This window comes from Castanea sativa, chromosome 7 (assembly GCF_040712315.1).
Source record: "Castanea sativa cultivar Marrone di Chiusa Pesio chromosome 7, ASM4071231v1".
NCBI lineage: Eukaryota > Viridiplantae > Streptophyta > Magnoliopsida > Fagales > Fagaceae > Castanea > Castanea sativa.
This window is the reverse complement of record NC_134019.1, coordinates 11,126,750-11,187,086: the sequence shown is the minus strand read 5'-3', so window position 1 is coordinate 11,187,086 and position 60,337 is coordinate 11,126,750. Positions and strand designations below refer to the sequence as shown.

General features: G+C 34.3%; 1 protein-coding gene, 2 long non-coding RNA genes and 2 pseudogenes across 7 annotated transcripts; 2 read left to right on the top strand and 3 right to left on the bottom strand.

The window, feature by feature from the left end:
• Positions 1–7,301: 7,301 nt before the first annotated feature.
• Positions 7,302–10,024, top strand: LOC142644685 (uncharacterized). 2 transcript variants are annotated; one of them, XR_012845971.1, is made up of 3 exons: positions 7,302–7,721; positions 8,023–8,254; positions 9,784–9,977. It is a non-coding gene; the product is annotated as an uncharacterized LOC142644685 (long non-coding RNA). The 2 variants fall into 2 exon arrangements; XR_012845972.1 differs by having other exon boundaries at positions 7,319–7,721; positions 8,023–8,108; positions 9,784–10,024.
• Positions 10,025–19,981: 9,957 nt separating this feature from the next.
• On the bottom strand, positions 19,982–20,866 carry LOC142643486 (antimicrobial ginkbilobin-2-like protein). The gene has a single exon (XM_075818141.1). It carries the CDS (start codon positions 20,839–20,841, stop codon positions 20,113–20,115), a length of 729 nt encoding a protein of 242 aa, XP_075674256.1. The 5' UTR covers positions 20,842–20,866; the 3' UTR covers positions 19,982–20,112.
• A 2,592-nt stretch (positions 20,867–23,458) lies between these two features.
• LOC142605373 (uncharacterized) lies at positions 23,459–25,151 on the top strand. 4 transcript variants are annotated; one of them, XR_012839020.1, is made up of 5 exons: positions 23,579–23,773; positions 23,929–24,077; positions 24,266–24,379; positions 24,638–24,751; positions 24,847–25,151. It is a non-coding gene; the product is annotated as an uncharacterized LOC142605373 (long non-coding RNA). The 4 variants fall into 4 exon arrangements; XR_012839022.1 differs by lacking the exons at positions 23,579–23,773; positions 23,929–24,077 and adding an exon at positions 23,459–23,570; XR_012839023.1 differs by lacking the exon at positions 23,929–24,077.
• A 5,968-nt stretch (positions 25,152–31,119) lies between these two features.
• On the bottom strand, positions 31,120–31,845 carry LOC142642247 (antimicrobial ginkbilobin-2-like protein; annotated as a pseudogene).
• Positions 31,846–33,915: 2,070 nt separating this feature from the next.
• Positions 33,916–34,753, bottom strand: LOC142605332 (antimicrobial ginkbilobin-2-like protein; annotated as a pseudogene).
• Between the last annotated feature and the right edge of the window lie 25,584 nt (positions 34,754–60,337).

The window sequence follows — 60,337 nt, the reverse complement described above, 5'->3', positions numbered from 1 at the left end:
CTGATACTTTTTGGACAGTAACTAGAAGTTTCAGCCCTACTGTTCAGGGGTCACTTCCCCATTAATGCGGCCAGGGAGGTAGGTGCAGAGCCTTTAATACGGAGGTGGCAGCCTTTGCTCTTGATATTTTCTTCAACACTGGTGCATCTAGAAGGTTCAGGACGTCCCCCTTTAACCATCAGTCTTTCCAGAGTTATGCCTTGACCTTCATAATGAAGTTTTGAGTTCTCTTGGATCTGTCCGAGGAGAAGTTTCCCCTCGGCTGTATCCTCGGATCCTTGGCATATGGGCCAATTGGTAGAGTTTAATTCTGGAGCAGGTCGGCCCTCCATGCTGTAGTCCATAGGCCCATATGCCCACTTGGGTCCTTTTACTCACCACAACAGATATGTGGCCAAAAATATATAATAAGTAAATTATATATATGCTTTATTTATTGGTGATGACACATTAGTGGTCGCTATTAGAAGGCTATTTGCGAGGACACAACATGTCATTGCAAATATATCTACCTAAATATTATGGAGGATACAATTTTTACTCTCAAAAAGTGGTGGGAATTATTGGAGGGAAGCAGATTATATATTAGCAACGAATTAGGTGGTCGCTATAAGGGATCTTTTAATGAAGACAAATATTGTCGTCACTAATATGTGTCTAAAACAATATTGATACAATATGATTTTTTTTTTATATCAAATCCTCCAAATGCCTCTTAAAATATTTAAAAGGACATAAATTCCTTTAAAATATTTGAAATGATTAAAATACCATTAACCTCATCAAAATGACCAAAATAACCCCAAACTTATATAATGACCAAAATAAACTTAAAACCTCCAAAGTAACTTAAAACTTTCAAATCCATTATAAAAAAAGAAAAAAGAAAAAATGAGGCAACGGAGAGCTTGTTGCTTCAAAATACTCTCAAATCATAATGTTACCCATTTGAAACTTGAAATCAATAAAATAATAAAAATTGAGAAAGTTTTGATTCCACTCAAAATACTGACTAACTCTTAGAGTTATCAAAATGTAAATCGTATCATGAATCGATTTTTGATTTTTCTGTATCATGTGTCATAAGAAAGGTATTGGTCAATTTTTGCCAAACTAATAAGTTCATTATAAATATATGAAAGGTATATTCATTATAAATTCATAAAATATTCAACCAATAACCAATTCAATCATCAATTATGTAACAATATTTACCAAAAGTAAGTAAATAAATCAAATTAAAATATATTTATAACTTACTTATTCAAATTAATTAAAATCAGAAGTTGTAATACATGATATATGAGCAAAAATAATAAAATTTTTCATCATTTTGCCTAATCAACTTTATCTAAGTTAATGTTAACATGATGTTCATCATCTTTCAAAATTATTTCTTTATTAACATTTTATAATAACTACTCCAATACCCAATAATCCAATGAAAACCTTCCCACTGAACCTAATTTCACAAAGTCTAGTGGTCTCGAGACCATCTATTAAGTTTGACTGGGTTTGACTAACTTTAACTTTGCCTTTCTCTAAATTCAGCCGTTTGATTGTGATCATAATTTGCTAGAATTATTCTTTCATTACACTCTTCAAATCCAACGGTTAGATTTCAAATCTAAGGATGGCGCGTGACGGACTATGTTATGTACCTTTATGGCTATGTTCTCTCAATCTGACCATCCAATTGTTCTCAAATTTCACCAACACCAATATATCACCATACTCTTTAATCCCAATGATCAAGATTTGAATATGAATTTTACAAAGTCTAGTGGTCTCAGGACTATCTATTAAGTTTGACCGGGTTTGACCAACTTTAACTAAACTTTGACCACGCCTTTCTCTAAATTTAGCCATTTGATTGTGACCATGATTTACTAGAATTAACCTTTCATTACGCTCTTTGAATCCAACCGTTAGATTTCAAATCTAAAAATGGCGCGTGATGGACGTGTTGTGTACCTTTATGATTATGTTCTCTCAATCTGATTATTCAATTGTTCTACAACTGAATAGTGACAAGACAAGACAAGACAACATTAAAAAGAAATGGTAAATGAATCCACAAATTATGTAAAAAATTATTACTAGTTTTAATTTGAATCCACAAAAAAAAATTAATTTTTTACTCACTAATATTTGCTAATAATAATTTACTACTTAAAATTTAGGCATAAATGCACTTTTGGTCCCTACATTTTTGGGTAATTTCTATCTTAGTCCCTACATTTCTATTTTACCACTTTTAGCCCCTTATTATTTTTTTTAAACGTTCTATTTTAGTCCTTACCGTTAGTCCATTAACAGAAATTGCTGATGTGGCTAATTGAGGGCACTGCTAGCACTTTTAACGCTGACATGGCCATTAATAGACTAACGGTAAGGACCAAAATAGTCACATTAGCAATTTCCGTTAGTAGACTAATGGTAAGGACCAAAATTGGACGCATTTTTTAGTTTAGGGACTAAAAATGGTAAAATAGAACTATAAGGACCAAAACAAAAATGACTACAAAATATAGGGACTAAAAGTGCATTTACGCCTAAAATTTATTGTGAAACTATTATGATTTCTTATTCTTTATATTAATTTTACTTTCTTTCATCCGTACATTTTTTTTCTTGTTTTTTTCTCCTCCACATATGTATACCGGTATACTGTTTCAAAATTACCGCAATTTTTAAATAAAAAAAATTATACAATTATAATATTAATGAATCTAATAGTATATATATTATTTGAATTTTATAAATTTAATTTTTTGTAAAAATCCATATAAAATGTTATGCATCTTTATAAATGATAATAGTAACTAGATAGTTTATATTCAGCAAAAAAGTAACTAGTTAGTTTATATCTAACCCAATGAGCTTATAAGTTATATATATAATTAAAAAAAAAAGTGAAAGAAAAGACCTTGAGACAAGACAAGACCACATTAAAAAAGAAATGGTACAAAATGATTAAAAAATTAGAAATTTGTGGATGAAAATCTTTTATAAGTTACAAAAATATAAAAATAAAGTAAAGAATTTATCATTGTATCCACTAGTTAGAGGGAGTGTGGGCTTGGTGGTGTCTTCTAGAGTCTAGTTCTATTCTATTCTCTTTTATTGATTTCAAATTTCAACTTTTCAGACCACATCACGTGAGTAACTTTAGAAATGACAAAGAAAGTTTTAAAAAATCCAAAAGCAAATGTCAGAGGTATTATTTCTATTTTCCTCATTGTGTACAATAGTTTATAACTTTATATTAATATTAATTTTTAAAAAAATTATTATTAGAAAAATGTTATATAGATAACATTTTCATAATACTTATACAATAAATTGTAAATAATAAGTTGATATAAGCTGTTATTGGTAAATCAAAAAATAATTTTAATTCTAGATTTAAATTAAAACTAATAACAACTAAACACTTATGATTTGTTGTGAAAATATTGTGAACATAACACTTCTTTTATTATTATAGTTTTAAGATTCATATACTAATTAAAATGTTAAGAACTTTTGTGCTTTGACTTTCACGTTTTTTTTCCCTCTTTTTTTCTTCTCCACACCTTTCCCTTATCTCTATCTTCACTTTTATTTTTTCTTTTGTTGTCTGAACTCTCTTTTCACTTTACTTTGTTTCTTTTCTTCTCTTCGTCTACTCCACTGAAGCTCCCTTCACTTTCCTTTTTCTTTTTTCTTTTCTTCTCTTTGTCTACTACAGAGCAATCAAGAAGCTCTCTCTTGTTTTCTCTCTCCCACACAAACAAATTCTCTCTCATACACACATAAGATCACCGGCAGAGAAGTTGAGATCAACGTTCTACATTTTTTTTTTTTTGGTTTTGGTTTGATTAGTTTTATTTTATTGTTCAGATTTCATTAGACTTATGAGAAAGATTTTTTTTTTTTTGGTTTCAAATCTTTCGATTGGGTTTTGTGTTTTAGTTCTGATTGTGGTATGTTTCTATTTAATCCTTTCCAATTTTGCAATCTAATTGTAAATCCTTTATTAGATCCATACCCATAATTTTTACAAAATTAGTTAACTATTTGTTATGCTTATTCGACATGTTCGATCTCTGACCATACGATTTTCAAATTATAACCTTTCAATTTTACTTTTTTTTTAATAAAAAGAAAGAAATATTGATGATTGATAAAAAAAGTGTAGGCATCAGCATGTGTAGCTGGGGATAGTGCTGCGTAAGGAGGACAACTTTTTTTTTGGTTTGTTGGTTATAGCAAAATTTTTTTATTTTAGTAGTGTTCTATTCAAATGTAGCATACTTTTGTGATAATTATTTGGATTATAGGCAGTGATAGAGAAAAGGAATGTGAATCCTAGTGAAGTTGGTGATATTGTGGTGGGTACCGTGTTGGCCCCAGGATCTCAAAGAGCAGCTGAATGCAGGATGGCTACATTCTATGCTAGTTTCCCTGGTGGGTTTTTCTTTTTCAGCCCTTGATTCATTAACCTTGAAGCTATTGGTGTTTTCTTGCTCATTTATGTCACAATTGTGTTGTGCAGAAATTGTGCCTATCAAGACTGTGAATAGGCAATGTTCACCTCGGTTTCAGGCGGTTGCTGATGTTGCTGCAGCTATAAGAGCTGGATTTTATGACATTGATAAAGAGCATATCTGATATCCCCAAAGGGAAATTATTAGGTCAACCAGTTAGAGTCCGCCGCATGAAGGATGTGTTCTGTCTCTTTTATTATTATTTATTTTTTTCTTTTGACTGCAGTTTAGAAATATTTGAGAGAAATGATTGTTTGTATACGGAGGAAAAATGGGTTAGTAATGGGCCAAAAATTACATTTGGAGGGAAAATGGGTATCAAAATTCTTTTTTTGTATGTGCTTCTCTTTTCTTTTCTTTTTTTTTTTTAATTTTTTTTTTATTGCAGTTTAGAGATGTTTGAGAGAAAGGATTGTTTGTATTTGGAGGGAAAATAGGTTAGGGAAAATGGGAATAAAAAAAAACACCTTACATAATGGATTTTGAAGTCCCATGATGAGCATGATCCCCATGTCTTTCTTAGTCATTGCCGCCAATTATATATATCACTCATCATCTCTCTCATTTTTTCTCACATACCCACTAAACCTGAAGATCCATTGCCACTGTTCAAGTATTTTCTTTTTTCTTTACTTTTGGTTTTGTTCTTAGGGTTTGTCATTAAATTAATAAATGTCTTTAATAAATAATGGATTAGTATGTCTTTGATAACTGAGAAATTTTAATTTTGAGAGAAAAAATGGTAATCTGAAGTCTTCCTTGCAGTCGGCTTTGGACCTTTGAACCCCTTCTTTGCAGTCGACATTTTAACCTTCAGGTTTGGCATTTTAACTTCAAAATCTCTGTTTCTTTATCCCTGACAATAGCTTTTTAATTGACATCACTTGATCAACAATATAATATAATATCCAAATTCTAAAAATTACTTTTTATTCTTACCAAAAATGATAACACCAAAAATGTTAATTGTTTGAACTTTTATTTAGTTGGATCAATTATTAAAGAAAAATTTTGTCTAGTTCATTTTCATGGGGATGGAAGAAGTTCACTAGTAAAAGTTCTTTGGTCACTAACAGTCTTCTCTCAACAGATATGGAAAGCATTTTGTTTTATGGTTTTTGTTTATATTACAATGACTTTTTTATCTAGACGTTGTCATAGTAGTATCCTACTAGCTTTGTGAATTTTAATCCTTACTTCACCTAAGATTTTCTTTTGGGTAATTTAATTCCAAATATAATAATTATTTTAAATTCTTTTACTTTATTTTCTTTACAATGATTATTTTTCTCTGTCAATTATATTACTGGAGATCATAAGCATGAATTGACATTGATCATAAGCATGAAGTTGAATTCAAAAATTGGTTCTGAAATTGTATATGTGGGAGTAATGCGACAAATGTGTCAAAAGAATTATATAGTTTTGCATGCAGATCTGATGCTCTAGTTGCTGTTTATCAAGGTTGCATTGTGAATGGTGTTAGGTTCCACACAAAAGACCGTGAACATACTTGTCGTACTCAAAATAGCGGAGTCTTTGTTTCGAGTGAAGATGGTGGAACAAAAACTGACTATTATGGTGAGTTGAGGAATGTTTTGGAGCTAACCTACTTGGGCAATAATCCTGTGTATTTATTTGAGTTTGATTGGTGGGACACTAGAGATGGAACAGGAATGCAAAGGGATGAGCATTTTACAAGTGTGAATACATCTCGTACATGGTATCATTTTGACCCATTTATCCTAGCATGCCAAGCTTCACAAGTTTTTTACTTATATGATACCAAATTGGGCAATAGTTGGCATGTGGTGCAATATATGACGCATAGAAACATGTATGATATTCCCATAGGCACAGAGAATGTGCATGAAGAAAATAAAGAAGATAATGGTGATGTAGTATACCAAGAAAGTGAATGCATTGGGGTCAATGCAACAGTTCAACAAGAAAATGATGAAGACTTAACTTTGTTACATAGAGATGATGTGCCAGCAATAGATTTGGGGAACTTAATACCTGTTGATGATGTATATGTGCAACTTGATGAAAGTATGTTCATCAATGATGACTTGTCTAATGAGGAATGAGATACAGATTCCAACAATGAAGAAGAAACATATAGTGATGACGATGTTTCAAGCTCAGATCAAGAAAAAGATTTATCTAGCAATGATGAATCTATTGGAGATCTTGAGGATGAAGATTAAGTTGATTTTTGATGCAGGCTAAGTTTTGTTAAATACATAAAGCTTTCATATCTTCTCAGCTATGGTATTTTTGAAAAATAAAAATTTTAAAGTTTTACTTGGATGTTAATTATTTTGTACACATTTTTCTCATCTACTTTAGTTCACCTTTACATTGGTTTATTCTTTTTATTTTAGGTTAAAATGTTGCATGCCTTGGGCTACTGATGATGTTGAGGTGAGATACTTTTCATTGCAAACTTGGTTGAATATCTTCTTGAGGAAATTGTCATTATTATATTATTATTTGAGAGAGTAGATTTGATTTTAAATTATGTATATGATATAGAACTTGGGTATTGTTTTTCCTTATTAGTAGTTATTGATTGAGTAGTTGTTATGCTTATATGAGTATTTGTGATTGAAAATTTGTGATGTGTGGAATTGTGGTTTATTAAAGCCGGACTATTATGGCAGCGACTTGATTGTCCTTATCATGAGTTCCTCTTTTTTGGCCCAATTTAAAACTCCTATTTTATAACATGCAAATAACACCTTGTCTTCTACATCATGGCAATCCATCTGGCAAAATCTAATTCACAAATGGCTAGCATGTGATCCTTTTAGAAGATCTAGCTACTTGACCCACTCATGCTGTGAAACTTCCAAATTCATCTGCAAAATATACTACACAGTTGTCTGGTATTAAAGCACATTGTTTATGTGTCATTGTACATTTTGACAGGTGCCTGCACTTTTGGAACTCATTATTGTGTTTGTTTGTTTGGATATGAGATTAAGAATGAGAAACTTAAGTTGGAACATGTTTAGCTTTCAAAGGAGAATAGTGGGTTATGTGTGTAGAATCAAAAATTGGCTGAAGAGGCTTTTTAAGCAAAAGAACTAGCTTCTGCTACTGTTGTGGAGTTGAACAATTTGGCTGGTGAAGTGTCAAAACCCTCCAACATTTCGGTTTCGGGACTCTTGGTCTTCAAAGGCTGTGAGTAGTCTCCCTTTCTTTTCCCTCCTTTTGTGTTTACTTCTATAATTCAATGTTATTGTAAATTATTCCGTATAAATCTAAAATTTTAAAGGTGTCATCAGATGCCATTTCCTTGTAAAACCATGAAGAAGCCTAGCATATTCTTGTTAATTAGGATGCTTACCATTTAGTTCTATGTTGCCCCTAATTTTCTTACACTTACAAATTAAACATCGCATCCAAATTTCTATTTCTCATTTTTATTTTGCCTCCAAGCCATTTGCTGAAGAGTTAATCTCTGTTGGGTCTTGTTTTGAAGGTTATGTTAAAAGTACCAGTGGTGGTTCATCTTGAAGGCACAAACGTGATCAGAAAAGAGCACGATCTCACTCTTTTTTTCAACTTGTAAGTCCAAGGCGTCTACCAAACACTATGAAAGAAACAAAGTTTTTCTTTTTCTTTTTTATCGAAGAAGAAACTAAACTCAAAGTCTGACACTTCGACTTTGGGGAGTGTCAAAGTTCACATCTTCCTAGTTGTGTTAAATTGAGGTACTTTTGGTGATCTCTCTTCATTTTACCTTCTGTGTATTCCTTAATTTTGGTAAACAAGTTGTGGGTATCTTTGAAAATTAGCAACTGTTACATGGTTCAGTTATGGGTCTCTGTGTCTTAGAGTTTCATGGGTTTTGAATGATTTTGGAGTTTTTGTGTGTTTTGAGTGTAACTGATTGATGAATTGTAAAAAGGGTCTTAATTTAATTTGAGTTATAGAGTACTTTATAAAAGGAGACTAGTTTAGAAATACTGAGGAATTCGTTAATTGTAAAAAGGGTCTTAATTTAATTGGATATGGAATTTTAGCAATTACTTTTCTTTTCTTTTTCTTTTTTGTCTTGTTCCTTATTGGCTCTTGTTTTGTGATTTGTTCATTGAAACAAGCTTCAGCTTGGTTGCATATCTTCATGAGGAATTCGTTATCATTTGATTAGTATTTGAGTAAATAGATTGGAGCTTTTATTATGTATATGATATTGAACTTGGGTATTATTTTCCCTTATTAGTAGTTATTGATTGAATAGTTGTTATGCTTATATGAGTATTTGTGATTGAAATTTTTTTTATGTGCATTGGATTGTACTTTGTTATTTCCCAATGGGTACCCATGTAAAATTTAGAATGTAAATTTTAAAGAAAGATAAAAAAAATGTAAAATATTATTAGCGACGACAATGTCATCGCTAATATTTTATCATATCATTAGTGACGACAAACAATATCATAGCTAATATGAAATTTTTAGTGATGACATGTTTGTGGTCACTTATATATCATTATCTATGACGACAGCAAGCGTCCTCGCTAGTAATGACATATTAGGGACAACAAAAATGTTGTCGTTAATAATAATCTAATAACAAAGACAAAAAAAATCATCACTACTAATGAGCTAGTAGCGACGACATTTTGTCTTGGGATCTCAAGTTATTTATGACTATAATTGTCACTATTAGCGATGACTTTGTTGTCGTTAATAGCATTGTATTTGCGATGACATTAATATCGTCACTAAAAAAATTTTTTGTTACCATTTTCATTTAACGAAAATTAGCGACAACATTTTTCGTCGCCAATATAATTAGCGACAATATTTAAAGCATTAGCGACAACTATATGCCATCGCTAAAGACCAAATTTCTTGTAGTAGAAACGATGCATTTATTGATTATTCTTTGCAAAGCCTATTAGAGTTAAGCTGTACATAACATCTACAAGCTAAAACTAATGCCATACCAACTCTTATACTCAGTTGAAACTAGAGTCAATTTGAAAAATTGCAAGGTTTAGTAGAGAAAGTGATTTGTTCCAATTGTTAGCTTCTCTTGTGATTTGTTAAAATTGAATAAAATTCAGTCCTCAGAACAAATGTAAGAAATTAATATTTGGATTTACCATGCTTTTGTTCCTCCAAACTTGTTGATTTTTCTAAACACTAGGTCCATGCATATATATTGCAGCACTTGAGAACTTGATAGATATGCTTACGAAGGGGTGATCCTAAAGTTTGGCATTTTGTACAGGATGGTGGTGTAGAAGTTGACCCTTTTGGCATGTTTGTACAAGATTGTGGTGTAGAAGTTGACCCTCTTGGTATGTTTGTACAGGAAGGTGGTCTAGAACTTGTTTCGAAGAAGCAATTTGATCTTACTTTTGGCAACTGGAAACTGACTGATTTTGTGATGTAAATATTTATGGCTGAACTTGTTCTATATTTTTTGTGATGTAAAAATCTTTTGGCAATATTTTGGCTGATGAAAAACATGGCATATGTCCCATACTCATCCGTAGCATAAAACCCTACCATTCCTCTAGCAATATATATCTAAAGGTAGCAAGGACATCACAAAACAATATCACCAATCAAGGGAATTAATCAAGCATATTCATCATGTTTATCAATCAAGAAAGTTCACCATGTTCATCAACCAAACCAAATGCATGTTCATGTAATTATGCATGACTTATCTCACTTACCTCGCTGCACCATAACACCTCAGTACCTATGAATCAATGCATGTTCAAGTTCTCATGATTGTAATTTCCACAAAGACTATTACGTACGACTTCCATATGTATGGTTTGAGAAGTAGAAAACCCTTTTCCAATAAGAGAGAGAATTCTAAATTCCATCTTGCGTACCTGTGAGTTTAGAAGAGATTAATTCAAGTTGTTTCTCATTAATGAGATCAAAGAACTACAGAGCCATCATCATTTGAGTGTTGCTGAAGAGTTCACATCTTCAAGATATTTTTGGAGTCAGTTAAAGGTTCCAATCATGAACACGACTGCATCATCCTAGAAAGCTTTCATATATCGATTGAAGAGTTTAAAATTTATGGAGCTGTAGAAGGTTTATGTAGTAAGTTCATCTAGAATTAAAGGTTTTAATCTAGATAGTAAAATTTTCTTGATATAGTGGATTACTTTATTGGGGTAGGTTATTTTTGTAGTAGTTTTTCCTTTGAAAATATTTTCTATCTATTTTCCACTTTGTCATTGTACTTTTGTTTGTGTTACTTCTTTTATTGCTTATTGTTTTCCTTATGGAAAAGGCATGCTCGTGGTAATTAACTAATAATCAAATGAGAGTGCATAATTGGCTAATTCTAAACAAATATTACATAATTGGTTAATTTAATAAGTTGATTAATTTCTTTGTAAAATCAACGAAGGGTTTAAATATAATTTTTATTTTTATTGAAGCAGTGTGATACAGTATTATTACATTATGAACAAGAAAGTTCATGTGTAGTTAAATATGAAAAGAAGTTTATTTACGAAAATGATGAATTATGATAAAATCGTGTATTCATGTTATAAATAAAAGGTTGGGGAGGCCAATTGATTTAAGAATTAATAAAAAAAAGAAATGTAGAAATTTACCTTTGTCAGTCGGATATTGTCTAAAGTTTAATTTGTGTTTCATAAATGTAAAAATTTTCAATTAGCACTTTTTAGTGTCTCCAAAAAAATGTTTAGGATTCAACTTCTCCACTATTATAACTATCGCATTAAAATAATATTTTATATTTATTTATTATATAGTATATTATATCATCAGAATATTCACAATAAAATTATTTATTATGAGTTCATCTCTAAATAATATCACAATATATACTATATAATAAAAGTTGTATCCAATAATTTGTGGTCCTTTTAGCTGGACACCCTCTCCTTTATTTATTTTTTTAATTAATTTTCCCAATTGTTTCTCCTGTGTCATGTGACACACTACAAGTACATTAAAATAATAAACATAGTTTGAAAATATTAATTTTTATAAAGTTTTATAACCATGATTCTTTATAAATTTAAAAATATTTTCATTATTTTTATCTACTATTTAATGTCATGTGGCTCTCCTCGTAATTACTTATATATTCCAATTTGACCTTGTAGACACCTGATGTGGGCTTCACACACATGTTCGCACAAAACATACTGAGTATTTGTATTGGCTCATATAACAATTCTTGTTTATTTTAGCATAAGAACCAATATATTTTTTTTACGTACTTACTTTTCAAAACACTCAACTTCAGATTATTTATTTTACACTACATTTTATCAAAATATTATTTTTCTTGATTTTTTGAATTGTTTTTTTTTTACACACAACAACTATCATCCACTCTATTTTTTCATTCTTGAGATATGTAAAGAAAGAATAAACAATTAAATACAAAATGAATAGTGTCAATGTAAATTTACATGATTATTGTAGCAAACTTATAAATTTACCAAATTATAAACAGACTGATGTGAGTAATTTTTTGGCAAAGCTATGTAAATTCTACACTTTCTTTTTTCTATATTATACACAGACTGATGTGAATACTCTTCTGTTAGGTTCTAAGACCTTAGGGACTAATGTATTAGAACTTCAATGTGTATTGTGTTGGTAAACCATGATCAAAACATTTAGTCTAGGTTTAGACTTGCTCAAAGTTTGGTTTAATGTAAGTTTGGAATCGAGTAGTTACAGGAAATTACTATTCTATTTCTGTACGGCTCGATCGATTGAAGAATAGACTCGATCAATCGAGAATCGTGCATCAGGAATTTTTTGCAGAATTTTAAGTCGACCCAAACACAGTTCAAGCTCATTTAGGATTAGGGTTTTTAAAGACTTCTAAGAGAGAGAAGAGTGTGCTTCTTTTTGTATCTAAGGTTTGTACCCAAAATCTCTCTAGAGTCTTTTTTGCTCATATTGCTGTTTGTGTGAATCTCTTGTGAGATCAGAGAAATGCTTGCCTTCACACAAGCTTAGGATTATCAAGAAGGAGATTGCTTCAAGAACTTGATGATCGTTCAGTTGCTGCCATAAGAGCTTAAAAATACACAAGCGGGGGTGCTTGTACTTGCTGGAGAATTCAAGAAAGAAGGAGTCCGTGGTTTCGGAGCTTGCACGTGGTCGTGTCAGTAAGTTCTACTGGTGAGTAGCAATAGGATGTTAGTGGTCTAAGTCGTTATTGTACAACTTCGATTCTTTCATAGTGGATTCAGATTTACCTTGAGAATAGCTAAGTTAAATCTTCCCCAGGTTTTTTACTGATTTGGTTTTCCGGGGTCATCAAATCTTTGTGTTTTTTTATATTCCGCACTTTGCATTGATATGATTCTATGATTGTGTTAACTTAGATCTGAATAATAAACCTAAGTATTCACTTGGTTAATTAATTAGGTTAAACAATCTAGTTTTACAGGGGTCTAAATTCTAACAAATGGTATCAGAGCAGGTAGCTCTTTTGTTGTAGATCTTTTGATCTCTGAGCTGATCCTTGACCCCTGTTATCATGAATAATTTGAAGTGTCTTTCTACTCATGTTTGTGATGATTTGAATAAAAAAAACTCTATTGTTTTTGTTGATTTTATTGATGCTTGTGAAACTCTTCGTAAGGAATTATCAAAATCTTTGAAAATTGCTAAGAAATTTAAAGAAGAGTTAAAATTGGCTAATCTTGAGAAAGAGGAATTGGTTGTTAGATTAGATGAATCTAATAAAAAGAATGAATTTTTGAAAAATCAAATTTCCTCTCAAGATGAGAGGATGAAAAGCTTGGAACAAGAGTTAGTTGAATCTAAGGCTAAAATTGAAAATTTGACTAGTACCAAGCTTGTTGTTGATAACAGAAGTGTTTCTGTTTCTCTTAAGCCTAAAGCTGAAAAAGTTTATATCCCTCATTTTAAGAGGAATAATATATAAAATATTTATTTTGCTAGGTTAGACAAAGGTAAAAGTTCTAATATAAACACTGAAGTTTCTACACCTAAGTCTAAACCTATTGTTAGAGAGCATAACAAATCTGTTTTTATGCCTACTTGTTACCTTTGTGGTGTTGTTGGTCATATTAGACCAAATTGTTCTTTGTTGGGGCAAAAACCAAAATCTGAGACTAGATTTGTTGTTAGGAATACTGATATTCTTAAATCTGTTCATGTTTGTCACTTTTGTGGTGTCTCTGGTCACATTCGTCCTAATTGTCATAAATTAAAATTTAAACATTCTGTATTTCAATCTAGGATATGTGATGATATTTCTCCTGCCATAAGTCTAAATAAATTGTTTCATATGCTTTTGAAAAATTTAAGCTTGTTGGCTTGTGAAAGGAATTTGCAGGATTTTAGTTTTTCTCAGAAGATTGGTGTAATCCCTCAAATACACTCTAGTTCTCATGGTTTTTCACCTACAAAACTGAAGACTCGTGCTATATGGGTGAGAAAAGATTCTCTAAGGTGAGTGTTGTTAACTTGTCCTTGATTTAATTCTTTCAATTAATTATGGACATGTTTTCTTTTAGTTTTTGGTTGTTTTATTTTCTTAGGTTGTTTTGTTTTAAAACAAAAAATCCAAAAACATTGAAAAATTTCAAAAAGACAAAAATATTTTATTTTGAGTCTTGTTTTATTTCTCTTGAGGATTACATGAGTTATAATATTTCTCTCTTGATTTAGAACATGCTTGACATTATGGAGAAGCTTGAAAAGTATGTGTTATATAAGTACTAAGCTATTTCTGATTTTGTGTGAGTATGTACTAGTTTATACATGTATTCATGGGTTAATTAAGAAATTGATATTTCTTGTTTGTGTACCCTCTATAGCTTAGTTAAGCACTGTCATGCATTGCATTTGCAATGTTCATTTAGCATAATGTGTGCTTTTGTTTTTTGTCATAAAATTTTTTAAAACCAAAAAAAAAAAAAAAAAAGTGTTTTGTATTACATATCATGGATTTGTAATCAAGGTTGGCTATATTATCTTTACATAACTTGTTTATGTACCTTGTTTAGCTTGGATGAGCTTCTTCTATTGCACTTTACTAGTTTGAGCTTTGTAGTGCATGTTGTGTGGGAGATGTTTATAGTTTTTGATCGCTTTGTCTTGATCTTGAAGTCACATGTTTTTGATTGTCGGACTTGATCTTAATGAAAAAGGCATAAATAACCATCTCACTACTGTTTATTAGCCAATCATGAACACCTTAGTGCATATTGTAAGATTTTGTGCTTGAGAAAGTGTAGCACATGCACAAAAAGAACATAAGGTGTAGCCTCGGTTTAAATGATAAAATTGGTGTGTACATTATTGGCCTTAATGCTAAATCAAATAAATGAAATTGGTGTGTACATTATCCCGGCTTTTATTTAATAAGTTTCTGAAAATCTTAAAATCTGTGTGTACATTATGAAGCAAACTTAAGAAACTTACATGATTGCAAGCTTTTATTCTATGAGATGTGAGAGTTATATGATGTAACTCTTTGAGGGATAGTCTCTTTTGAATTTATGTAATGGATTTTGTAGAAATTGTGGTTGATTTTTATCTACTTATCACCTCACATGTATCTTAAGCTCTTGCTAGTTGCACACACAACACAGGTTACTCTTTGTTAAACTCGGTACATGTTATTGTGTGTGATCTTGTTATGGCCATCAAAGATTAATTTTTCTATGGTGTTGATACAAAATATGTTCATTGATTTTTTTTTTTTTTTTTATACAAAAAGTGTGAAAATCTTGTTTGGAAAATCTGGGTTGAATACAAGTGTTTTTGAAAAACTTTTGATCTCATACTCATGCATTTCATTCATAAAATACAATGATTTGAGGAGTTTTTGCATAAAATTGTTCTATTTTTCAAAAATTTAAATTTGCTAGATTTTTGATCGATCGAAACTGTTTCTCGAACGATCGAAATTGCGTTAAAAATTTTGGTTTGAATCTGCTTGGCTCGATTGGTATTTGATCGATTGAAACTAAAATTTTTTTAGTTTTTCGATGTTTGACCAAATTTTTCATGCATCATTTGTGTTTAGGATTCACATGCATTGCATTGATTTTTTTTTTTTTTTTTTTTGTATCCATCTTGCAATTTTGCAGCCATATCTCTCATTGTTTTCATACATAACATGCATACACTTTGCTAAATTGGGTACTCAACTTGATATAAAAATTGATTGATTAATTTTTGAGTCCTTTGTACTTTCTAGTATATGCTATTTTCATGTGTGAACTATAGAAAATATTTTCCTTAAGAGATATGATGAATAATCAATGTGCAAATATTTTCTCTACTCATGCAACTGTTTATGGGTCACATAGTATCAAGTTTGCATTTATTGAAAGAGAGAATATTTTTCTTCATGTGTATCCTCAAATTTTTTTTGAGTTTGGTTTGTGTCGTTTTTTTCTCCACCTCCTACTTTTTCCCAAAACTGTTTTTCCTATTTTTATAAGGGGAGAAAAGTTTTTTTTAAACCTTTGTTGTTCATAGGAGGAGTTGTTGCTCTTTATAGGAGGAGTTGTCTCTATTTTCTATAGAGTTATCTTGTTTTGTGTTCTCTTAATTCTCTATTTTCTCTTGTTCCCTTTGAGTTATTACTCCTTGTTTGAGCTATCTTTGTCAATACGTGACAAAAAGGGGGAGATTTAAATGAAATGTGAGAATATTTGTGAAAAATACAAGAATGTTCTGTTTAGGGGGAGTTGAAATTGTTTTTGATGTATCTAACTTAGGGAGAGAGTTAGTTTGCATATTTGCTGTTTTTCTGTCACACATGCGTTTATGCGTTTGTTGAGTGTTTCAAGAATATACAGGTTGATTCAGTCGTGCTACTGTCTACACTTGCAACTGATGGATAGTAGTTAGGTTGAATTAAGTTCAGTGCTTTTTAAATCTGATTGGGCTTTTTGTAACTTTGAGCATTTCATGTTTGTGATGTGTTTTGTCACGGATTGTCAAAGGGAGAGATTGTTAGGTTCTAAGACCTTAGGGACTAATGTATTAGAACTTCAATGTGTATTGTGTTGGCAAACCATGATCAAAACATTTAGTCTAAGTTTAGACTTGCTCAAAGTTTGGTTTAATGTAAGTTTAGAATTGAGTAGTTATAGGAAATTACTGTTCTATTTCTGTACGGCTCGATCGATTGAAGAATAGACTCGATCGATCGAGAATCGTGCATCAGGAATTTTTTGCAGAATTTTAAGTCGACCCAAACACAGTTCAAGCCCATTTAGGATTAGGGTTTCAGATCTACTTCTCCCACTATATAAAGAAAACCCTAAGCACGTTTTTAAAGATTTCTAAGAGAGAGAAGAGTGTGCTTCTTTTTGTATCTAAGGTTTGTACCCAAAATCTCTCTAGAGTCTTTGTTGCTCATATTGTTGTTTGTGTGAATCTCTTGTGAGATCAGAGAGGTGCTTGCCTTCACACAAGCTTAGGATTATCAAGAAGGAGATTGCTTCAAGAACTTGATGATCGTTTAGTTGCTGTCATAAGAGCTTAAAGATACACAAGCGGGGGTGCTTGTACTTGCTGGAAAATCCAAGAAAGAAGGAGTCCGTGGTCTCATAGCTTGCTCGTGGTCGTGTCAGTAAGTTCTACTGGTGGGTAGCAATAGGATGTTAGTGGTCTAAGTTGCTATTGTAAAACTTCGATTCTTTCATAATGGATTTAGGTTTACCTTGAGGATAGTTAGGTTAAATCCTCCCCAGGTTTTTTACCGGTTTGGTTTTCATAGGTCATCATATTTTTGTGTTTTTTTATATTCCGCACTTTGTATTGATATGATTTTATGATTGTGTTAACCTAGATTTGAATAATAAACATAAGTATTCACTTGGTTAATTAATTAGGTTAAACAATCTAGTTTTACAGGGGTCTAAATTCTAACATCTTCTTCAATCAAATTTACGAAATCAAGATGGCACAATCCCTCTCACATAAATTTCATATGTCCTCATCAGAGTTCAAGTTGTCTTGTACTACTCTTGAGTCACATGACATTACTGGTTGGCTCCGATACCATTTGCAACAACCAAAAAAAGTGTTGATCACATGCGTACTAAATATAAGTATTATAAGTTGTATGAAATAATTTTGCTCTATGCCTTATTATAAGTACATTAAAATTATTAACATAGTTTACTTTAATTGAAATCCTATTGGAAGAGTTTTAAATATATAGACGTGAATATTGTTTCGATTAAAAGTCAAATTTTTCATTAGTTTTAAAATATATATAAGGAATTTTTTCTATTTTTTTAAAATTATTTTATAATCAATAAGAATCTTTGGTTTTTTGTTTATTATATATATATATATATATTTATTTAAATTTACATATAATTCCTAATTAATATGAGGGTTTCCTATGAATAGTACCAGTTTATTGTTTAAAATTTTCTTCGGTTTTTAATTTGGTCTTTAGAGTTTAAGAAATAAAAATCAAATCAGTTTCCAAAAAAAAAAAATCAAATCCTTAAATGTTGTAAACTGCTCCACTTTAGTGCACAGGCCAATTTTGATGTTGATGCGTCATTTGATTGGGCACATTAATAATAAAAGAATAATGATCCTAAGAATATGGTCAATTTTAGAACATAAAATTTTCAAATTAATGTAACACTAATCTTAAAAAGGTAATTTTTTTTTTTTTTTTTTTTTTTCATTTTACCAATCTCAACAACACAGGATATTAGAGCTGCAATGAGTGCTGCATACATTCTCGCAAGGTGGGTTTAACGGTTCAACTATTTTTGTTCCATTGATATAAGTTCTATCCCAGATCACATTATTTTGGCAGATTTGTTACTCTTTTTCCTCTTTTTATTTATTTATTTTTGGCCTAGATAAAAGGGGAAAGCAACTATTACAGCGAACCATCCAACTTGCCGTGATTTTGCATGTTCGGTGCTGCGGCACAGTAATATTTTAGGCGATTTTGCATTTATAATTATATATATATAATCGCCACCTTGTCTTGTTTTGTCACATGTTGTAGAAAAAGATAATAAATTTTTTTTTTCTAATCCAGTTTCTTGGTTTTCGTCTACCAGTTATTCATGGTTTGACCATAATTAAAAAAAGAAAAAGAAAAAGAAAAGGTTATGGTTTGAGTGTTTGACCTTAAAAAAAGATATATATATATATTTTTTTTTTTTCTGATTCTCTCTCTCTCTCTCTCTCTCTCTCTCTCTCTAAAATTTTTTCTTTCTACCGCACTAAAAATCCAATGACACCTGTTGTCTCTCAAATTATTTATTTATTTTTTTATATAAAAAGAGGAGGAATGGTATGTAGTGTGTCTTTGGCACAAATTAAAAAGTCAGCTTATTTTACTATTAAGCCTATTTTTGGTACTATTCATGAGTTTCATTGTACTATTTCAGTTAATTTTTATTTTTATCTACAGTATTTTTAGCAACTTTTTTTAATTTCAACAAAATAAGTGAATCTCAAATAAATATGTATTGTCTCATTGATTGCTACCTGGGATTTGGGTAGCTTTGTCAAAAAAAAGAAAACAAAAGAAACATAAACAAAAATGACACTACTAGCAAAAAGAGATACGTAATTATGTGAGAGTTAGTTTAACTAAAAATTTTTTCTTGTTGATTATTACACAAGAGATGTATTAGAAGAGAAGTAGGATAAAATATATATATATACACAATTAATATAGAGCAGTTAGCAGCCTTCTCTCTCTTTCTCTTTTATTTTCATTATTATAATTGTTATTGTTATTTTATTTTTTGCCACAATAGAAATCAGCAACTAAGAAATGTAGTACTACATTATTGTTTTAAAATGGGTAAGAATTTTTTTTAGTGCTCTCCTATATTGGACTGGACACGAGGTTGACACATGATCATTTTATGACATATGTTATACTCGTATTATCTCCAATAGTAAATAAAAGTAGAGTTTAACTAAAAAAATTTCTTGTTAATTATTGCACAAGAGATGTATTAGAAGACAAGTAGGATAAAAAAAAATATAAACAATTAATATAGAGTAGTTAGCAGCCTTCTCTTTTATTTTTATATAGAGATAAGTTAAATCTTTTAAAATTTTTATATAGTTATGGTTTAAGTTTTCAGCAATGATATTTTCAAAAAAAAAAAAAAAAGTTAGCAATGTTACAAATACAATAAATTTTACAATTATTGAGGTAAAAAATTGTGATTAATGTATACGTCATTTTCACGTAAGACCACTACTAACATTACTTTTTGTTTATACTAATGCTACCTCAATAATTATGAAATTTGTTTAAAATTTATTTCAGTATCAGACTTTTTGTTAAGTTTTTTGAAGTCATCCACCCTACTTGTCCATTTAAGGATGCAAAATTTGTCATTTATCCGTAACAGTCATAAAAAGAAAATTTATTTAACAACATATGAGGATGGTTGAAAGTTGAAACATCCAACAAATACAAAGTAGGTTCTATTTCTGCATTCTTCCAAAATGGAGAATCATCATAAGGGTGTTTCTACAAACACTTTATTTTATGTTACGACATATGGGTAGTTCTAAACCCTAGGACATACATAATCTAAGAATTGACAAATGGGTAAACCTCATATCTTATGTTACAACTCCCACCAACAACTCTTCCTCCTTCTTTACCATTACAACATCGGGGAAGTTCACCAATTGCACCATCAAGACACTTGAAGCAGTCACTGTTAGAAAGATCCCTAGTGCATTGGGCCAAACCATAAAGCTTCTTTGATTCTCCAAGCTCTAGCTCTCCAACTGCATACAGTTTTGGAGTAACAGATGCTTCTTTGGCTAGAAGGCTCAACAACTTTCTTGTCTTTTTGTTAAATGTTGTCGGATCGCTAACATTTCTCATGTTCCACAAGTAGAACTTGTTTTGATTATCAATTTGGCCAAAGAAATCCTTGTTCAAGTACTTCACAAGACAATTGTCGTACCATATAATGGCACCTTTATTGTATGGGCAAAGTTTGTGAATTTCATTACTAGCCTCATTGACACAAGTCTTGCAGTCTGTGGTTGCAACATCACCACGACAAAGAGCAAGTCCATTAGTTTGGTATGGATATGAACCCACTGAACCAAGACCAAAGCCCAGGAGAGGGGTTTGATAGTAAAGGTTACCCAAGAGCTTTTTTAGGTTTGATTCATATGGGTCATTGGTGGTGAAGTTCTCAGAGCTTGAACAGAAATGGAAGAGAGGGCTAGCTCCAAAAATGGTTTGGAGAAAGAGAGCAAAGGTTAGGAAGTAGATGGAGAAGGTGAAGTGTGAGGAAGACATTGTCAAAAGGAAATGAGAGGGTGATTGATGGGTTTAAACTTTGGTCCATGCAGCTGTTATTTATAGTAAATCTCGTGCTTACTATTTCTTCTATACAACTGTTCAAGTTGACAAGAAATTGTCAAAATGTGCTCCGTTAATTGTCAAAGTCAAAAGTGCGGAAGCTCAAACTGCACTCAAAATAAACTAATTATCCAGAAAGTTGAAGGTGCACTCCGTCAACCGTAATAATATATTGGATTGCTACAAAACTTAGAAGGTGAAAAATCACCTAAATATTAAAAAGGGTAGTTCTAAAACATTATTACAAAACCTGTTGTAATTATTAGATTGAAAATGGCGTACTTAAGAAAATCACAACTGAGGATATCATGTATGATAATAATAGATACAATTTATTCAAAAGAAGTTGTCAAGCCTAATTGGGTTTTAAGTATTAAAGAACATATTAAAAGGTAGAACAAAATTTTGAGGAAAATGACTAGGAGTTTTACGCAGAACTCGATTTTGCTAAAATTGAGTTTTAAAATAGGAGCATCTTGCTACATAGGCTAAACCCCTTCTTGTGTGCACTTTGTTATATATTTTAAAAATAAAGGGTATTTATCTATTTTCCCCCCCTACTAGCCTATGAAAAAAATAGGCTAAACCCCTTCTTGAAAATTTATTTATTTTATAACAAATAAATTTATATAAATATTTAAAGTTTGGCACCCAGGAATGGTCGACTAGCCTAGCCTATGACGTGTGGCTCTCCTAGAAAAAGTAAAATCATTTGTAGCATAAAACATTGAAAATTATTTTTTTATTTTTACATTTTTTTGTGTTTTATACAGTAATAATCCTTTTATTATTATTATTATTATTATTATTATTATATATGCTTCATTTTTAACCAAATATTTTTTCCGTCAAATTATTTATGGGCCGGGGATATTCAAAGATCTCAAGTACACATATCATTTTATATTCATTATTATTATTATTTCTTCTGAATTTTGCCAATTGTTAGTAATGATTATAAAGATCAACTAGCAAACAAAGACTTGGGGGCAACTGCACTCCCCGCCCCCCTCTTTTTTATTTTAGCTAATTACTTATTCTAACAATTTTATTCTATAAAGTTACACTTTTTTTATTAACAATATTATTAATTCTTTTAAGAGTAATGCTATAACCACAAACTTTTATATAACATTTTTACAAACAATTAAAGTAGAAAATTCTTGTTGTTCGTATCCAGATCTACCATTTACATCACATTTTTACTCACCAATAACGACTTCACATACCAATAATTTGTAAAAAAATTTGTAACTCTAGCATTTTCCTCATTTAATTTCCATTAAAAAATTTATAGAGCTAAAATATAAAACAAAATATACAAGTCCAAGAAAATTTGCCTAACAACAAAAATTACCAATAGTAAGGCCAAAAAATACTAAGCTTAATCAACCTATTTTACCCAAAACAAATAACATGGTCCTCTAAAAATTTTAATTTGAACAAAATAATTTTGTCTTTATCCAACAGTAGACGCACGCAACAAAGATAAAAATAAATAAATAAAAACCCTCAATGGTTAAACAGCAGAGTTGAAGGTAAAAGTTACTGCACTTAACCAATAAGCAAGCTGCCCTCTAATTCCAAGTACTGACTCTGTTCTTGGATCAGCAATCTTCCAACTTATTGCAACTACAAAGCCAACAGTTTTGTAGCCACGAATACTTTAAAACTAAACTTCACAACAAAATGTAATATTATTCTCTCAAAGACTCTTTGATTATTTACTTTGAAAGGAAAATAGTGTTAATCATAGTAGAAAACTTAACAAAGATAACTTTTGGGATTTAAAAGTATGCCATGTTGTACTTGATAAATGATTGATTTAATGTATTGATAAAAACTTGTTTGTGTCTTTTCTTTCGTTAACATTTAATGGACACCAATTTTAATTTTTCATTTCTTCTAATTTTTTTTTTTTTTTTTTAATTTTCATTAAGTTAGTGTTGAATCTTATCATATTTTCATTAATGATTTTTTTTTGGGGGTTTATAGGCCCCACAAAGCTGAAATTCTGGATATATCATTGGTCAAACAGGTTCATGAAAATTTAATTGGACTATTCCAACAACCCATATAGGAAATCTATCCCCAAACAGCACCCTTCTCAAATAAAAATCCTATTTCTCAATGTGTGTATTCCATTTTAAGTTTCACCTACCACAATTTAATTTGTCACACAATCCCTTTCTATTCCTAATAACATAAATCTATTCCTTTTAACATAACACAAGATTTTAATTTTAATTTTTTTAATGGCAGAAACTGATTTAATATAACTGATGAATAATAAAGTTGAACACCCTTAATATGAAACAGAGGATATTTATTCTCCTTCTATCATATGAAGCTAAATTTTGATGTTTTGATGTTTTGAAATTCTAAAAGTAACTAATATAAGAAATCAAAATTCATCTTATTTCTTTTTGCCCACACTTAGAATTGCGCTTGGTCCAGTAGAGTATGTATTATCTATATTGAGGATCAAGTGTGAAGAGTAATTGACGTCAGACAAAAGGGGGGTCTTAGTTGCTAACTTGATGTATTTTTTCAGCTTCCTTGTGTTCTATCACACATGAGGTAGCTTTTCTGCAATAAATTACATTACTTATCAGGAAAAAAAGAAAAAAAGAAGGCGGAAGGACCAGGTCTAATGCACTAGAAAGGTACAAACTAATGACAATAGATAATGGAACAAAGTAATTTTCATGATGGTTTACCAAATTGAAAATATTGCTCATGAAAGCTGATTCAATCGAGTGCAATTTAAACATCCAGAACAATGTCTGGTTTTGGCAAGAAGGTGATAATTTAAGTCTTCATACAATTTATTGTCAAATTGTACACAAACGACCATGTTGCTTGTAAGGTATTTTCCCACGAGATTCTTTAATTTTGTTATCTGAATTCATTGTAAAAGTATTTTTTTGAGACTCATATTACCTTGTAGAAACAACTGGTTATGTTAAAATCCATGATGTTTGTGGATCTTGAGGACCACTGTTGAGTGCTTTTTTTTTTCAGCTAGCGTCTATCATCAACGTACCCATAAAAAGTGATTTTTGAACGACTCTGAGGAAGGTGTAATGTAATAAATGTAGTGGTGTCATTGAGCTTTTCAGTAATTTGGAGCTCCAAGCGTCAGGAAGTCTTTGTTATTCAGATATTCATAGGTTAGGCATGGGTATCTCTTGAGCCTTGTTGTAAACATGAATCAATTCTTTGCTTACAAACATCAATTATATTTACTCTTTTTTGCTAAAAGACATCCATTAGATTTACACTATAACTTAAGTGAGTAATGTTTTCTAGTTATTTCCTTACACTCGATTAACTTATCTACTCTTTTTTCCTGTCTCAGAACTGCAGTAGCAGTTTAAACTCTGTGCTCCGGAGGTGTGATAACAGGATGTTTTTTGCAAGGCAAGGATCTGTTTCTCAAGCTAAGTTCATGAGGCAGGCTACCATTGAAGAGGTGTTTGTAGTTTTTTAAATCCTATTTTGTGTAGGAAGAGCAGTTTCTTTGTTTTCCCAATCTTTGGTTACACTCACTTTATTTATCCACTCTTCTTTCTTGTCTCAGAACTGCAGTAGTGAGCAGGCTACCATTGAAGAGCTTTTTACAATTTTCTTAAATTCCATTTAGTGTATTAACTATTAAGAACAGTTTCTTTGATTTTCCCAATTTTTGGTTACACTTGCTTAATTTGTCCACTCTACTTTCTTGGTTCAGAACTGCAATAGCAATTTAAACTCTGTGATCCAAAGGTGTGATAATAGGATGTTTTTTGCGAGGAAAGGATCTGTTTCTCAAGCTAATTATATGAGGCAGGCTACTACAAAAGAGGTGGTTAGAATTTTCTTAGACTCCATTTTGTTCTTTTATGAATCTTCAAGTACCTGATCCTGTTATTATTCTGTGTTTTACAAAAATTTTGCCAGATCAATCCAGCTGAGTCTGGTTTGCCTCTCAAACCCTCTGGTTATAAGGGATCTTATAATGATTCTGAAGCACCATTATTCTGATGAGATAAGTAAGGTTTGATTTTACTTTACTAGAACTTAGTGTGTTGAACTCAATTTAAATGGAGTTTGGTATGTCTTAGCGATTTGCAAACGTGATTCTGTGATTTGTATGAATCTATCTTAGCATTATATGCACTTTGAGGTGGGACTGATATTTGGGATTTGAAGATTTGTCTAAATTATTACTGTATGGAAGAATAATGAGAAATAGCTAAGGAATTGGTACCAGCTTATTTTCAATTCTTCATTTTTTTTTGTTGAAGATCATTATATCATTTTATATTCATTATTATTATCATTTCTTCTGAATTTTGCCAATTGGTTAGTAATGATTATAAAGATCAACTAGCAAACAAAGACTTGGGGGCAACTGCACTCCCCCCCCCCCCCCTTTTACCTAATTACTTATTCTAACAATTTTATTCTATAAAGTTACACTTTTTTTATTAACAAGATCATTGATTCTTTTAAAAATAATGCTATCACCACAAACTTTTATACAACATTTTTACAAACAATTAAAGAAGCAAATTTTTGTTATTCGTATCCGGATCTACCATTTACATCACATTTTTACTCACCAATAACCACTTCACATACCAGTAATTTGTAAAAAAATTTGTAACTCTAGCATTTTCCTCCTTTAATTTCCATTAAAAAATTTATAGAGCTAAAATATAGAACAAAATATACAAGTCCAAAAAAATTTGCCTAACAACAAAAATTACCAATAGTAAGGCCAAAAAATATTAAGCTTAATCAACCTATTTTACCCAAATCAAATAATATGGTCCTCTAAAAATTTTAATTTGAACACAATAATTTTGTCTTTATCCAACTGTAGACGCATGCAACAAAGATAAAAATAAAAAAATAAAAACCCTCAATGATTAAACAGCAGAGTTGAAGGTAAAAGTTGTTACACTTAACCAATAAGCAAGCTGCCCTCTAATTCCAAGTACTGACTCCGTTCTTTAATTTTCATTATTGATTTTTTTTTTTTTTTTGGGGTTTATAGGCCCCGCAAAGCTGAAATTCTGGATCTATCATTGGTCAAACAGGTTCATGAAAATTTAATTGGACTATTCCAACAACCCATATAGGAAATCTATCACCAAACAGCACCCTTCTCAAATAAAAATCCTATTTCTCAATGTGTGTATTCCATTTTAAGTTTCACCTACCACAATTTAATTTGTCACACAATCCCTTTCTATTCCTAATAACATAAATCTATTCCTTATAACATAACACAAGTTTTTAATTTTAATTTTATTTTCATTTTTCTAAAGGCAGAAACTGATTTAATATAATTGATGAATAATAAAGTTGAACACTCTTAATATGAAACAGAGGATATTTATTCTCCTTCTATCATATGAAGCTAAATTTTGATGATTTGATAATTTGTGACGAGACAGGATGAAGCAAATGGTACTCTAAATACATAGAGCTGCAAAATACTATCTTCAACCATTTCGGTTCCATTGATATATATCAGCATGATTGAAGATCACATTATTTTGGAGAAATTTAGCTTCTTTTTAAATTTTTTCTTTTAATTTCTTGTCTAGAAAAAAAGAAGAAGACTATTACAACAAACCCTTCTATCAATGGCAGAATAGTTTATTGCCATGACTTAATTATACGCTCCGTGCGCGTAAAAAGTTGAATGTTTAGTAGTGCGCAGTCATTTGTTGGGTGATTAAGCGTATATGCCTAGTATCTTTACGAATAATCATATATTCTAGATAAGACCTTGACTTGTTTGTTCACATGTTCTAGATAATACCTTAAATTTTATTTTGTGGTTTGGATATACAAATCAAGATTTGAACGCAAAAAAAAAAAAAAATGCAGGATTTGCATTGACTGTAAAGCTGTTTCATGGACAGCTATTTTTGAAGATGATAAGTGCTTTGTAGTTTAGGTGACAGTTCCTAGTATTTTTAATAAAAATATGTAGGGTTCAATTCTCTCTTTTGGTCTCCATTGTAACTAGCTAATTGTAAGAAGAAAGAAGTTGGTGTTAACATGTGCGTTAGAAGACAAGGAAACAGTACTGCATATCTATTAGCTTTTACTTTTGAGAAAATCAATGAACACAACTTTGCTATAATTTTGATGCGTCTGACTTTAAGTATTTGAAATAAAATGATAGATTTATATAAAAGTAATAAATGGCTTCTCATTATTTGCTACGTTAAAATTATGATAAAAATTGTGACACAAAATTCTGATCGAGAAGAAAATCTTAGTCAATTTATTTGCTAGACATAGCATGTACGTGCTGGATGGAGAATGCCCCAGACTTTTAACAATAATGTATTGATCCAGATGCAATGATGGAATAAAATACAAAACCCTTTCATTTTTTTTTTTTTTTAAATCTGTTGGCCGAGTATATGTTTTTTAAAGAGAAAAACTTGGTCCCTCCACCAGAAAGAGAATTATATATATGTTTTCAAAGCCATATTAGCACAAGTGGTTAGTACGCTCACTGTTGCAATCAGCATAAGCCACTTGTTGCAGCTTGAAAAAATGACTAAGCATCCAAGCAAGCAACCTGTTAAATTAGTGAGGCGGTGTGTTAGTGCAGTTAACAATCGGTTGTAAATTATTGTAACAAAGTTGAGTTGCTTTCATTTCATCTTCTTTCTTAGACTGTAAATATATTATTAGAGATATATTAGCCCAAGTCCAATTTTTTTGATTTGTGCAAGTCAAGTCTCCTATTTTTACTAGAAGTTTATTAAACATAGTTAATGTATGGCTAATCTAAGTTTTAGCTTATTATATATATCATGTTATGGTTTATTGTAATACATAATTCGTACTATATTCTCATATATTAAATGTCTAGCTCTTAAGAGTTTTCTCTGTAGACATAAGCTATTTGGTTGAACCACATAATTCTAGTGTTCTTGTGTTCTATACTTTATGATTCAACTTCCTCTTCTACTCTAGCATACTCAACATGGTGTGTGTGCATATATATATATATATATATATATATATAGCCAAAGCTTGGTGAAAAAAATTCAATTAGATTTTAATTGAATTCTAAATTTTGCGCCACGTGTTCCATTTAATTTTTAATTTTGTATCAAGTGAATTATTGAGTGTAAAAATTAAAGAGTCTAAATCCAATTTGATTCTAAATTGGATTTCAATTCGAGTCCAATTTTTCACCACGTGACCATCTAAGTTTTTAATTTTTTTGACAAATGAATTATTGGGTGCAAAAACCGAAAAGTATAATACTAAATAAATTCTAAATTATATATATATATATATATGATTTTAAAAATTGTAAACTAATACCATGTATAATTTAAATCGTATAATTATGATTATTTTTAATTGTACTTTTATATATGCACAGGGCTATATACTAGTATTAATATAAACAAAAGCAAGCTATATAATTAATCAATGATAATAGTACAACTCCCCCCCCCCCCCCCCCTTCTCCTAAATTCACTTTCTCTTTGCTATTCACTTTTCCTTTGAGGTCTCTCTCTATTTTTCATGACTCCATCTTATAGATGTTAGAATATTCATGTGTGAGTGGTGGTTAGTTAAGTAGTGAAATTTCACATTAGATATTAACGAAAAGAGTGCAAAATATCCAACTTTTCTCCATCTTTTTGCTCATTTCTATTATTTATATTCAGTGATCTTTAATTTCTAAATCCATGGTATATTCACCATCAATCTTGTTAGGTTCTAAATATTTAGGAATAAATGTTTATGATCTAATTTTATGTAAGATGGCAAACCAAAAACAAAAACATGTCTAGTTTAAGTGTTAGACATTGCTCATATAGGTTTAAGTCAGTATTCAAGAAAAGTCAAACTACAAAAAGAAGAATTCAGGTTCTGCCAGGCTCGACCGATCGAAAGAAAGGCTCGACCAATCGAAAATCATTGTCTGTAGATATTAAATCAGGCCCAAAGCCCATGAAAACGTCTAGGGTTTGTGTCCAATACTACTAGGTATAAAAAGAAAAACCCAAATACGTTTCAGAAGTTCTTGAAAGTCTTGTGAGTAATTGATTTGTGAGGTTTCCGTAACCTTCTAACTTAACAAACATCTATCAGAAAGAAGACCTGTATTCAAGAGCTAGTGGATTAAGTTGCTGCATACAAGATTATACATAGCTGATGATTTAAAACTTTGAGTGGAATTTTAGAGTCACAAACGGGAGTGTTTGTGTTCTGTAAATTTAGATAAGAGAGTCTGTGGATTCAAAACTGCGCGTAGTTGTGTGAGTAAGTACTACAAAAGGTAGTTTTAGATTTAGTGTTAAAATCTATTGTAAAACTTCCATTCTATTATAGTGAATTTGTTACTTTGAGGATAGATTAGGTTAAATCCTCCCCAAGTTTTTTACCTTGAAACTGTTGGTTTAATTGGTTTTTCTAGGTAATCATATCACCTGTCTCTTTTACTTTTCCGCACTATGTGATATGATTATATATGTTTAACCTAGATCTGTATAATAAGCCTTAGTGTCAACTTGGTTAATTTATTAGGTTAAACAATCTGAGTATACATGGGTCTAAAAAAGAGAACAAATCTTGTGTCAGAATACCAAAAGCTATTTCCCATAACAAATTGGTATTAGAGAATTCCCCTATTACAATAAACAAGCTCAAATACCATATGTTAAGCATTACTATCACCAATAGATGTTCTTTGTTTGACGATGGGTGGAGTCATGAGTCTTCCTTGTACAACTATGAGAGTTACCAATATGCACAATTACCTTGAGTCACCAATCACAACTAGTAGAGAACCTTTACTCAACCAGGGGTAGAGCTAACATGATAGTTTTTCTCATTTTATATGGTTGTACCTACTAACAAACACTTGCCCATCAAGCCATTGACCTTGATACTATTTTTTGTAATAACTAAAGCTTTGATACTAGTTGTAGTAGGAAATGGCTTTCAAATAGCACTCACACATTGGATGATTATGAAAATATTATGACTTTAGAAAGATCACCAAACTAAATAATAGGAAAGAACCCAAAAGAAGAATAGACAACCATACACAAAAGAGAGAGGACTAAGGATTTATGTGGTTCGACCTTTTGCCAATGTTCACAAGCGATGATAATGAGAAAATTTCACTAACAAATACAAGATACAAAGCTGGCGTAAAGACACTCTCACAAAATCCAAACTCAATACACCAAAATAGTTTTCTCTCACAAAAAACAAACTCCTGGGAAATTTCTTATTTCTTTTACCTAATTGCTACATTGACCTCCTTTGGAAAACAAATTAAGAGTCAAACTGAACGCTTAGGTTGCGATCCTTGACTATGTAGAACAAATGTAAACAACTAGGTAGCGAACATTGGCTTTCAAAAAAAATCCACTAGTTGATGATCCTGGCTTTGAAGAACCTTGGTGCTCCGCTCCACTAACACCCATTCGCGAGTCACACTTTATAGTTTCATCTTGTTCATTGAGGACCTCAACAAGAAGCTATAGTTAATGTAGCGAAGGAAACAACTGTCAAAATAAATTATTAAGGGAAAGGAAAGATAAAAGCATGTGGTTAGTGCTGTTAGACATATTATGGTCCAAGAGGTTCAATCCAATTTTAGGCCAATTTTCTTGTAGAATAAGCAAATTAACATTGAGTTTTCTAGCATATAAATTCTACATGGAATTCATTTTAAACGAGAGCTTAATGTCAAATATCTAGCTGCCAAGGACTTTCATTATGGATTTATATAGGCATCAAGCTGAACCACATAAATCTCCATGTTAGCTCTCTCTTATATGATTATGCTCATCACTCAATCACTAACAATTTTAGCAAGTGCAATCGTGTTGAAAATTGCAACCAGGTGGATTGGGATTTTTGGTGCTCCTAGATAGGATATCACATGATGCAGGATCAATGAACAATTAATACATAGGATTTTTAGTGCTCTTCGATAGTATATCACACAATGGAGGCACAACTAACAATATTACTTATCCCTCTAAATCGGGTGACTTACAAATGGAATCACCACTTCATTTATCAAACGGCAAAAATAAATTCAATTTATTGAAAATGAATTTTATAATTACATTCGTCCAATGAAAAATAAAGAACTACTAAGAATTATTCCTTAATTTCTCTCTAAAAGTAAGAATCATAAACAAACTCCTGAGTCCAATATTAAGAACTGAGAAACGGGTAAATCTCATATCTTATGTTCCAACTCCCACCAACAACTCTCCCTCCTTCATTCCCATCACAACAACTTGGAAGTTGGCCAATTGCATCATCAAGACACTGAAAACAATCATTGCTAGAAAGGTCCCATGTGCATTGAGCCAAGCCATAGAGTTTGGTTGATTCTCTGAGCTCTGTGTCCAGTTGCATACTTTTTTGTAGAGACAGACGCCTCCGTAGCTAGTTGGCTCAACAACTCCCTAGTCTTTTGGTTAAATATTGTTGGATCACTCACATTTTGCACATTCAACAAGGAGAACCAATTTTCATTATCAATTTGACCTAAGAAATTCTTGTTTGAGTACTTCAAAAGACAATTATCGTACCATATAATTGCACCTTTATCATACGGCAAAGTTTGTGAATTTCGTTGGTGGCCTCATTTACACACGTCTTGCAATCTATGGTTGCTACGTCTCCACGACAAAGAGCAATCCCATAAGTTTGGTACTGATACCAACCCACTGAACCAAGACCAAAACCAAGGGGAGGGGTTTGGTAGTTAAGATTAGCCAAGAGCTTTCTCAGGTTTTTTTCATACTGGTCATTGGTGGTGAAGTTCTCAGAGTTTGAACAGATATGGAAGAGAGGGCTGGCTCCAAAAATGGTTTGGAGAAAGAGAGCAAAGGTTAGAAAGTAGATGGAGAAAGTGAAGTGCGAGGAAGACATTTTCAATAGGAAATCAGAGAAGGTTGATGGGTTTAAACTATGGACAATGCAGCGGTTATAAATAGTAAATCTTAGCTTCAATATATGGCCGAAACATTAAAAGGTTTGACTTTTTCTTCTAAATAACATGTCAAATTGACAAGAAATTTTCAAAACTGCGCTGCGTTCTTTACAAAAAGTCAAAACTGGGGAAGCAAAATCTGTATTATTTAATCTAACTTATCAATGAAATAGAAAAAACCACTTGATAACCCTAATATTTTATTGAAATGAAAGGTAGAAGATGAGAAAATTGCCACAATAATTAAAATGAAATTTCTAAAGCGTTCTTATTAGTTCAAAGTCTAACCGGGACCCAATCTTATTATAATTTAATCATACGAGATTCCTATTACTTATACAACACTAATGTCCTTGTACCGTTTTACACAGAAGGCAATACATTGAGAATTTCTCCTCCATTCTAACATGATATTTGAGACACACACACATATATATACACACACTTTGGTATTTCTTTATTCAAGAATAGTTTGTCTTCCTTGGCATTTTTCTACTACCTTTGCTTTCTCAAGCCTACTATCACCGTCTTTCCTTCACCACTATCATCACTACAAGATAGTTGCCACACTCACAATTTTTGTCTCTGAGCCTCCATACAATTCACCACCGCCATCGGTGGAAGAATCATGGTGATCCCAGCTATCGACGCCATCTTCTCACATGCCATAGTGTCTCCAACAGCCAAGCACATGGTATTGAGACTTGTAACATTCATAGAATGCCATGTCAACCCTAAGGTCAATTTCACATCACCTATCAACAACATCTGCGATGGCAGCACTACCATTCTAGCTCTATTGCCACATCAGCATAGCCATGTTACCTCCCACGTCATTTTATGTGGCATGAAAATTGCCATGTCAACACCAAGTTTCACATCAGTTTTGGTTCATGTTACCCAATCTGACTTGACCATACTTGACTTGAGTATGATTTGCAATCGAAACCCATGGTTTGAACCATTATTGGAAACTGTTGACTAGTAGGGTTGATTTGAATTTATGAAAGTTGAATTTTTATTGTTTTTTTGTGTTGGTTGATTTGAGTTTTATTAATAACTATAAGAAGTCTTAATTGTACCTTTTAGATATAATCGTAAATATTATTAGTATTTTTCCTTAGGTTGTTACCATATATGCTAGACAAACACTATTTTGCTCCTCATGGTTCCAAGGAATATCAACTCATGGTTAAACTGTGCCATTCATATAATTTGGGACTCCCACCTATCCAGCCAAGTACACTGTATAACAAGATCAGTCCCTCTCTACCGATTCTTGATAGCTTTACATAATGACTATGAGCCTCAGCCTCTCTGCAGTCAGCTGCTTAATCGCTCTCCTCCCACCCTAGCCCTTAATGAGTTAGCTTGTGAGAAGACTCGTCTACAGAGCTTGCAACTCCAAAAAAAGCTTTACCATGTTGACAGCTAACACTTCTATTGCCTCTTCCATGCGCACTGATAAGTCTGACTATAATAAATCCAGGTCTAGTAATTGCCGCTCCTCTACTCAAGTCGTAATAAGTTCGTTCTAAAAATGCATTGTCTTCCTATACTCTCTTTGTAACCTAGCCATTATAATTATTGCTTACGTGCTTATTAGAGGACCAACATCCGACATCCGAGATCCATGTATGCCTGTTCTGTGTACTTTTAACTCCACTCATATTTGTTGGCAATTTAGACTTCAAGTGTCATGTATTTCATCGAGGGCCCCGAAAAAAAAAAACTACAATAATTGTAGTAAGGATATATTCAACCATCAAAATAAATTACCGTTGGAAAAGAAAGGTAAAAGCCTGTGGTTAGTGCAAGCGCGTAGAGAACCTCACCTTGAGTGAATTGTGAGTTTTTGTGCTCCTGGATAGTGAGTGTCATAATGGAGCTTCAACTAACAACACCTATCACCCTAAATCGAGAGATTCTTATTGAATTATTTGACGTAAAAAAATCAAGAAAACCAAAACAAATCAATTTTATTGGCAATGAATTATATAATTCCATTGGTTCAAAGAAAATTAAAGAATCATAGATCATTATTCTTGAGTATCCCTCCAAAGTGAGATCATGAAAAAGGCACCTGAAACCTAGAGCATTCCACATCGAACTAAGCATTGACAAATGGGTAAATCTCATATCTTATGTTGCAACTCCCACCAACAACTCTTCCTCCTTGTTTCCCATCACAACAACTAGGAAGTTGACCCATTGCATCATCAAGACATTGAAAACATTCGGTGGTAGAAAGGTCCCATGTGCATTGAGCCAAGCCATAGAGTTTGGTTGATTCTCCCAATCCTAGGTTTAGCTCTCCGACTCCAGACTTTTTAACAGTGAAAGATGCACCCTTGGCTAGTTGGCTCAATAACTCCCTAGTCTTTTGGTTAAATATTGTTGGCTCACTCACATTTTTCACATTCAACAAAGAGAACCAATTTTCATTATCAATTCGACCCAAAAGTCCTTGTTTGAGTACTTCAAAAGACAATTATCGTACCATATAATTGCACCTTTGTCATATGGGCAACGTCTGTGAATTTCGTTGCTAGCCTCATTAACACACGCCTTGCAATCTGCGGCTGCAATGTCTCCACGACAAAGAGCAAGCCCATAAGTTTGGTATGGGTACCAACTTACTGAACCAAGACCGAAACCAAGAGGAGGGGTTTGGTAGTTAAGATTACCTAAGAGCTTTCTTAGGTTTTATTCATATTGGTCATTGGTGGTGAAGTTCTCAGAGCCTGAACAAATATTGTAGAGAGGGGGGATGACTCCAAAAATGGTTTGGAGAAAGAAAGCAAAGGTTAGCAGGTAGATTGAGAAGGTGAGCTGTGAGGAAGACATTTTCAGAAGGAAATGAGAGGATGATGGGTTCCAAGTATGGACCATGCAGCACTTATTTATAGTAAATCTCAGCTTCATACTAGTTGGAAATGTTAAAAGGGACTGACTATTTCTTCTTTATCATTGTTGAAGTTGAACAAGAAATTTTCAATGTGGGTTGCTTTATTTGCAAAAGTAAAAAATGGGAACTAGAACTGCACTTTGATCAAGTTATTAAAATAAAATAAAATGAAAGTGCACTCGATCAACCCTCATATTATTTTATTTCAGCGAAAAGTTGAACGTGACAAAGTCGCCATAATATTAAAAGCCAAAGTTAGAAAACGTCTTAATACACTAGAAAGTTAATGCGTCGTTAGATTTTAAAATAATTTTATTCATCAAAATCAGGAATCATGAAATCATGTATTAATTAATGTCATAAAAATAAAACTTAAAAATTTTTGGAGGCCAATTGACTCAATTAGAATCAGTGACAGAAGGTTGAAATTTACCTTTTCTCTATAAAATGTTTTCCAAATTTGAATTTCGCTTCTTAAATGTTGAAAGTTACTCCAACAATTTTGTCTTAAAAAAAATTATGAAAGTATATTTCAATTTCATTAGGCTTAAAATAATTGTGTTAGTAACAGACTAAGTGTTAAAATGAAAAACCTTGAGTTGGTTTAAATTAATTTATATATGGGCGAACATCCATTAGTGAATTATTGACATGCCCACTCGTGTCAAGTTAAATTCTTAATAATCGATATGTGGAAATCAATAATATTATGAGATTTAAAAAAAAAATGTGAAGCATATATCGAGAAAAAACACAAACACAAATATATATATATATATATATATATATATATATATATATATATATATATATATATATATAAAAGCGTTGAAAGAAATATGACTTGTTAAAATTAATTCATGCAGACCTTAGAGAAATTTTTAAATCATGAATAAAATAATTATTATATAATTTTTTATTGATAATCTATTAAAGTATACGTATGTTTATTTAATAATAAAAATGTAAGTGATTCTTTTCAAAATTTCAAAGAGCTTTTTTTTTTTTTTTAATAAGTTTAAAATCATTTCGGAAGAAAAATGAAAAGATTTATGTGAAATTCAAAAAACTTGTAATAGGTAGTTATCTATAAGAGTGTGAAGTTAGCTGTTAGCCACTTCTAAGAAAGTTTCACGACTAAATTCTTTAAAGCACTTGATGAAAATTCAAGTTATTCAAGGCCAAAATGAAGACAATCATAAGAATAAATTGCATGAAACTTCATCAGTGGCTGACTTGCTAATTAAGACAATCATAAGAATAAATCGCAAGTGCCCTGGAATTTGCTTTGTAAATTAGGATTACAAAAGCCATATTTGAAGGTGATTCTGAGATGATTATACATGCACTTGCAGATGAAGCTTTGTCCTTGGCTGGTTTTCAAAATATCGTACAGGATGCTAGAGTTTTTTCTAATTCTTTTACGTGGTTAAGATTTTCTTATAAGAAAAGTAAATGTTCACTTAGTGTATAAAACACTATTGAATGTTTAGGCCCCCAATTTCAAAATAACCAACACAAGCTTATACTCAAACAATAAATGTGCGGAATGATAAGTACAAGCAATACCCAAATATATAAACAACTCTAAACCATAATTAATCACAACACAACAACAATTAAAAGTCAAGAGTAAGGGTTAGAGAGATGCAAACACAAAGATAACACTGGCATGTGTTATCGAAGAGCAAACCAAAGAACTCAGCAAAAAACCTCTCCACTGCCCTCCAAGCGGTGATATGATCCACTAAAGAATAAAGTTGGGATACACAAATAACAATAGACTTTCTAAGCCTAATTTACCCAATGCACCTAAGCCCTCCAAGCTTCTTGCTCCAACAAGGTTAAGTCTATCTGTGTGTTCTTTAGCTTTCCAAATCCTGCAATAAGCCCATTGCATCAATAAAATAATTTGGTCATCTCCGAACTGCTTCCCAAGCACGAAATCACCTCCTCACTAATATGGGTATGGTGAGAAAAGAATTTGGCTAATGAACCTCTCAAGGGTATGTCAATGGAGAGGGTGAGAGTAGAGGACTTTGGAGAATCAAATGTCTAAGATTGTGGATGGGTCAATCTTGGTTTTCTTTAGGGTTTCTCTTTCAAGATTCTCTCTCTAGAAGTTCTCTACATTTCATGAGTATAAGAGTATTTTTAATTGGGTACGTGAGGAATGTAAAAAGTCACTTTTCTGCAAAACAAGGTGTTCTTCACGAGTTTGAGTCGCGAAATAACTGTCAGGCCAGACTGTCCATTTTTGTCCTATAGTGCTCGAGCTATCGTGACCCTTCAGCTTCCTGTATGCTTCACACGTGTGGCATTTTGGCGAGTTGCTAGTTGTGAGTCCTCGCGAGAACCACTTTGAATGCTCACAAACTTGAATTCTTTATACTCTCTCACAGACAACCCTTATATTACTTCCACGTAAATACAGGGTATCTAATTGCTGAAATACAAGCAAATTTGGTACAGAATAAAGCCAACACATGGTTGAATAAATTTTTCACATGGTTGAATAAAGCTTACACATGGTTGAATAAAGCTTACACATGGTTGAATAAATTCAACCTTACAATCTCCCCATTTGGCTATTCCGTGACAAAACCCTAAAACAGACTCTAGACTTAAAGCATGAGTAGGGAACAGTTGCCAAAACTCACTCATACCTAACTCTAGATCCTGTGAAGCTTTTGAACCATACGAACAAGTTTTCCTGAAAAAAATAACACAAGAAGATCATTGTAAGCAGAAATCTTGAAATGCATATTGAGCAAGCACAATGCGATCAAGCAATAATGAATATAACAATAAAGCATGGCTTGACCAAACACGAACAATCACTATAAATAGTAACCACAATGATCATTCATACAATGAATGAACATCTAGATATACAAGCTAATAAGTTCAATGCAAAGTATCATTTGCATGTCTAACACTCAATCAATACAAAACATTAAGGTAGTTGCATCAAGTATACAAGATCCAACAAGGGCACAAGAGTACTAAAGATAATGCAAACATAATATAAAAGTACTAAAAAACTACAAAGCAAAGGTACATAATAAAACATAGTTTAAATAGCTAGAACATTCAAGCATTCATAACACACCATATCCAAGTATTTAAAAACCAAGTACTAAAGTCATAGAGTACTTAAAAACCAAAGTACTAAAACCATAACGTACTAAAATAAGTGCTATGAAAACCCATAGTAAAAACTAAAAACATAAAAGCTATAAAAGCTTTTAAAAGTTCTCCCCTTCAAGATAAGGCTCCCTTTCAAGAAGTACTCCATACTACTCCCCCTTTTTACCAGAATGGCCAAAGGGATAAGACTGGTTTGTGAAGCTATCAAACTTGGCTGTGAGAAGTTGATTTGGTCTTGAATGGTGGTCAGCTGGTCAGAGTGCTCAGTTTGGACTTCTCTTAAGCCGTCAATCCTCTCAAGAATGATCTAAAAAGCATCTAGATGCATTGATGAAGACAATGAGGCTCTCCGCCTTCCTCTAGCACCACCTCTTTGAGAAGAAGATGGTTGTCCTTCCACTTTAGTCTCGGTGTCCATAGGACGCTTTTCTTTAGGATCAACCATTTCCTCATCACCAAAAAGATGAACTTTGCTCTTTGTAATTGTTTGAGCACTGATAGCAGGAGGTACAGGCATGAGGCTTATGTCCTGTGGAGTCTCCACACCTTTTTTCATGGAGGATCCTCATGATTAGACTAGGAAGAATAAGCTATGGCCTTGAGGTTGTCCTTGTTGCATCAGCAATGATGGAGAATGCATGAGCACCAATGTTAATGTAGATATTCTCCCGAAGCTCCATGAGGAAAATGGTTCTAGCATTGTTGATGTTGGTCATCTTCCTTACCGGATAAAGGTTGAACAACATGATGTAGGCAAGGCATTGCAAATCCGGAGGGAAGGCATTTGTGTTAAGACATCTTCCTTTCCTAACACCACCAATATGGGATTGAACCGTCTCAATGGAAAGCATTCTGTCCTTGAAAGGAGTGAAGTCATGACCTATGTCTCCATGTCCAAGAACATCATCAATGTCCCCCACTTCAAGATTGAATTCATGGCTTCTAACCCAACAGTCTAGGCAATCCTCTTGTAGTATGGCATTGGCGTAGAATTCCCGAATCAATGGTTCACAAACCCCAGGGAGATCACTAAGATTTTCCCAACCTCTTTCTTCAAAACAGCTTGGGATGAAGTAGTCCTTTAGATCAACAAGATCCACAAACCGCTCTTGAATGATTGTAGCTTTCTCAAAGTACTGGTTGTATCACTCAAAATGTTGGGTGGAGCAAAACTAAGTCTCATCCATTCATTTCCTCTTGTCACCATGTTGAGCAGTGATTTTCCTTGGAGCCATCTATAAAACAGAGCAACAAATACCACAAAACAGAGCACAAAATACGGTAACAAACTTGATTAGTAACAAGTTAGTACCAACACAATAAACTTTGCATTGAAACCCTAAAAACTGGAATTTAAAGAGAAATTCAAAAAAAAAAATGAAATGAGAAGACATAAAACATCAAAACATGATAGAATCATGGCATTAATCACTAAACATGTCAAAGTGTGTGTGTGTGTGTGCACGCGCATCATATGCAAAAATGTGCAAACTAGGTCAAAGTGTAAAAACACATAATCATATGATGTTTCAAAATCTAAGAAACATGATTATCTCCACAATCTTTGTATTCAATGGAATCCAAAGAGACACAAAAAAAAAAAAATCTAAGAGACATTTTATCATGAATATGGTATACACAACACGACACAAAACATAGTACAATGCATAAAAATGAAAAACAAATAGGTAGACATGTAGAATAAGCATTATACCAACAAAACTAAGAAAACCCATATATCAAACTCATCAAAACATCAACAAAACCATATTCAACAACCATATTTCCATATCTCAACATATACACAAAATTCAAGAAAACTAGAGCTAGAAACTTGAAATACATTGAAAATAAGAGAAAACCCATACCTTTTCTTGAACATTGAAGAAGGATTGATGAAGAAAATAGATGTTTTGGGAGAGGGAAAGGCGGAAAAGACAATGTGTGTGCACGTGATGTGAGGGAAAACTTTGAAAACTGTCTAAGATTTAACCCTATTTATGCAAAACATGCGATTTTCGCAACTCAACTAACCTGCGAGCAAGTTGCCAGAATCCCTTGAACAAAATTTTGAAAATTTCGTCTGAGTCTTTTTCGTGACTGGAAGGTCCACTCATAAGTGAGTCGCGAAACCTTCTATGTAAGCTTGCAACTGGAGTTTCCGCTTGCAAATTGAGCCGTGAAAATGCCAAAAATCCAAAAATTTTGAAAATTTTTTTAAGTGTTTTTCATGATTGGGGGACTCACTCTCTAGGGAGTCACAAGAGTTTTTGAGTAAGCTTACAATTGGGGCCTTGTGACTGGCATGACCCATGAGTGAGTCACCAATACAGAGTTGTAAAACTTTTTGGATTTTTTGAAAATTAAAAAAAAAAAACACTTTCCAAAAACAACTAAAAATACTCAAAAATCTTTTTGTGTTTGATCAACATATAATTGAGTATGTACAACACATTTAATCAAGTACAATCACACAAATGAATAAGGCATTCATTGAACATAGACATGTGTAATGTGTATGGGTACCAAATGTGAGATAGTCCTTAGTCTAATGTGAAATTTCAATGATCAATTCAACCAAGACATACACAATTAGCGCTAAGAGAAATGACCAATCTCAATTATAGAAATATGCATATATGACCACTCACAAAACTTGATTACATAACTTTGAAACATTTCTTTTGGCTTCTTAAAACACATAACATTTGATCATTTAAGAACAAAACATCTCATTTTGAGATCGATACCTATAATTTTTTATATTTCAATTTTGAAAGTAAGCCTTTGGCTTTTTGGGCATCATACATTTTCATTACAAATCGCTTTCTCTTTTTCTTAGTCAAATACTAGTATGTGCGATTGCTTTTGCAACTTATTATCTCTTTTCGAGATTTGACATTTGCTGAGCTATAAGCAAAAATACAAAAGAGTAGAGCTAGAGTTTTTTGGAATATTGTACAGGATGCTAGAATTTTTTTCTAATTCTTTTACGTGGTTAAGTTTTTCTCATAACAAAAGTGAATGTTAACTTAGTGTATAAAACACTAATTAATATTTAGACCCCCAATTTCAAAATAACCAACACAAGTTTATACTTAAACAACAGATATGCGGAATGATAAGTGCAAGCAATACCCAAATATATAAACAATTCTAAACCATAATTAATCACAACACAACAGCAATTAAAAGTCAAGAGTAAGGGTTAGAGAGATGCAAACACAAAGATAACACTGGCATGTGTTATCGAAGAGGAAACCGAAGAATTTGACGAAAAACCTCTCCACCGCCCTTCAAGCGATGAAATGATTCACTAAAAAATAAAGTTAGGATACACGAATAGCAATAAACCCTTTAAACCTAATCTACCCAATGCACCAAAACCCTCCAAGATTCTTGCTCCAACAAAGTTAAGTCTAACCGTGTTTTCTTTAGCTTTCTAGATCCTACAATAAGCCCATTGCATCAACCAAATAATTTGATCATCTTCAAACTACTTCCTAAACACCAAATTACCTCTTCACTGATATGGGTATGGTGAGATAAAGATTTGGCTAATGAACCTCTCAAGGGTATGTCAATGGTGAGGGTGAGAGTAAAGGAATTTGGAGAATAAAATGTCTAAGATTGTGAATGAGTCAATCTTGGTTTTCTCTAGAGTTTCTCTCTCAAAATTCTTTCTCTAGAATCTCTCTACATTTCATGGGTATAAGAGTATTTATAGTAGGGTACGTGAGGAATGTGAAAAGTCACTTTTTTGCAAAACAGGGTGTTCTTCACGAGTTTTAGTCGCAAAATAACTATTAGGACAGACTGTCCATTTTTGTCCTGTAATGCTCTAGCTGTCGTGACCCTTCAGCTTTCTACATGCTTCACACCTGTGGCATTTTGCCAAGTTGCTAGCCACGAGTCACTCACGAGATCCAATCACGAGAACCACTCTGAATGCTCACACACTTGAATTCTTCATACTCTCTCACACACAACCCTTACATTATTCCCACCTAGATACAAAGTATCTAATTGCTGAAATAGAAGCAAATTTGGCACAAAATAAAGCAAACATATGGTTGAATAAATTCAACCTAACAAGAAGAGAGGATCATAAGTTAACTCATAATTTGGCCGAAAATTCTATAAATGTCCTAGATATGTAGTTTGAATAGAAGATGTTCCATCACAACTTCTTCACGTTTTTTAGCCTTATATAGCCGATTTATCTAAATAAAAGCCCTTGTCTTTCTTCTTAAAAAAAAAGAGTTTGCTATAATTAATTTAAAATCACATAATTTGACATAAACTCAACATTTTTTTTTTATACAAGATAGAAATTCCACTCTTGCCTAATTTAAGTGTAAATGTGTGTGAAGTTCCCTCCAAAAGATGTATACTTATAAAGTGACCATCGCACCAAAGGTGCGGTGGTAAACTCAACAAATTTAAAGTCCCCGAAGACAATTTATTATAATTTTAACACTAGCCCAATCAATATGAAACTTGATTCCCATTAAAACTTTAGATGATAGGTTTCATTGTAACCATTTTAGACTTCCAAGGCCAATCTACAGTAACTATAATAAAGTTTTTTAACTACGATATGTGCATAACTTACCAAATTGACAACATGGCATAATAATTTTGTATGTTAGTAAAATATGACATCATCTATATAATATCTAAAAATTGAATCGTAATATTTATTACTGCCTCGCTCCTGTTGAGCCACATCAAAATAATCTTTTGGTTCATTTTAATTCAATGTTATGAATACTGTTCTATTCCAACAACAGCGGCTGGAGAATACCATACCGGTAAGCAAACCGAAACAATAACCACCCCCGTTCAACCTGAGATCAAAGTTCAGGCTATTCCAAGTCATTTTAGGTCGTTTCGGTAAATTCCGGCCGAAATTCAAGATTCGACTGGCATAAAGTTTGGGCTGTCTATTTTAAAAAATAATAATAATAATAATAAATAAACTACTACATTTCTTTCACTGAACTACTCTCAAACCCTTTCATCTTAATATTGTGTACCTGTACAGCTTGATGCTGGCGATGACAGGTTGCTTAGGATCATAATTTTGAAGCACCTTAAAACAGTATATTAAAATATTTTATTTTACTAAATAAACCGAAATGAAATTAATAATATTGGTCCAAATGGTATATTTCAGTTCACTTTTGTCCAATTGGTCTACTTTGGTCAATTTCAATCTACTTCAATCCATTTCAATCTATTTCGGTCTATTTTGATCGACTTTAGTCCACACCTTTCATACTACTGTTACACATAGACATGTAAATACACACACACACACACACACACACACACACACATACACACACTTTAGAGAAATGTTTTATCCATAACAATTTTACAATAAATCCTAGGTAGTAAGTTATTATTGGTTTTAATTTGGGTTTGTCACTGATATCATCTTCTTATCCATCACTAATAACTAGACACCTAAGATTTTTTTTTGATACTCTTTTGCGTCCTTTGTTATCTTCTTTTTTTTTTTTTTTTGTTAATTTTCAATTGGGGTATGGTCTTGGAGTTGGGTATATGCCATGGGTTGTGTATTCTTTGATTATATTTTATATCGAATTGAATGAAATCACTTGATTTAAAACTTGATTAAAACTATTTTTGCACTAAACTGATTATTTCTATTACTTTTTCAATTTATGATTCTAGAGTTTGGTACACATTTGAGATTAAGTCTACTTTGATTTTTCTTTCAATATATTCTTTCTCTTGTATGTTATATATTTTGATAAATATATGTAAGTTGTATGTTACAAAGGAAGCAAATAATTGTCCAATTATAAAATAACTAAATGCATTAATTTAATTATTTTTTCCTACATTTATTAGGATATGAAGTAATTTAAGAATTTTTAACTTAATATTAATCAAACAATAAGTTTTTTTAAAAAAATAATGAATCTTATGAATGTTTTCTTTTAAATTTTTAATAATAGAAATAACATTTAAATGGTATAGTTGTTTACTAAAATATTTAGACAAAGAATTAGATTAATTGACTTTTTTTTTTTTTACAAGCTAATGGATTAAAACGATAATAATTTGAACATGAAGAACTAAACTTACGCTAGGGAATCAGATGCCAGGGGAATCCTTAAACCCCTCTCAGTAGGAATGTGGATTCCCTTTAAAACAGGTGGAAATCCAGATTCCTAAACTTAAAAGAAATTGTATTTTTTATAAATTGACAATTTTAACATTTTTTTCCTTATCATTTAAGCAATTAAGATAAACTATAAAACAAATTATCAATATCTTCTCTCTTGTCTTTATCTTTTCCCGCCAAAACAACATAAACAGGATAAATAACTCTGCTAATAGTTATTTTTGTATTATTCTTGTCATTTTGAAATGTTAGATCACAGTTTTAATGAATGTGTTGCTAATTGATAGTTTATATAATGTTTTTTATCTTCTATTTAGAGTAAGATATTTTTTTAAAGGACTAATTAATAGTTTATATATATTTTTTCATTATTTATTTAAAGGAAGATTTTTTTTTAATGGGCTTGGTACTTCACATTCAAATCTAAGAACAAAATGGGAAAAAAAAATAATTCATTTAAGATTCCTGGAAATACACCAAATATTATCATCTCACATTCCTAGGAATCTCCCAATGAAACCAAACATAAGAATAGCTACATTCCTAGGAATCACATTCCTGGAAATCTAGATGCCAGGAGTAATGTGGATTCCCCGTACCAAACGCCACATAAAGTCAATGTCCTTTTTTTTTTTTTTCCGTTTTCTTCCCCTTTTTATCCTTTGTTTGTTTTTTGGGGCAACCCATTTGTAAAAGTAGATATATACCATTTCAAATGATTATTTGATTTTCTTCTAAGTATTGGGTATGGGATGGGTGGGGAGGACTCCTCAATCGTCTCATGATTTTTGAATTTGAGTATATTTGTTCTTTTGAAGTAGCATGTGTGATGTGTATGTGGGTTTGTGTTATTTTATTCAAATAGATCCTGCAACTAGTTATAAAGTCTATGTTTTTGTGAATTAAACCAATCACATGATTCTGTTTTCCTATGGCATTAGAATTGGCTTTATTGTTCCGATTATGGCTGGTTAGTGCTTAAAGATTGATATATATATATATATATATATATATATATATAGAGAGAGAGAGAGAGAGAGAGAGAGAGAGAGAGAGAGAGAGAGAGAGAGAGAATCCAACGGGGTTCTATTGAAACAATAAATTTTGGTTAAGCTGAGAAATAAAATGAAAAGAAGCTGATTTTATAATCTTAAATTTACAAGTTCTGGGATATATTGTATGTTAGATAAAATTTCAAATGATTAACAAAGTATTATAAAGCAGCTGATGTAATTGTGGGTGGGTAAGATTGGGCTGTAGAGGTTTCGGTGATTTTTCCCTCCTTTCTTGATGGATTCACAAGAAGTGTACCAATCAAGGAAGAGAGAAATTATAAGAATGACATTGGAAGGGAAATTGCAGAAAATTTGGAGAAGAAGCGAAGAAGAATGAGCTGATATGGAGTTCTTCAGGCACTACCAAGAGCCTTGGGTGAATACTGCCTGAAGGAATTTGGGGTTATTTCTGTGCCAGATATGACATAAAGGAACATAAATAGCAGAGATAAATTTGTCATATTGGCAATTGATGGGGTATGCAGTTTCTTAATGATGTTTCCAACTCTCTCTTTTCCTCTCTTTTGGCTAGGACCTTCCAACTTTCTCTTAAGCACACAATGGCTCACTTTTTTCCCCCTCTTATTCGCAACTCATTATAATTTCCATTGTCATAGGCATTTTAGAATGACAAAATACTCAGTTTACAGAAATCACTATTCCGTAAGAATAATATCATCTAGTTTACAGAAATTGTGGAATGAATATAAATAACAAGAACATTTTCTATGATGTTCTTTGAAATTTTATTGCATAGTATAAGGTAAACATGTTTTGAGAAGTCTAGCATAATGGTGATGGCATAGGGTTGAGCACATTTATCTAGCCTTATGAATAACAATATAACATAGTTACTTTACGTTGTATGTGATGCTCATTTCTTTTCTTTTCAGCTATGGGATGTTATTGCCAACCAAGAAGCTGTACGGATAGTTTCTTCAGCATCTGTTAATGAAAAGTCAGCTTAAAGGCTGGTGGACAACATCTCAACAATTTTTGCCTCTTCTTTCACACTTCATCCTCTCACCAATGAACCCTATTCAAGTCTCAAAACAGGTTGCATGGGAAGAGCTAGGTGATTGCCTGATTGCCTATTACCATTGCTTCCCAGTTATCATCAAAAGTGTTGTTTATACATAAACCTTTATTGGACTAATTGATTATATGTAAGAGCTTCAAAGAAAATGCATAAGGTTAACACGTCTTCCAAATTTACTCTGTCATGGAATATACAATTTAACTTTCCATTGTAAAATATGAAATAGGTGTTGGTAAGTAGGGACTAGCGATCTAATCAAAGTTTTGTGGCTTATGGTTGTGGGTTCCCTGATTTGACCATCTTAATTTCCTGGAACAAGCCTTTTTAGCAAGTTGGTCGTTTTGTTTAAGATGGTTTAGGCAAAAAGTAAAAACTAATAAATAAAAGTTCTTCCTTCAATTGAGAATATGAAAAGTAAATAATTAAACAGTTTTTAATTGAAAATAGAAAGGTTCGTGTTTAATCTTTCACAAATTTTGAATTTTCATTTTCAATTATAGGAAAAGCTATTTAATTACAAAAAATGTATTATTTTTTTTGCCTAAAAAACATTGAGATTAAATTCTGCAAAGTTGTTGTGTAAAACTCTTTACTTATATTCCGCAATATAACATATATATAGTTTCATCAACTTTTTTTCAATTTAAATAGGGATAATGATAATCACACAAATATAACGTTTTAAAAACTTAGTATTATATAATTAACGAATTCATTTCATATTAAAAAAAAAAAAAGCGTGGTGTAGAAGAACGGACTTGTCGGATTTCTTTTATTTTATTTTTTAAATATATTATTAATGTGTAATATATAAAATATACTATTATTTAATTTTAAATGTGTGCACTGTGTGAAACTGGTGGCATAGTTCAACGCAAAATTAAAGCACAATGGTCATTTGACTATATAATTGCTATAAATTTAATTTGATGATTCGACTAGTCATTTTATTTTCTTAATTTTTAAGGTAAAAATTGACCATTCATTTTCATCATCGAAATTATATGTAAATTATTTTTATTGTAAATTTACCCGTTCGTGTCAAAATGGTACTCAAATAGGAAAGAACAAGAAAATTGAGGTGCATTGCCACACCTCTAAAATCTTAAGTTTTTTTTTTTTTTTTTTTTTTACTTTAGATAAATAAATTTTTTTTAAAATTATATTTTTAGCTTGGCCCTCCTAAAATTTTATGAGTTCATTTCTTTCAAAAGAAAAAGATTTGTCAAAATATTCAAATTCTAATATTCAAGAGAGGTCCCTACTTTTCATAAAGTAAACGTGATATTAAAAATGAGAATAAAACCGTAAGCATTAATTTTATTCATTTTTTTTAGTAAAAATGTTAAATCTTTAAAATTCTTTAAAAATGTTAAATCTTCGCTGGATGAAATTATTATATTATCAACACAAAATGCATAAAAGTATTCACCATTAAAATTAATGGTGTTCTCTTAAAAGTTAAAAGTATTTACCAACAGCATTGTCATTATTTCTATAAAAAAAAAAAAAAAATCAAGTAAATAGTATGTCCTTAGGGTATGTTTGGTAGATTATAATAGGCATTGTAATCTAATAGTTATTCTTATGATTTAACTATTCAGTCGTTTGCTTCTCAAAAAAAAAAAAAAAATTTAAAAAACTATTTAGTAGTTTGGCTATGTTTTTATTATAATAAATAGTCATTCCTTACAAATAACTATTCATCTTTAAAATGGTTATAATAGTTATTCCTTAGTAGGTATATTAATTTCTAAAAGTAATATAATTCCAAATAAACAAAATTTCCATATGCATACAACAATTATGAAAATAAAAAATCATAAAAATAACTAATCTCTCTTTCAAATTTAAAAAAATATTATTTTTTAAGAAATATAATTATATGTGTAAGATAGTTCCTAAAATATATCTTAAGTTTGATTTAAAATATTTTCATTCCATTGTTTTCAAGTTTCTATTATTATTGTCTTACCAAACAAATTAATAGTAATAAATATTTCATACAACATTTTGTGTTCCTTATAATACATATTCCTATTCCTATGTGGTTTCCGTTACAGTTTACCAAATGTGCCCTTAATTGGGCAATTAGAGTCTTTTCTCTACTTCATTTTTCACGTAAAATAGGAGGCTATGAAGATGAATATGAAAATGAAGCCAGTCTTCTTCTATTTTTGTTTATGGTTATTGTCTCTTCTTCTTCTTCTTCTTCTTCTTAGTATCATTTGACATCTCAAATGCTCAAACTGCCACCACAAACCCATCTGAAGGTTCTCTCTCTCTCTCTCTCTCTCTCTCTCTCTCTCTCTCTGTTACTGTGTATATGTTGTAAAAATTGTTCATTTCATTTCATTTCAACGTCCAAATATAAACCTCTTAAATCTGTATTTATAAATTGTAATAAATTGAATCTATATATAATTAGCTCAAAGTGAAATTTCAGTTAAACAAACATAACAGGGTTTAATTTTAAACGTTGGCAAGCCAAATCTGTCTATTTTTATTCCTAGCTTTTTATGAGATATTAAGAGATTTTAGCAAGGACTCACTCATACAGATAATCTGGCAGTACACGCTTACCTGCACCGACATAAATTAACACACTTTAGTTCTTTCTCTTTCTCTCTCGTAAGTGTGTTTCTACTTTCTAGCATGAAGTTTTGTTAGGATAATGAGTTTATTTTCACTTCAAAATAAAATATGTAGTTTTTTAAAACATCACATTTTTTTCAAAATATAATTTACTTTTGCACTAATATAATTGATAAATAAGTTCATCTAAATATACTAATTGCATTATACTTTCTTAATTTTTACTTTGCTTTACTTCATTTATGTATCGTAACAGAGAAACATGGCATCTTGATGAGATGTGGTAGAGATTTGAGTATAAGACATCCGTATTATTTTTAAGAGTAAATTATAGTTTTAATTTAATTGATATATTTTGGTGCGAACTAGTTAATTAAATGATATCACATCATCAACTATTTGTCACTTTAATTTCATACACCTTTTTGTCTATTTCTAACTCCTGACTATGTATATATATAAAAGGATGGTGGAAATGCCAAGCTATTGAAAAATGAAAATATGAAACCTCACTTCATGGAGGTTTATTTATCTATTTTTTTTTAATGTTAAACAATTCATTCTACATTCAAAAGGTGAACGTTGATTTGAAAAATCTCATTAAACATTTTGAACAAAATCTCATGGATGCTATTGGTTTTTCAGTTGGTATACTAAATTATTGTGTTAGGGTCATATTTTGTATAATTGGCTAATTCTTTGATAAAATACATTTTACTTGTAATTGGGTAGATCTAAGATAGGTTTAATACATCAAGAAATATGTTGTTCAAGTATATCAAGTGTTTGTATTAAAAGATATAAAGATTGGTTCAAGAAACAAGTTAAAAAAAAAAAACTATTTATTAAGTCTCGACGGATACCTGCTATCGAGACATAATGTGAAGTTCAATAGATACCTCGACAGCAGCTCAATCTATCGAGAATTATGATTTTCAATTTTTCAGATTTGAAATTTGGCATAGGCTTGTGTATTTGTTTAGGGTTTCTTTTCTTATAACTCTAGACATATAAAAGGGTTATTTTAAGAGCCGTTACACATAGATATAGAGACCAAGAAATTTATTTTCTCTATGAGAAGTTACTACGTATGTACACCATAGGGTTTTGTGACCAAGTGCTTCCAGATCTTCATTGTTGATAAAGTGAAAAACTTTACAGCCAACAACATCACTCAAAGTTGCTGAACTTAATCACGTACTGATATCCATGCAAAAAGTTAGTCATAAATTGGAAATTTGTGCATCAAGGAAAAAAGGGCTACTACAAGATCAAGTCTAATTGGGTATTGGAGCGAAGGTTCAACTATAGGTTGGTATTTTGGGATAGGCCAAGGTAGTTAGTATGATTCCTTATACTTATAACCGCATAATTGTTGATTGGTAGATTCTTGGGAGTGGTGGCCTTAAAATCACTCAGTGGGGTTTTTGCCTTACGAGAGGTTTTCCTCATTTGTCAACAAATCACCATGTCAATTTCATTTCCGCTACACTTAATTTATTTGGTAATTCGTTGGTGCCTTCACGATTTGCATGCAATTGAATCTAATTAATCAATTTAGGTGATTGAATTAATTAACCGGAGTTAAGCTATCTTAACCCAACATATTGTACTCTCATAGTAGGAGAGATGATAGCAAATTTGCCAATAGTTTGGCCAAACATTCCATTAATGTCTTTGACTATGTAGTGTGAATGGAGGATTTTCCACTACTTTTCTTTTCTATTTTTAAAGCTAATTTAGCCAACTATCCCTGGTTTAAGAAGAATTTTTTAACTCTTCTTTCTCAAAAAAAGAGAGGCATTCGACACGTTCAAATAATATTTCTTTGCTGATAACGCTCTTGAGAAGTTTGTATGATTGAAAATGTTGCTTGGAACTAATGTTTCCAGTTTCAAGAATTTTTTTTCAAAAATTAAAATATATTCTAAAATCTTTCGATGGCCTTTAAAAAGCCTGCTTTCAAAAAAGCATTGTATGTCAGCATGATAGTACATTTGTTTCGAATTGTTGGAGTAAGAATCATTTCCTATTATGGCCAACTAATAAACGGTTCTTTCGACACTCCACTGGTGACAAGATTAGGCAATAGTCTTACAAAACCCCCTTAATTCCTACATTTTCAAAACATTATACCATTCATGCATGTTTTTTTAAGAAATCGATAATTGACTTACTGAAAAGAAAAAAAAAATCAAGAATCGTAGTTCAACAAAATTTATCTTTTGCATTATTGATTTGTTATTGAATTTAGGAGAGTTATTATAACGAGGCAGACTACATTAAATAACTATATGCTTTGAATTAATTTTATTGGGACTGATGATGCCTAAGAGATCACCAGTAAGCTGCTAGTACTCCACCGATTTGAAGCAACACCTGCGAAGAAAAAAAGTAGGTGATCGACAGAGAGCACCGGTGTGGTGCCGGCCAAAGACCCTCCGACGATCAAGTTAGAATCTTTAAACAACCCTAGAGTGCCAGAGTTGAGGTAATTGTGCGTACCTTTGGGTCATGAGGGTCTTGGGGTATATATAGTGGTGTGTGGCCGAAATATGCGCCTTGGTGAAGAAGCACTTTCCTTTTTAAGAGAGTGATCCGCGGATCTTTGCCCATTGTATTGAGCCCTTTCCTTATAGGAATCTTCTTAACTAAGTCGAACGCGTAGCGCAAGAACTTTCCTTATATTCACATAAGCAGAGGTCAAGATAGGCTAAAAATGAAAGCTGGGTTATTCCTTCAGCCTTCACCTGCCAAGGTCGTCAGCCCACGTGTAACTCCTATACTGTCGTCAGCTTACGTACGCCAACATGGTCCGTCAGCCAAGGACGTCAGCCAAAGACCTTACAGCCAAGGTCGTCACCCCTGACTTGTCCACGTGATCCGTCAGCTTAATGTTGCTGCGTAAGGGGCATGGCCATGAATGCTAAAGAGGTGTCAATGACAGTAGTTGACGGATAGCGTATTGCCGTCAGCTTCTTAACGTGCATTCAGTATGTAACAAGTGAACTTCCGTCAGCTTCTTAATGTACCGTCACCTTGTAATAACGTCACTATCAGCTGCCCCCCACTCCATTATCCCGTCAGCTATGGGCGACGGGTCATGGAGTTGGTCTTACTGGGGAAATGGTGTTTGCATGGTGATTTGTGCCATGTTCATTAAATGGCGGGACACATGTCATAAGCAGATTGGCTCCGCGTCTGGACGAGTGTGTCGCTTCGTCTTTCGCGCCTCCTCTCTCCTATATATATATCTCACTATTTACCTTTTTTTCACTTTTTTCGAGTTGTTCATTTTGAGAGAAAAAATTCGTCACTGCCAGTTTTACCACACCGTCGATCGTGCAACCGTCACCTTCTTGAGACCGTCCTCCTATACGTAAGTTTTCTTTACTTTACCTTTTTACTTTTTCTAGTGACGCCCTTTTAGTGAAGTCGTCTGCCTAGGATCTTAGAAAAACCCGTCGTTTGTAGGTAGTCAGATGTCTAGGGAGACGCCGAGTGATCCATCGTCAATCCGCGACGGAGCGGGTTATGACGAAGTTTTTCCATCAGGTCGTGAGCCCGCGGAGGGCCTATCCTGGTCGTCAGAAAGAGACTCGTCAACTCCTTCTGACGGTGAAGTAGAGAGTTCTAGAGGAAGTGAGGTGTACGGTGATGAAGAAGGGGTAGCCGACGAAGACCAAGGGGTTCGTGGAAGGGAAAGTAGCAATGACGGGGGTGAGAGTGACGGTGACGAGGAAGCCTCAGTGAGCACCTCGGGATCCTCTGGTGATGATCGTCCCTTCATCTTACCCTCCGAGTGGTCCGTCAACAATTTTCTCCCGACGATGTCGGAGAACGTTTTCAAAAGTCTGTGGCCCCGTTACCAAATACCCGACGACATTCCCATCCGTCTGCCTGAGGAGGGTGAGAGGTGCTACTCAGGACGAACCGCGGACGTCGGCATGTATGATGCCATGTTCGCGGCAGGACTGAGGTTGCCGCTGACGGCATTACACCGTCAGCTGGCTAACTTTCTAGGGATTTCTGTCAGCCAGATTGCCCCCAATGCTTGGCGAACCTTCATTGGTGCCGAGATCTTGTGGGGTAGTCTAAGTGGTGGGAACCGTCAGCTGACCTTGGACGAGTTCTTTTGGTGTTATCGTCCTCAACACATTTCCTCATCAAAAGGAGTGTATCATTTTGCAGTGAGGGATAAGGAGTTGAAGTTAGTGTCAGATATGCCCGACTCCAATAGGAAGTGGAAAGGCAGATATTTCTTTGTAGAAGGGACAAATTGGGTATGCCGTCAAGAGGAGTGGGAGTCAATGCCCAATGGTTTTGATAACACATGGGCTTACGTTAGAGATTCAGGTTAATACCGTCGGCCTTTCTCGTTCCGTCTACTTATTTGCTGTCTTAACCCGTCACTTTTCACTGCAGCTAACAACCGTCCACGTATCACCGCGGAGCAAGAGGATTTCATTCGTCGAGTGACGGCCATTCCCTTGGACGAGAGGAAGTGTCGGGATCTAATCACGTTAGACACCCTTCACTTATATTGTGGTGGCCCTGAACCGACGGAGGAGGCTTGCAAATTGAACGCCTATTCTCGCCGACGTGAGTTGTCCTTCAACTTCTTGTCTTTATCCTGACGTTGTTTCTTTCTAACCCTTATCCTTTGCAGAAATGGAGTCAGCTAAGCAAAGGGTCAGAGCTGCAGCTGCGGCTAAGAAAAAACAGCAAGAGAAGGCTGGGGGCGAGTTAACCCCACCGTCAGCCCTCAGGCCCGTTGAGACGGCCGCGGCCAAGAGAAAACCTGACGGCAGGGTAGACCGTCCGGGGAAGAAGGTTGCCCCCACTCCTAGGGACCAGTCATCTCGGAGGCCGTCACCTCCTAGGTCTGCTCATGGGGCAGGCAAGGGTCCGATGACCTCGTCAGGGCCCATTGTCCAAGGACCCGTACGCCGTCTGCTGACCCATAAGGATTATGCTGTAGAGGTGACGGAATCAATTTTAAAGGATGAGGAGACGGATCCTTGTGCGGAGCAAACTACTGACGAGATAGGGGCGTCAGCCCTCTTTGACCTCACTAGGGTATGTGCCTCTTTTTACTTTACTTTTGGTGTCCGACCAGTCTTAATCATCCTGACGTTGTTCTATCTTTTTTAATGTAGGCTATGGTTCGCATGAAGGCCTTGTCGAATAGGTGCTTTGCCAAGGAGGGGGTGATCACCCGTCTGAACGAGCGCGTCAAGTACCTAGCTGACGGTCAGGCGCAGTTCAAGGAGGCAAACAAAATTTTGGGCACGGAGCTGAGGGACTATAAGGAGAAGCTGACGGAGGAAACCCGTCGCCGGGAGCTGGAGACGGAGGCCAGGGTGGCGGCAGAAAAGGAGCTAAGGTCCATCCTAGTCCAAGTGGAAACGGCTAGGAATGACGCTGTGAAGGAGTTTCAAGATTCGTCAGCCTTCATAGACGCTTGTGCCGCCTACTATGGTGACGGGTTTGAGGACTGCCTGAAGCAAGTAAGATCGGCATATCCTGACTTGGATTTGTCAAGGATTTCAATGGATGAGTCCATCCCGTCAACCCCTGCAGGTGACGCCGTTCCTGAAGAAGCTGACGCCAACAGCCAGAGAGACAACAGCGTCGTCCTAGCTCAGCCAGCAGCGGACCACTCCGTCACTCTGACTCCGGAAAATCCTCATAATGGCGACCCAAATGCCGCCAGCCCTTCTCTCTCCTGTGCCCAGCCTGTTAATGTCGAAGACGATGGAGGACACTGACGCTCCCCTAGAACTTAAAGTTTTCTTCTTTTTTTTTTTTTTTTTTTTTTTTTTTTTTTTTTTTTTTGAGAAGTGTAGACGGAATAGTAATACTTGACGCCCATTTTTCTGGGCCTTTGTACAGACATTGTCTACTTTAATTTTAATGTCGTTTTATGCTTCAATTATGTGTGTTTTGTGTTGTAAGTCAAAATTATGTTCGTGATGAGCTTCGTCAACTTAGGGGTGACGGGATTTTTCCCTTTCAATTCAATTTTTGAACTGATGACGGCGTCAGTTTCTTTTCCATGAAAACTCGGTCATTTTTTATCATTCCGTCAGTTTCATGGGCGACGTCATTTGATAACTTATTGCATGCCCGATAGTTTCCTAACGGCGTCAGCCTTTTTCTTTCAGCTAATCTAGCTTGATGTATCCATTTGGCAATGCGCCCATTTTTCTATGAACAATGCCGTCAGCTAACTTTGAACATAACACTGTTATTAAGTCGTCACTTTGAACATAACGCCGTCATTTTGAACATAACGCCGTCACTTTAGGTGTAAGACTGTCCACTTTGTGGACTTATTTATGACGCCGTCCACTTTGTGGACTTAGATGTAGATCGTCCACTTTGTGGACTTAGAGGCAGACCGCCCACTTTGTGGACTTATAAGCAGGTCGTTCACTTTGTGGACTTGGATGTAGGTCGTCCACTTTGTGGACTTATAAGCATGTCGTCCACTTTGTGGACTTAGATGTAGGCCGTCCACTTTGTGGACTTAGACGTAGGCCGTCCATTTTGTGGACTTATAAGCATGTCGTCCACTTTGTGGACTTAGATGTAGGCCGTCCACTTTGTGGACACAGACGTAGGCCATCCACTTTGTGGACTTATAAGCATGTCGTCTACTTTGTGGACTTAGACGTAGGTCGTCCACTTTGTGGACTTATAAGCATGTCGTCCACTTTGTGGACTTAGATGTAGGCCGTCCACTTTGTGGACTTAGACGTAGGCCGTCCATTTTGTGGACTTATAAGCATGTCGTCCACTTTGTGGACTTAGATGTAGGCCGTCCGCTTTGTGGACACAGACGTAGGCCGTCCACTTTGTGGACTTATAAGCATGTCGTCCACTTTGTGGACTTAGACGTAGGTCGTCCACTTTGTGGACTTATAAGCATGTCGTACCTGTTGGTTTCACCAAAAAAATTCACTAGTCGTTTCTGAATGAACCTCCTCTTATTATGATGAATGCATAAGTAAAATTTTGTTCAAAAATAGGAAAGATAAGTTTTCAGCCCTTTGGGCTTAAAATATACTGTAGGCAAGAATAAGCTAAGACAAATAATTAAGGATCGTAAACTGGTTAGGAGGAGTAACGTTCTGCTTGCTATCTTCTACTGGTAGTACTTTCTGAGGTGCTCGGCGTTCCATGGGTGTCGCAGTTTCTGCCCGTCGAGAGTCTCTAGGTGATAGGTGCCCCTTCTTCGCCATGATACGATCTTGTAGGGTCCTTCCCAGTTCGGGCCGAGCTTTCCTTGTGTGGGATCTCTGGTCGCGCCCATTACTTTCCTTAAAACAAGATCTCCGACTTTGAAGTCTCGGTGCTTGACTCGGGAGTTGTAGTGCTTGCTCACGAGGTCCTGGTATCGCGCGAGTCTCGCTCGCCCACCGCCCTTACTTCGTCAATTAGATCCAGCTTGTAAACGAAGCTCTTGATCATTTCTTCCCTCGTCGTGATTGGCCACCCTATAACTTGTGAGTCCTATCTCGGCCGGAATGACCGCTTCACTTCCGTATGTCACCGGAAAGGGGTTTCTCCTGTAGGGGTTCGCACTGTCGTTCTGTATGCCCACAACACGCTGGGTAGCATCTCAGGCCATACGCCCTTTGCCCCCTCGAGCCGAGTCTTGATGATTCGAAGCAAGGATCGGTTGGTGACTTCTACTTGTCCATTTGCTTGAGGATGGGCTGGGGAAGAATAATGGTTCTTGATTCCTAACTCTGAACAGAAGGCCCGGAAGGAGTCGTTGTCAAATTGTTTACCGTTGTCCGAGATTAAGACTCTTGGAATTCCATACCTGCAAACAATGTTTCTCCATACAAAACCCCTTATGTTCTTTTCAGTAATTGTGGCTAGGGCTTCAGCTTCAACCCATTTGGTGAAGTAATCGATGCCGACGACGAGGAACTTCAGCTGCCTTGCTGCCATCGGGAATGGTCCCATGATGTCCAGCCCCCATTGGGCGAATGGCCATGGGGCAGTTATGGGGGTCAATTCTTCCACCGGTTGCCAGATGATGTTGCTGAACCTTTGACACTTGTCGCAAGCTCTCACATAAACCTGGGCGTCATTCTGCATTGTTGGCCAGTAGTATCCGGCCCGAATCAACTTTTGTACCAATGACCGTGACCCGGAATGGTTGCCGCATATCCCCTCGTGTACTTCTCTCATAATATAGCTTGCTTCTTCGGGGTCCACGCATCTTAGGTACGGTCGAGAAAAGCCCCTTTTGTAGAGAACATCCTTTATCAAGACAAACCGTGCAGACCGGACCTTCAGCTTCCTGGCAGCCTCCTTTTCATCAGGCAACGTGCCATCTTTTAGGTAGGAGATCAGGGGCGTGGTCCAATTGTTTTCGGAACCAATTTCCTGTATGCAGACAACGTCAATTAGCGGTGAGGACTGAATGAAAGAAAGTACCTTATCGATGGGGGTCATAGTTTCTGCAGATGCGGTTTTGGAAAGTCGGTCGGCATGTTCGTTCTCTCCTCTTGGGATTTGGACTATTTTGGCTTGGAGGCCGTCCATCCTCTTTCTTGCTTGTTCCCAGTACCTCTTCATTCTTTCGCCCTTGCACTCGTACTCGCCGTTTACCTGGCTTGTGACGACTTGGGAGTCGCAATGAACAACCACGTTCGTGGCCCCTACAACTTGAGCAAGGTCTAAACCTGCTATCAGGGCTTCATACTCTGCTTCATTGTTAGTTGTAGGAAAGTCGAGGCGAATCATGCATTTGAGCTCGTCGCCTTCCGGAGAGTTAAGCACGACCCCTACCCCGCCAGCCTTCTTGTTGGATGACCCGTCAGTGAAAATCCCCCATTGGGGATTCTTCTCCTCTTCGCCTTCCGCGATTGTGAACTCGGCGATGAAGTCGGCTACCGCTTGTCCCTTGATGGCGGCGCGGGGGCGATATTGTATATCAAATTCACTTAGTTCTATGGACCATAACGCCATTCGTCCGGCAGCCGAAGGGCTGCCCATTGCGCGCCGCAAAGGTTTGTCAGTTAGAACGACTATTGTATGGGCTTGAAAATATGGCTTGAGCTTACGGGCCGCTGTAACCAAAGCGAAGGCAAGTTTCTCCATGGGGGGATATCTCTCTTCCGCACCGTGCAATGCCTTGCTCGCGTAGTACACGGGTCGCTGGATCTTATCGTCTTCTCTGATTAAGGCCGCGCTGACGGCTGCTGGGGAAACAGCCAGATAGAGGAACAGTTCCTCTCCTGGTTGCGAGGGGCTTAGCAATGGCGGGGAAGAGAGGTAGGCTTTTAAATCTTCGAACGCTTGTTGACACTCGGCAGTCCATTCAAAGGATTTTTTCAATGTTCGGAAAAAAGGTAGACATCTATCTGCAGCCTTCGACACAAATCTGCTAAGCGCGGCGACCCTACCATTGAGGCTTTGTACTTCCTTGATATTTTTAGGAGGGGCCATCCCCATAATGGCCTGAATCTTGTCCGGGTTGGCCTCGATCCCTCTTTGGGATACCATGTACCCCAAGAACTTTCCTGCCGTCACTCCAAAGGCACACTTGCTTGGGTTGAGCTTCATGTTGTAGGAGCGAAGAGTATCAAATATTTCTTTAAGATCCTCCAGATGAGCTTCTTCTTCTTGGCTCTTGACTAGCATGTCGTCGACATACACCTGGACGTTCCTTCCAATCTGTCGCGCAAACATCTTGTTCATGAGCCTCTGATAGGTAGCGCCAGCGTTTTTCAGGCCGAAGGGCATGACCTTGTAGCAAAAAAGGCCTTGGCTTGTCACGAACGAAGTCTTCTCTTGATCAGCCTCATCCATTCGGATTTGGTTATACCCGGAGAACGCATCCATGAAGCTTAGCAACTGATGTTTGGCCGTAGAATCCACCAGGACGTCGACCCGCGGGAGGGGGTAGCTATCTTTGGGGCATGCTTTGTTCAAGTCCGTGAAGTCAACGCACATCCTCCATTTCCCGTTGTTCTTTTTGACCATTACGACGTTCGCCAACCAATCGGGGTAATACACTTCCCTGATAAAACCCGCTTCTTGCAGTTTGCGGACTTCTTCCGCTATCGCTTGGTCTCTTTCTTGGGCAAAGGTTCTTTTCTTCTGTCGGACGGGCGGAAAAGATGGCGACACGTTCAACCTGTGCACCATGACCGACGGGTCGATTCCCGGCATGTCTTCGTGGCTCCATGCGAACACATCTTTGTTTTCTTTCAAGAAAGTTGCGAGTTTCTGGCGTACCGCCGGGTCGGCCAGGGTTCCGACTTTTGTTGTTCGCTCCGGGTAGGCTTCGTCGAGATGTACGTCTTCGAGCCTCTCGACGGGCTCTGTCGCCATCCGACGTTCTTCTATGTTCATGGCTTGAATGTGATTGTCCATCTCCATCATGGCCACGTAACATTCTCGTGCGGATTCCTGATCTCCTCTCAATTCTCCAATTCCATGATCAGTGGGGAATTTTATCATCAAATGGTATGTCGAGGTTACGGCTTTCCATGAGTTAAGGGTTGGACGCCCTATGATGGCATTGTAGGCCGACGAGCAATCGACTACCAGGAATGTTATGTTCCGGGTGACCTGCTGTGGGTAGTCTCCAACGGTTACCGCTAAAGCGACAGTACCAAGTGGGTGTACCCTCGCCCCTCCAAAGCCAATGAGTGGGGCATTAACCGGAATTAGTCGCTCCCTTTCAATTCGCATCTGCTGAAAAGCAGGATAGTAAAGGATGTCTGCTGAACTACCGTTGTCTACGAGAACTCGGTGTATATTGTAGTCCCCTGCCCGTATGGTGACGACAAGAGCGTCATCGTGGGGATGGTGAAGGCGCTGGGCGTCTACTTCCGAGAATTCAATGGGGGGATTTCCAATCCGTGACCTTCCAAGCGCAGGACTTGCCGACTGGACGTTCTGGATCGTTCTGATGTATGCCTTTCGGGCTTTCTTGGAAGATCCGGCCCTCGCGGTGCCTCCTACAATCATCCTTATGTCTCTTACGGGTTGCCTGGGGCGATCATTATCTTGCCGAGGGGCTTGATTTTGTGGCGGGTTCGCCCTCTCTTTGTTGACGAACCTTTGTAATCTCCCTCGCCTAATGAGGGCTTCTATTTGTTGTTTCAGGTCGTAGCAATCGGCGGTGTCATGGCCGTGGTCTTGATGAAACCGGCAGTATTTATCCCTTGGTCTCCTGTTAGGATCTCCCTTCAGTTTTCCAGGGAAGGCCAAGTTTTCCTCGTCTTTAATCTGCATCAATACCTGGTCGATGGGCGTATTCAGGGGAGTGAAGTTCGTGTACCTTCCTGTGGGCGGCTTGGGTCGTCGATCATCTCGTCCCTCTCTGGTTCTCCCCCTCTTTCGTCCATTATCGGGTTTCGTATCTTCCTGTCTCTCCCTTTTTCTGGGTTTGTAGTCGTCCCTGGCCAGCAAGGCGTCCTCCGCGTTCATATACTTCGTCGCCCTGTAGTACACGTCGGACATAGTCTTTGGGTCGTTCTTGCATAGAGAG

What these genes read in the sequence shown, in the direction of transcription:
- LOC142643486 (XM_075818141.1), bottom strand. Translation starts at nt 20,841, where the DNA reads ATGTCTTCCTCACACTTCACCTTCTCCATCTACTTCCTAACCTTTGCT.